Genomic DNA, 61,167 nt, shown 5'->3' with positions numbered 1-61,167 from the left:
GGGGGAGGGTGAGGGGAGGGAAGGGAATGGGAGAAGAGAGGGAGGGAAGGAAGGATAGAAGGAGGAGTAAGGGAGGGAAGACAGGAAAGAAGGAGGGAAGAGAGGAAGAAGGGAGAGAGAGGAAAGAAAAAGGGAAGGAAGGAACAAAGAAAGAAAAGATGGGAGGGAGGAAGGAAGAAAGGATGGAAGGAAGGAAGGGATGGAGGACAGGAAGGAAGGACAGGAGGAACAAAGGAAAAGAGTTTGGGAGAGAGGAAGGAGGAAAGGATAAGAGGAATGAAGGAAGGCAGAAAGGACAGGAATGAAGGAAGGGAGGGAGGACAGGAATAAAGGAAGGCAAGGAAGGGAAATGAAGGAGGGATGAAAAGGAGGATGTTCTGCAAGCCCCATCATGTCCCTCTCTTGGATAAAGTAGGGCTGGGACCCACTGAGCATTTCCCATGGACCAACAGAGATGCAAGAGCTGGTACTGAATGAAACACTGTCCCTGTACCAGAAGTGTCTTCATCCTGGCCCTCATGGTAGTCCAGTGGATCTGATGCCCTCAATGAGGTCTGGAACCTCTTCAGTGGGTCCTGAATTTTTCTCAACTTAAAAAGGAAGTTCAACTGTAACGCAAACATTCTGCTCTGGGGCCTCTGTGCTGGGCCCTCAGAGCACATAGAGGAATATAACAGAGCCCCCTCTCAAGGAGCTCACAAGCTAGTGAAGAAAAGGAAACCTGAAACCAAGGAGGGGAGTGCATAGTAGCGTGGTCAGGCTGGAAAGGGAGGGAGGGACAGAGGGAGAGACTCATGTCTCTCACTGTTTAATTATATCTCTGAGAGTCATTGCTTATTCTGCTCATGAAGCCTGGGATTCGTTGAGAGCTGCAACCCCTCATCTGCATCTGTGGACTGTTCTGCTATATATGTGACCCTGTAACACACGTTACTGTAAAATAAGGCAAGACTGATAACTAGAGGAATGATAGCACAATAACATGCAAGCTGCTGGATTTTTCCCAGGATGGCAAAGATTTGTTGCACCAAGGAGCAGCAGCTGAAAAGAAGGTACACTAGCATGGTTGAATACATTTGCCACAGAGAGGTAGATAGTGGGAATACTGGACATGATGCCTTTACCCACCCCAGCCCCATCATGCTGGGCTGCTTGTTCACATGCTCCTTCTTGGAAGAGCTTTTGGCATGGTGCTTTCCCATCTTTGAACATTTGCCCTTGCCTACACAACTAAGCAGCCTCATCCCTTCCTTAAGCCTTCCATCAAGCAACCTTCACAAGTTTTAAAGTACAGTCCTAAATTTGCTATAGCATATAGGCATTTGTGTATCCATTTAGTTATTCAAAGTTTAACAAGTCTTCTTAGCTCAATTATTTTTATTAGGATAAATATCCTAATCTTATTATTGTGGTCATAATATTGTACAGGTTTTTGTGGTCTACCCAACCCTATTTTTGCAAAAGTCCTGTTATTTTTAATGTACAATTCTGTAGAACACAAACTATTTCAGGATCCTGTATATAATCTTACAACAGAAATGCCTCTATCAGTTCACCAAAGGCTCTCCCATAAACTATCATGGCATTCCTTACATTCCTTACTTCTTTGAAGTAAATGTCAATCACCACATTCACTTTTCAGATGAGAAAACTGAGGCTCTGAGATATGAAACGACTTATTCAGTGGAGATGAATTAGGACTTGAACCCAAGTCTTCAGTCTTCATTTTACCCATGGCACTTAGCACAGTTCCTAGCACATGGTAGGCAATCAAACACTAAGTAATTCTGGGAAAAATTAATACTGTCCCCATAGCATTTCTCTATCTAATAATATCATTCATGAATGTAATTTTGAAAAATAAAGAAAGAAATATTGAGGAAAGGAAAAAGGTAACTAAATTTTTTTGAGCTCCTACTATGAGCCAGGAATAACACTGGATGCTTTGTAAACACACACACACACACAATGAGATAGCTTTTGTTACTCCATTTTACAGATGAGAAACTGGTGGTCAGCCCATTTAAGGAAATTACCAAAGATTACAATACTGGCAAGGAAATGAGTTCAGATTCAAATTCAAGTCTTCCTGATTTCAAAGCCCATCCATATTTTTCACTATATCAGTGAAAAAGGCCTGTTACTTGTAGAATAAGAGATGACTTTCAGTGGTAGATAGATACATTTATTTTATAGTTTTGTAATTATATTTATAGTTATCTAAATGTTTATGACAATTGACGCTTGTTATCCATTTACAACAGTACTCATCATCTCTTATAAAATTTGTCTTTGAGTTTTAAAAAAGTGAGTCCATTTAAAGAAAAGTATCAAATAAATTGATTTTAGACATGTAAGTGGATATAGCAAAATGGAAACAATGATTAATAAGTGACTGAAACTTGAGAAACACAAATCTTAATCCTAACAAATTCCTTAATAAAACATTTTTTGTGTATGTGATTGGTTCCCATAAGGTGTATTGGCAGATATTTTCTAAATTATTTAGAGGAAAAAGGAAATGAAACAAATCCGATTCCATGAGCAATATTTTGAGAAATTTAACATGCTACCCTTTATTTCAATGTTCTGTGTCATTTGGTGTTTCTGTGGTAGTTGCTGTAAGAAGTGCTTGGGTTCTCTTAGAATAAAGGAAGCAGTAGAAGAATTCATAAATTTTTTTAAGAGAGTAGTGGAAGTTTTCAGAGCCTAGCGAATATTCCCAAATGATCCACATGCTTGATGTTTGTGCTGTTCAGAGAAACAAAGTAAAAGACCCTGGGACTACTCAGGACACCCAGGTTTCCATCTCATCTCTGGATGTTAACTTACTACATCACTCAAGTAAGTTATGGCTAGGGTGGTCAGTGTCTTCATTATTTAAATGACAGAGTTTTGATTTCCATAACCATTTTCCAGCAGTGTGAGACACGCCCAATAGAGAGAATGACTGTAACTGGCAAAAGCAGTTATTCCTATAACTTACGAGGCACATGCCTACAGTGGGCACTAGGGCCCTTCCAGGTCTGAAAGTCTTATTTCATGATTTCAGTTCCTTGGGTTGCAGATGGCCATACAAATAGCAGTAACGTATACACACTGCCATTAAACAGTCTCTGGATTATGCTTAGAATGTCACACCACAGATAGCATAAGCCAAGCTGGTATAAATTCGTACTTGTCCTACTAGATAGTGAGTATTCTGGTTAATTAAATATCCATGTTAATATCACTGTGCTCATCATAAATGTAGATAAGGATTTTGTATTTTTAAGAAATGCATTATTTAACTGCAATATATCAAACACAATTTAAACTATCACTAGTAAGTGTTCTCTTTTCTTCACTTTATTAGTTTTTTCCTTGTTTTGTTTTTGTTTCTGTTTCTTAACTAAGAAATTAATTTATGCTTATTGTGATAGATTACAATATTCATTCCCTTCTTCTGCAACCTCCATGACTTCCCAGCTCTACTGATGCTGAACTTAGCCATGAGATTTGCTTCAGTCAACAGAATGTGGACAGAAATGATAACAGTTCCAAGCCTGGCCTTAAAAAGTTTCACATCCTTCCATCTACCCCAGTGTCTCCCCTGAGAAGAAATGCCCCTGGTAGATTCAACCTCTCTAGGATGGGTTCTAGAATGAGACACATGGAGCGCATTTTAATTTGACCCTCAGCCCCATTTCTCCAGGTTGTAACCTACACACACATGCAACACTGCACTGAAGTTAGCAGTTGCAGGAAAAGCCATCATCACTACTTAGAAAACTGTAAGGGTGGCAGCTGTAATGGGGAGGAGAGAAGACCGAATTAGGTCTTAGGAAGGTGAAGCCACCTCAACTGACCTGCAGACCAAAGAGCAGAAAATAAACTGATTAACATTGTATAGCACTCAGATTCTGTGACGGTTTGTTTCATAAGAAGAGCTAATTAACCTACCTATTGTGATAAGTAAAAAGTTACAAAAATCTAATTTTTAAAGCAAATAAAATCTTCTCTCTAATCCCACCCCTGACTAAGGTTACTAATGATAACCATTTGGTATATAACTTTCTGCTGTTTTTTTTTCAAGGATTAAAGGAGCAAATGCATGTTAAAAAAAAAATAGCATAGTGCTGGGCATATGAAGAAAGCACTCATTAAACATTAGCTATTTTTAATTAGTATTCTCACATAAACAGATATACTCAGATATAGGTGTTTCAATTCATGCAGAAATGAGATCATGCTATGCACATTACTCTGAAACTTGCCTTTCTTCACTTAATGCTACATCATGGGCATTCCTCTAGGTCAACTCATCTTTGTAAGGGTAAATAGCTCCTCTTTAAAATGGCTACAGGATATTCCATGGTTTGACTATTCCATAATTGTCTTATTTCCACTTTACAGATAAAGAAACTGAGACTCAGAGAACTGAAAGTGTTGGCAAAATACTTGCTACCCCTCCCTATCAGGCCGTCTCTTCTTCCCGTCTCAGGCTTGGTTTTGTAGCACTGTGACACAATTTGGACAATGAAACATAAGTGGAAGTGCCCATAGGTAAAGCCTTAAGAGCCACCCCATGGTGACAACTCACTCTCGTCTGTGACATACACCAGCAATATCTCAGACAGAGGCTGCTCCTTCAGCCTCGGTCCTCAAATAAAGAGCTAAGGTGTAAATCAGGCAGGAAATGTAACATGCATATGAAATAAACTCATGTTGTTTTAAGCCTTTGAGATGCTGTGGTTGTTTGTTGCCACAACATGATTTAGAGAATGCTAACACAATGTTTCCAGACTTTCAAGTATTTTGTCATTCATTACAAATATTCATCATCACTGGTTTGGTCAAGCACCAACATGCTAGTCAAGAAAGATGTGAGTTGATAAAATAATCAGGAACAATCACCTCCCTAACTGTATTTTAAAAAACTATCAATAGCCTCCTCCTCAAGTTCCAAATAACTGGTGAAGGATATGATAATATCACAGAAAAGATAAGTCTACCTAGCCCAGTAGGTTTAGGACCATCCTTTGTGTGTGGAAAGCCTCCTAGGTAGGTCAGTATTATAAGAACTTTGACCCAGTTTCTCCATGTTGCAAACTACATACACACAAATAGGCAACACTGTGTTAAAAGACAGTAGTTCCAAGAAAAGCCATCACTGCTACTTAGAAAACTGCGGGGAAGGCAGGTGAAATGGAGAGGAAAGTAGAATAAATGAGACCTTAGGAAGTCTAATTCCAGCTTCACCACGTATCAGCTCTGAACCTCAGTTTTCTCAGAAGACTGCTGTGAGGATCCAATGAGGGACAGCAGGCGCAGTCACGACTAATAAGAAAAAGAAACATGTATTCTGATTTTTCAAATTACAAGTGGAATACATGTTCGTTGCAGATAATTTTAAAACAAACAGGCAAGCATAAGAAAGTGGAAATTACCCAAAAATCACAACCATTGACATCCTGATGGTTAATCAGCCATTTCCTTCTAGGTAAATGCATACCCATATTACATATTATACTTGTACATCACACAAAGCCTTCTGAATGCATTTATTAAGTATATGCATACATATATTACCAGGCCCTCCTCTCAGGCTCTCTCCATTCTTCTTTACCTTTTTGTCCCTCCAAACATGTCCCATATTCAATAATATCCAGGCCTTTGTACATGCATTCCCTCTTCCCAGAATATTCTTTCTCTCTCCACTATCTCCTCTTTTCCCGGCTACTCCTACTCATCTTGGAGGACTCAGTTCCTAGAGGACAATTCTCTGACCCTGACACTTGTCAGATTTCCCTAGGACACCTAGAGTATCCTGTTCCTTGTTTTTCATAGCATTGCCATACTGAACTAGTCTTGCCTCTTTATTCTATTTTCCTTGCTAGACCCCAACTTGTGGGAAGGTACTATAGCTTTTGTTCACCAGTGATTACCAACAGCTGTCCCATAGTAATTGTTCAAAATTTTTTGAATAAATGAGTAAAATATTTAACAATACGGGCTATCTCTATTTCTTCTGAAATCCCCAAAGCACCTTACAATTCTCAATAAATACCCACTGAAAGATTAAATATGGAAAAGTATGTAAGACATGGCAACATGTCTCATGAAGTTTATAAATTAGATGGGAAGAAAGCATTGTAAAAGGAACCTCAGCACAATTAAATGCTATATTCTTTTCTTCTGCCTCCTCCACTACTTTTCTTCAAACTAGAAAGAGCAGAACAAAATCCCTAAGTTCAGTTCCACATTTGTTTCTTCACTGAGGGTATACTGTAGCACTAACTGAAATAAAACAGCAGCAGCTTTAACACATATGCTCCAACATCTCAGTGGCTCAACACGATAAAGTTGATTCTTCATTCCATCAAAATCCTATTGAGAATATTTCTGGTCGATAAGTAACCTTTCACAGGGTTATTCAGAGATCTAGACTCCCATCTGTGGCCCTGCCCTTCTCTATGACCTTGAAGTCACAGAGACCAGGAGATGCAGAGAGACGGTTTTGTGAGCCAAGCCTGTAAGTGACACACAGCACATCCACTGCATGGACTAAAACTCAGCCACAGGCATTCAGAAAGGAGGCCAGGAAATGTAGTCTATCTGTACATACAAGAGGAAAAGAAAAGAGGTTTGGTGAAAACTTTGTAGTTCTTCTGCCACAGTTGGTAAGGGAGTACCTAATCTTCTCAAGTGATCCCAAGACCAGGTAATTTTGATTTATGGATACTGAAAATACTCATTATTTTGACAGAAAAATATCCATCTAATAGTGGACATGAGAATGTATCATTCCAGGTTTATGAATTTTGAAGGTAAAAAAAGATTAATTCCAGAAACGAGAAACAGTGACGTTAATACCACTCCTGAATTCCAAATGAGATTCTTTAAGATGGCTTTTATGAACATTGAAAATAAAAATGATGATTACTATAAGTACAATGGGTTCACAAGGAATTATCATAAATGAACCTAGCATAATTTCTGGCACACAGTAGATAACAAATATATGTTGAGCAGGGGAACTACAATTCTACTTTTAAGGCAACTATCCTATTGACAAATAATTTTAACTTCAGACAGTTCTTTCTTAAATATAGGAAAATTTTCTTCTCTAACTTCTAACCATTAGCCTAGCTCTGACCTCAAAACCTACAGAGACTCCTATGGGCACTCTCTTGGTCTTCCCCCTGCCTTCTCCAACCCACACTTCTCCCAGGCAAATAATCCCAGTTTATTCAATTCTTCTCCACAAGACAAGATTTCAGGCCTCTCACCATTTGCTGTCCTTCCCACAGATATTTGTGGTTGGCCAAGTTGCTTTCCAAATTTCATGCCCACAATATTCCCAATGATGGGACCCAATGGTGTCCAACCAGTAGCATTTAGTAGAATTACTACTCTTGGCTTTGGGCATCGTGTCCTTACTTTGTGACCAGAAGTATTTAAGTAGTGAAGATGTTAGCAAAGGAATTTCTGCATTGGAAGAAAGGCAGGACTTGGAAGGTGACCACTAAGGACTCTTGCCACTTTATGATCCTATAGGTTTTGTAGAAGTTCTGAGTAGAGAAAAGGCATCACCATAAATGTGATAATGTATACAACAGTTATACATTACTCCTTGACAAAAACCTTGAAGAAAATTCAAGAGGACTTCCACAAGGGCTCTGATGTATAAAAAAGATTTATTGGGTATATTCCCTGTGCTAAGCATGCTAGATGCTATGGATACAGTGGAGACCAAGAGATACGGTTTTTCTATATTTTTGACACTTGGCATCTAGTGTGTGAAAGGGACTTTAATAAGATAGTTTTTAAAAAAACAAAAAATACATAATTACATAAAGAAATATAGAATAATACTTTTTTAAACATTCTATTGTTAAGAGAAAATCACCATTTCCCTGGCCTCAGTTTTCCATGATGGGACATCTGCTAAAATAACCCTCTTATCCTCTCTTTCCATCCTTTACATATACTCCCCATGGGAAGAAAAGTAATTTGAGTTACCTGATTGCTGAGTTCACAAGAAAGACCCATGCATGCCCCCCTCAGAAACTGGCTCTCTCTTTTCAGAGTCAATTCGTCCAAAGGATGAATACTCTCACTGTACCTCTGGAGAAGACCTGCAACTGTCCATCATTGCCAGGAACCAGTAGGTAAGTTTAATGCATGGGTGAAACATCAGTGCTATGGGTTGAATGTTTGTCTCCTCCAAACCTCATGTTGAAATTTGATCGCACCTGTTGGAGGTGGGGCCAAATGGGAGGTGTTTGGGCCATGGGAGCAGAACCTTCATGAATAGATTAATGCCCTCCCTGGGGGTGAGGCAGGGAGTGACTTCTAACTATTCTCAGGAGAGCTGGATGTTAAAAAGAGCCTTGCACCTCCCCCTTTTCTCTCTTGCTTCCCTTTTGCCCACGTGATCTCTACACACCCAGAACCCCTTCACCTTCCTGCATGAGTAGAAACAGCCTGAGGCCCTTACCAGATGCAGATGCCCAATCATGAACTTTCTAAGCAGCAGAATTATAAGCCAAATACACCTTATTTTTACTTTATAAATTAGCAGCCTCAAGAATTCCTTCATAGCAACACAAAGAGACTAAGACAACCAGGAAATAAACTGTGGCTTCCTGTTTGCCATACCCTCCAAACCAGTCTGTATTAATTTTCACATTGATATTTTGATCCTCATTCATCTGATTCCTGTGTCTAACTCTCAGCTGGTTCTTAACTCCTGAAGGTAAGAAATGGGTGTTATTCATAATCCTTCTCAAAGAAAAGTTATAGGGACTTATGAGAGTATAAGGAGAAATCGAATTTACATGCAGAGAGGGCACATTAGGAAAAATCACAGAGCGCCTCTTTGTCATTTAAGCGAACATTCAAATAAAGATAGAAATTGGCCAAAAACAAGGAAGGGTTAAGAGGGCTCTTATAAAGGTTCTTAGACAACAAGCAGTTTGTCTTATTTGAGGAATAAATGAAGGCTAGTGTGGGAGTCATCAGGACTGGTCACCACAGGATTGTGCTTCCTGGTCCCCTTGTGGCTTGGCTGGGCTGGGCCATGAGACTGGTTTTAGTCAATAAATGTGTGAGAGGTGACATGTGACATTTTTAGGAAAAGATACTTAATTGCTGAGATGAGACTCTTCAAAGCTGCCTTTCCTTCTACCATGAGATCTGAAATGTTCCTGAAGGTGGGTGTTCCATCAGCCTGGGTCCTAGAGGAAGGTGATGTGATCAGAGTGCTTGCCAACCCTTGATGGACATATAGAAGGAGCAAGGAAAAAAAAAAAAAAAAAAATTTCTTAAGTCACTGAGGTTTGGGAAAAAAAGATTTAATTATAGCATATGAGCATGTAGGAACAAGAAAAATCTTTATTTCTTAAGTCACTGAGGTTTGGAAATATTTTTAATCATAGCATAACTTAGGCTATCCTGATTGATTCAGTCATAGGCAGTGTGGCTGGAGAAAAGTGAGATGAGAAGTCCTAGCTCTTTTAAGCTAATAGGATGCCTTTAAGGAGGCTTCAGCAAGGGAATTTGACATTTTCCAAATATTATGTATTAAAACAAGGTACTATTGCTACTCAATCATTAAAACACCCCCTTCATCCCACTATGGAAAAGGCTATTTTTAAAAAATCCATCAGCAAGCATTTACTGAGCACCTTCTATACTTCCAAATACCACGCTCTGTATTAAGCATTGGAGATACAAAATAAGAATAAGACACAGTTGCTGGATTTAGAGTCAGGGATTTAAGAAGACATTTACAAGATCATGTGAAAAACTTTCTCTACTTCAGGTATGTACCCAGTATGGTGACAGTCAAACAGGATAATAACTATTCGAGGTGAAGCACGAGATGGGGTGAGGGAAAGCTTCAGAGGTAGTGATTATTTGAGCTGGCTACTGAAGGGTGAATAGGAGTTTGCCAGGTAGCCTTTTGATTAGGGATAAAAGTACATGCAAAGACAGGAAACTGTCAGAGGGATGGAAAATGTTTGGGGTGGCAGCCACTCAGAGGAATGGAGGGAATGTGGAGTGCAGGGTGTGGTAGGCTGCAATAGTATTCAAAAATACTTGCTGCCCCTCCTCACTGACATCAGGCTCGGTCATGTAAATTGCTCTCAGCATAAGCTTTAAGAGTCATGCTCTTTTCTCTCTGCCATGACAGTAATGTTTGGACAGAGGGTGCTTCATTAACCAAGGTCTTTGAGCAAAGATAATGTGTGTAAATCAGAGACACAGCCAACTTATGGTAGATGTATTAGTCTATTCTCACATCGCTAATAAAGACATACCAGAGATTGGGAAATTTATAAAGGAAAGAGGTTTAATGGACTCACAGTTTTACATGGCTGGGGAGGCCTCACAATCATGGCAGAAGGCAAAGGAGAAGCAAAGGTACATCTTACATGGTGGCAAGCAAGAGAGCTGTGCAGGGGAACTCTCATTTATAAAACCATGAGCTCTTATGAGACTAATTCACTACCATGAGAACAGTACGGGGGAAACTGCCCCCATGATTCAATCTGACCCCATCCTTGACATGTGGGGATTATTACAATTCAAGGTGAGATTTGAGTGGTGACACAACCAAACCATGAGTGGACATGCAATATGAGTGAGAAACAATTCTGTGGTTGTAACCCAGTAAGACTTTTGGATGGCTAACACAGCATAACCTAGAGTATACGCAAGTGTGCATTTCCAGCTCTTTGACTTCCAGGTACCTAGTAGGATTGCACTTTCCTGCACCCCTTAAGTAAGACATGGTCATGTGACTTATTTTAGCCAATAACATGTAAATACAATAAAAAAGTGTCATTCCTAGGAGGGAGCTTTTAAAACCAATATGAGTTCACCAAAGTGATGGAATGATTGTTGAAGCATGTGTCAAGACGAAACCTTCTTCAGACTAGGTTTCTAAATGAGCACATTAAGCAGAGCCCCATGAACTTGAACATGTAGTATGAGCAAAATATAAAATTTACTGTTAAGCCACTGAGATTTTAGGATTGTTTGTTATGGCAGCATAACCTAAACCATCCTGACTGATATAAAAATTGGCTCCTAGATATGGGTTAGTGTAGTAACAACAATAAGCATAACAACAATAAAACTAAACAATCATTTAGAGGGAGATAACTAAGAACACAGCTATCAGAAGCTGAAGGGATGGTGATCTGTTTGGTAAACAGATCACCTGTGATAATGCAGAAGGCAGATCATGAACCTGATGAACTAAAGCAAAGGATTGTAAAACAGAAAGTGAGTAGTGTGTGTTGGTGGCTGTTGGATGCATTCTGAAAGTTACTACAAGCTATTCAAAGATGAACTCAGAAAAATTTGGCCTGTTTGCAATTAGGAATGAAATGGAATAGAGAAAATCTATAAATCCAGGGATTTATATCATTAAAAGAGGCAATTGTTTCCCAGTCCCAACTAGTAAAATATAAAATCAAGAAATACTTCTAGCAAGAAAGGACCTGGAAGAAACTCAGCTTTGAAGTAAGGATCAAGTCACAAAGTATGAACCTACTATTAAAACCTCAGGATAGGAGGCCGAGGAAGGTGGATCACTTGAGGTTGGGAGTTCGAGACAAGCCTGACCAACATGGAAAAATTCCGTCTCTACTAAAAATACAAAATTAGCCAGGCATGGTGGTGCATGCCTGTAATTCCAGCTACTCAGGAGGCTGAGGCAGGAGAATCGCTTGAACCCGGGAGGTAGAGGTTGCAGTGAGCCGAGATCGTGCCATTGCACTCCAGTCAGACCAACAAGAGCAAAATTCCATCTCAGAAAAAAAAAAAAAACAGGATCAATTAAGATCTTACCCAGCATATGCTTTCAACTGGACAAAATGGCTCTGGGAAAAGGAAGAAAGGTCTAACTCTCCCACCAAAACCCAGTAAGCCCAAAGTGCTCAAAATCAAGTGAAGAGTAAGAGAGTAAGACAGCAGAAGAGAGACAGAGGAGTCAACAGGCAGGATAGCAGGAAAACAAAGAGATATGGCAAACCAAAGAAGTATATCTGGAAAAGAATTTTGTGGCTATTGGCACATGGAACACCTTATATCAGATAGATAAGAAGCCTACCTACACATATTCAATACTTAATGTCACTCTGCATCTCCCCAACTTTTAAAAGCTTCTTTAAAAGCATATTTTCCAATGCCTGCTTTAGCTGTGGAAAAGGAAGACTCTCCGAAGGCAAATCCAGGAATCATGGACAACAATGGACAGAGCAGCTTGCTGCTGTGACCACATGGGTCTTTAAGGTTGTCTCCCTTGAAAAAAGAACGAGGGAATTCCACCAGGGGAAGGAGAGAAGACCGAACATTTGGTGAACAGAAAGGGAGATAGAGTCTTTAGTGCTATTCCCCAAATATTCCTGGAGATCCCTTTGAGACACCTGGTAGGATTACAGTGACCTAAAGTTAGGCATGGCCATGTAACTGCTTTGGCCAATGATGTATGAGCAGAAGTGATGTGTGCCATTTCCAGGTGGATGCTCTGACAGCCATGATGTTGAGTTCCTTCCCCACAGACAGGATAGCCTTGAAAAGGGGTATCAAGACAAGGCCTCCTTGAGCCTGAGCCCTTGAGTGGCTACAATGAGCAGAGCTACCCTGCCAACCTACAATGGTCATGTAGCGGAAATGACAAACTTTCACTGGAATAAACCACTGATATGTTAGGGTTGTTTGTTACGGGAGCACAACACTGCCTTTCCTGACAGAACTGAGAGTGACAGATAAGGCTGGAGAGAGAAGTTAGATTGCGAAAAGCCCCTTCTCCCAGGCATAGGAATCGGAACACTCCTGGTTGTAAGGAAAAGCCAATGAAGGCTTCCAAGCAGGGGCGTTAACATGAACAGATTTGTTATTTTTTTTGGATGAAATATGCTATTTCTCAACATAAGGAGAAGATCAGCCTACTAAACCACATGAGGCACAGAGGAACACACAGAACCCTTAGGTAAAAGATATATATTTATACAAAGTCCTAAGTCTTGAAATTTCTAAATACAGGAACTCTGAAAGGAGTTATAGTCAGAGGATCAGGCAAGAAAATTTCTTTTATGCCACAAACGCTATTTCCTCTGCAGATAACTAATACTCCACAAGAAAGTTTGCCAGAGTAGAGAAAATACAAAGGAATGTAACACAGACCTGAGGTCAATTTCCAGGTGCCTGTGTGACCCAAACAAAGATACTTAACCTCTCTGGGCCTATTTCCTCACATGTTAAATCTGGTAATAATATATGTCTCTCAAGATGGTTGTGGGGAGAAAACAGCATATTTAAATTACTTAGGAGAATGCCTGGCAGATAAGTGTTTAATACATGAAACTTATTTTTATTACTGCTATAAAAAAATATTTAGAACACCAGCTCCCTGATTACAACAGAAAATTATTCAGGGCAACAGACAGAGGAGAATGTTCTCTCCTCGAGGAAGTAACTGGATCTTGTCATCACTGTAAACCTACCCCACCCCCTCCCCAGCTCAGCGCCTGGCTCACAGTAGGCTTTCAGTTACCCTCTGCAGATCAGTGAAAGCTAGGTGAGTGCCCGGAGTGAAGAAAAGTTGGCAGGTTTCCCACTGATACCAGCTGCTGTTGGTTTCTGAACACTCAAAGCCGCAAATACCTTAGGGCTGGGGGCAATGAACCCTAGGCTGAATTCCAAGTTCAGAAACAGTGAAGTCTGAATTTAGAACCTAGGAACTTAAACTGCTGCAGGTCCAACTTCAAGCCCCAGTTCTAGACAGAGGCTTGGGAAAGAGCTGACTTCTAACCCTGTTCCCCCTCTCCTCCTCCCCTCGAAGCTTCTCACAGGAAAGTACACCTGGTCCTGCCAAATCGCACTCTTATATCCTGGCATCCTATCCAGGCTCTGCGAGGATGGAAACCGCGAGGCAGGGGAGGGAAGCGGGCTGTTTGGCCACCACCTCCCTAGTGCTGCAGGCGACCCTGTCACACTAACTCCCGGCAGCCCGTTGATGTGGACGGCACCGGCCCCACCTGCAGATGAGGGAAATGAAGCTCAGAGGAGTTCCGTGATTTGCTCGCTTCACACTGTTGCAGCCTGGCCACGAAAGAACCAGGATTCCCGACTTCGGGATTCTTTCCACCACACACTTTCGTCCCTAAGGGGTGGGGGGCGGGGGAAAGATAAAATAACAACCGCGGAAAAGGAACCACTTACATGGGTCTAGCGCTTCCTAGAGGCTACTCAGGATATGGGCCCACCACCCGGCCGGGAAGGCAGAGATTTGAAGTCCAGGTTCTACCCCGGGCTCCTGAGTTCTACTGCGTTACTTTATGCGAGTGTCCCCCGCCTTCTGAGCTTGTTTTCCCGGAAGCAACTCGGCGCGGGTGGAGAGTGTGTGCGTGTGTGTGTGTGTGCGAGCGCGCATGTTGTGCGTGTTGTGTTAAGCGTGTGTGTGTTGTCCGGGGGCGGGAAGGGGAGTAGACTAACACCGGGGTTCCCCGAGTTTCGGATCGCCTACACGCTTGTTCCCATCTGGACCCTGTTACCCACTAATTGCGCCCACTATAAAAACTGCCCCTCGGAGGCAAAACTGTGATCCCCCGCGCCCTTTCCCCCACGGTCCCGGAGGATGAAGTGGGGTGCAACGGAGACTCAGCTGAGCGTCCAGTTTTGGGCAATACAAATCTCTCTGCTTCTAAGAGCAGCCAGACAACCCCGCGGACCATCGCTCCTAAACTTGACCGAGATGCAAACTTCGGAGCGTTTCTCAACGTGGGGGGCCGACTCTCGGGAGACCGCCCCCAAACTTAAGCCCCCTTAGGCTCGCCCCCAACTGGGACTTCACAGAGCCACCTTAAGGGCGGTGCTCCCGCCCCCCGGAAGTGCGGGGGGGCGGCGGACCTGGACTCTCAGCCTCCCGCCCCGCGCGGTGGCGGACGCCAGTGGATGACTTCGAGCCCCACAAGTGGGGAAACACAACCACCCCTCGCCCGCACCCTTGACCCAAAACAACTGGCCGGGTTCCCTGGCCTCCCGGGTCCCCGCATCCCCTGCATCCCAGTCCGCAGCCGTGAACTTGAGCCCCCTCCGTCAGAGGTTGCGAGCGTCCGCCCGCTCGCGGCAGCCACCGTCACTAGACAGTCAAACCCCAAGACGTCAGCCCACAATGCACCGGGCGGGCCGGGAAAAACGGCCCGGGGAGGGGACCGGGGAAGAGAGGGCCGAGAGGCGTGCGGCAGGGGGGAGGGTAGGAGAAAGAAGGGCCCGACTGTAGGAGGGCAGCGGAGCATTACCTCATCCCGTGAGCCTCCGCGGGCCCAGAGAAGAATCTTCTAGGGTGGAGTCTCCATGGTGACGGGCGGGCCCGCCCCCCTGAGAGCGACGCGAGCCAATGGGAAGGCCTTGGGGTGACATCATGGGCTATTTTTAGGGGTTGACTGGTAGCAGATAAGTGTTGAGCTCGAGCTGGATAAGGGCTCAGAGTTGCACTGAGTGTGGCTGAAGCAGCGAGGCGGGAGTGGAGGTGCGCGGACTCAGGCAGGCAGACAGACACAGCCAGCCAGCCAGGACGGCAGTATAGTCCGAACTGCAAATCTTATTTTCTTTTCCACCTTCTCTCCAACTGCCCAGAGCTAGCGCCTGTGGCTCCCGGGCTAGTGTTACGAGGAGTGCCCAAAGAGCCTGGTCTCCAGCCGCCCCCAGGAGGAGAGCCCTGCTGCCCAGGCGCTGTTGACAGCGGTGGCGAGCAGCGGTACCCACGCGCCCGCCGGGGGAAGTCGGCGAGCGACTGCAGCAGCAAAGAACTTTCTCTGCCCGGAGGACCGGAGACAACTGGCCCAGAGTCCCGGAGCGAACTTTTGCAAGCCTTTCCTGCGTCTTAGGCTATTCGGCGGCGGTAAAGACCAGGAGGCGGCGGACAGCCACGCAAAAGAAGAAGGACGTGCGCTCAGCTTCGCTCGCACCGGTTGCTGAACTTGGGCGAGCGCGAGCCGCGGCTGCCGGGCGCCCCCTCCCCCTCGCAGCGGAGGAGGGGACAAGTCGTCGGAGTCCGGGCGGCCGAGACCCGCCGCTGGTCGGCCTCTGCGGGTAGGCACTGATCCGCGCCGCCGGGAGAGCCGCTGCTCTGGGAAGCGAGTTCGCCCGCGGACTCCAAGGAACGGCGGCTCCCGAAGAGCGCTCAGTGAGTGACCGCGACTTTTCAAAGCCGGGTAGCGCGCGCGCGAGTCGACAAGTAAGAGTGCGGGAGGCATCTTAATTAACCCTGCGCTCCCTGGAGCGAGCTGGTGAGGAGGGCGCAGCGGGGACGACAACCAGCGGGTGCGCGCGCTCTTAGAGAAACTTTCCCTGCCAAAGGCCCCGGGGGGCACGGGTGTCCCCCGCTTGCCAGAGCGCTGTTGCGGCCTCGAAACTTCAGCACGCAGCCCAAACTAACCTCACGTGAAGTGACGGACTGTTCTATGACTGCAAAGATGGAAACGACCTTCTATGATGATGCCCTCAACGCCTCGTTCCTCCCGTCCGAGAGCGGAGCTTATGGCTACAGTAACCCCAAGATCCTGAAACAGAGCATGACCCTGAACCTGGCCGACCCAGTGGGGAGCCTGAAGCCGCACCTCCGCGCCAAGAACTCGGACCTCCTCACCTCGCCCGACGTGGGGCTGCTCAAGCTGGCGTCGCCCGAGCTGGAGCGCCTGATAATCCAGTCCAGCAACGGGCACATCACCACCACGCCGACCCCCACCCAGTTCCTGTGCCCCAAGAACGTGACAGACGAGCAGGAGGGCTTCGCCGAGGGCTTCGTGCGCGCCCTGGCCGAACTGCACAGCCAGAACACGCTGCCCAGCGTCACGTCAGCGGCGCAGCCGGTCAGCGGGGCGGGCATGGTAGCTCCAGCGGTAGCCTCGGTGGCAGGGGGCAGCGGCAGCGGAGGCTTCAGCGCCAGCCTGCACAGCGAGCCGCCCGTCTACGCCAACCTCAGCAACTTCAACCCAGGCGCGCTGAGCAGCGGCGGCGGGGCGCCCTCCTACGGCGCGGCCGGCCTGGCCTTTCCCGCGCAACCCCAGCAGCAGCAGCCGCCGCCGCAGCCGCCGCACCACCTGCCCCAGCAGATGCCCGTGCAGCACCCGCGGCTGCAAGCCCTGAAGGAGGAGCCTCAGACAGTGCCCGAGATGCCTGGCGAGACGCCGCCCCTGTCCCCCATTGACATGGAGTCCCAGGAGCGGATCAAGGCGGAGAGGAAGCGTATGAGGAACCGCATTGCTGCCTCCAAGTGCCGAAAAAGGAAGCTGGAGAGAATCGCCCGGCTGGAGGAAAAAGTGAAAACCTTGAAAGCTCAGAACTCGGAGCTGGCGTCCACGGCCAACATGCTCAGGGAACAGGTGGCACAGCTTAAACAGAAAGTCATGAACCACGTTAACAGTGGGTGCCAACTCATGCTAACGCAGCAGTTGCAAACATTTTGAAGAGAGACTGTTGGGGGCTGAGGGGCAACGGAGAAAAAAAATAACACAGAGAGACAGACTTGAGAACTTGACAAGTTGCGACGGAGAGAAAAAAGAAGTGTCCGAGAACTAAAGCCAAGGGTATCCAAGTTGGACTGGGTTGCGTCCTGACGGCGCCCCCAGTGTGCACGAGTGGGAAGGACTTGGCGCGCCCTCCCTTGGCGTGGAGCCAGGGAGCGGCCGCCTGCGGGCTGCCCCGCTTTGCGGACGGGCTGTCCCCGCGCGGACGGAACGTTGGACTTTTCGTTAACATTGACCAAGAACTGCATGGACCTAACATTCGATCTCATTCAGTATTAAAGGGGGGAGGGGGAGGGGGTTACAAACTGCAATAGAGACTGTAGATTGCTTCTGTAGTACTCATTAAGAACACAAAGCGGGGGGGGAGGGCTGGGGAGGGGCGGCAGGAGGGAGGTTTGTGAGAGCGAGGCTGAGCCTACAGATGAACTCTTTCTGGCCTGCCTTCGTTAACTGTGTATGTACATATATATATTTTTTAATTTGATGAAAGCTGATTACTGTCAATAAACAGCTTCATGCCTTTGTAAGTTATTTCTTGTTTGTTTGTTTGGGTGTCCTGCCCAGTGTTGTTTGTAAATAAGAGATTTGGAGCACTCTGAGTTTACCATTTGTAATAAAGTATATAATTTTTTTATGTTTTGTTTCTGAAAATTCCAGAAAGGATATTTAAGAAAATACAATAAACTATTGAAAAGTACTCCCCTAACCTCTTTTCTGCATCATCTATAGATACTAGCTATCTAGGTGGAGTTGAAAGAGTTAAGAATGTCAATTAAAATCACTCTCAGTGCTTCTTACTATCAAGCAGTAAAAACTGTTCTCTATTAGACTTTAGAAATAAATGTTCCTGATGTACCTGCTTCTATGGTCAGGTTATACTCTTCTTCCCCCAGCTATCTATATGGAATTGCTTACCAAAGGATAGTGCGATGTTTCAGGAGGCTGGAGGAAGGAGGGGGGTGTTGCAGTGGAGAGGGACAGCCCACTGGGAAGTCAAACATTTCAAAGTTTGGGACTGTATCAAGTGGCATGTGCTGTGACCATTTATAATGTTAGTAGAAATTTAACAATAGATGCTTATTCTCAAAGCAGGAATTGGTGGCAGATTTTACAAAAGATGTATCCTTCCAATTTGGAATCTTCTCTTTGACAATTCCTAGATTAAAAGATGGCCTTTGCTTATGAATATTTATAACAGCATTCTTGTCACAATAAATGTATTCAAATACCAATAACAGATCTTGAATTGCTTCCCTTTACTACTTTTTTCTTCCCAAGTAATATACTGAAGCTTTTATTTTTAGTTGCTGAGGTTAACATTGCTGCAATCTGAAGTGACTTGAAAATTAAGAAGCAAAGAATTTAGGAAGAGTCAAACTGGAAGTTGTGATCTGAATGAAACAGTCTCCCAATTTCATTAATTCCCTCCTCTCTACTACCACCCTTTACCCCCAAATAAATACCTATGTCTAAGGAAACTAGCAGTTTAGCATTTTGGATCTGTCTATAGTTTATTTCTTAATTTGTTTCTCAAATAATCAACCTTGTTTAAGTAATTATAGAATCAGTCTCAAAAGATAGTAATCTAATACTATGGAAAAGATTCACAAGAGAAAACATGAACACCAACTCAATGATTACATGCATAAATCAAACCTCAGCTCTAGGGAAATGGGAAACTTAAATTCTGACTACAGATGTAACTTAGGAGATCAACAAGGCAGTGCTCAACAAGGGAACAATTTTTTGCTTGGTTGCTTTTCATCCCAAGAGCCAGTGTGATTATCAGGCAGCAAAAGCAATTTGATATCCAGGAATATTTCACAAACCACTAATTGAGGCAGGGCTGTTTGCTCATTAGCAATGTTCTAGTACCCAATAGGTCTGGGAGTGCTAATATCCTGCCTGTGGCTGTAAATCCAAATACACAGAGTTTCTCCTTAGGAGTATCTCTAGGAGTGGAAGAGATTGGACAGGCTTGTTAGCTTCGGGTATACTCTCCCTTGTAATAACACTTCTTGAACAAAGGGTTACTGGGAGCAGAGCCCGGTTTGCCAAACTGAATTTGCCGATGTCAGCAACCCGGAAGGTGAGATGATTTTGACCATATGTAGAAATAGCAGAGGGACAATAAAGCACTTTGGGGTGGAGCTCTGTGGAAGCTAAACAAGAGCCAACTAGAAAAAATAAGCAGGCTGGGGAATTAATTACCTGCAAAGGTAGACTAAGCCCAGACAACAGTACAGCACAGAAAAGCCACACCACTCCCCAGTTTGCTTTAGATTTCAGTGTTAAAAAAAAAAAAAAAAGCCTGAAACTCAGGCCTATCCCCATGCCTGATTGTTTCAATTAACATTCTAAATGTATAGTCTTGAAATTCTAACCATTCTAACCAAAAGGGGCGAAAATAAATAATTGTAGTAGAGGAAATTAACCATGATCTCTGGTAAATTTTGGAGACAAAAGATTAACTGCTTATAAACACTTAATGGTTAACTTCATTATGGGCCTTCAATGAGTTAATCTTTAGGTAACACTAATAGTTGGAGCAGATGAAGCTAGTGACACATAGTCATTAATCCTCTTAATTTGTTTTACACATATATGTTACATATATAAAATAATTCAATCAGGGACATAACCCTCTGTGTCTATCAAGACAGAGGGTTCATGAACTCAATGAAAATGCCCAGAAAGTTGTGTGTGTGTGTCTGTACACACTCTTCTGAGGAGAGAGATTATTGCTTTTATTTGACCCTCCCAGAGTTCCATGACTCAAAAAAAAAAAAAAAAAAAAAGTTGATAAACCACGAACTGACCAGCTTACATGCCCACTATCAGAAACATATCTTTGTATGAATCTAAATCCCTTGCTTTTTCACCCCTTCATGTTTCTGCTTGCATGTATTTGCCTGGAATACCTTTCCTTCTAGTTCAACTGATAAATCCTACCCATTCTTCAAGTTTTGGCGTAAGTGACACCTTCTCTGTAAAGCTTCTGTTGGTAACTCCATCTTCAAAGGGAATTAATAATTCCCTAGTGAGCATGATAACATTTCATGAAAAATCCTATGATAGCACTTACCAAAATGTGTTATGAACCTCTGTGTCTCCCGGTCAGAACCCTATCCTCTTCATCAATGGACTCCCAAACTTCTAATGCAGCGCCTAGCATATAGTAGATGTTCCTGAAATAAACGTTTGATGACTGAAAGAACAAGTGAGCTCAAACCCTCCTCCAACATAATTCCAAGTCTCAGTTTCTTCTCGTAAATATACTTCATTCATTTCCAGGTGCACAACTCGCGATGGATCAACCTTCGCCTCCTCAAAGTCAAACCTGGCCAACCCTCAAGTTCTAAAGCCTAGTTCTTAGTGAGTGTTCTTAAAAGAATTAAACTGTTAACACATTCATACATCCAGCCACACACAGTGTCCCTTCCTGCCTCCACTAATACAAGTGGGCATCTGCTTACATTAAATGGGTCTGCCTGAAACATTAGTTTTAAAGGTAGAAATGAAGGAGGATAGTAATTGTGTCCTTGGGCAGGCACAAAAACAGTTCCAGATGTGTCTTCATTAAAAACAACCAGCTTTATTGGTAATGACAGAGGGGACTTTCTGTTAGTAAAGTTAGACATATTTCAGGGGTCCAGAAATTAGTACCCAATGTTTGCTTGCTGAGACAGGAATCATGCTAATCCATCTATTCCTCCATGTCATTTCATTACTAGAGAAGTGCATTGGTTGAACCAAGGAAAGAGACCATGACTTCTAGTTTGATTGCCCCTTGCCTCCTCCACCTACCTCTATGGTGGTCAAGTAGGATCTCAAAGAAGAGAGGAAGAGGGTTATAAGCTGGGATGGCCCCAGAAGGTAAAACTATTCTTTCCGAACTCTAGAACCTAACTTGAGTTGTTTGGTTTTGGACTTTTGGACATCACAAAGCAGGGCATTCCTCTGGTCCTGGGTCTCTCTGGGACCCTGTGCTTGGCTGTGGGGATTCAATGATGAGCAAAATATAATCGCTTCTCAGGGAACTCACATTCTGGTAGAGGGGAATGTGGAGATGAAATAGAAACTATTCTAATTGCACAAGATATATGCTATAAGAAAAAGGTGCCAGATGGGAGCAGAAGGAGGCATTATTAGAAAATGCTTTATGGGAGAGGTGACATTTGAGCTGATCCAGTGGGCCTTACCAGGCAGAAAAGATTGGGAAGAAACTTGCATGCAAAGGCAGAGAAGTATGAGAAAACATCTTGTGTTTAGGGACCTGAAAGCTGCTTAGAGAAGCTTGGAACAAAGGTGCGAGAAGAAAACTGAAGGGAGAAGAAGCAGGGAAGTTGAAGGCTTGGGTTGAGAATTAATATCCATTCCATGTTATCCTATAGGTGATGGAGAAAGTAGGTGAATTTGAAACAGAGTGGGGACATAATACCCTCAAGTTGAGAAAGATTCATGCTGGCAACAGTTTAGAGGATGAAGAAGAGGCTAGGTAAGGGATGAAATACCAAAGATAGGTTTTTACTTTTATTTAGAATGCCTGTGGTATTTAAAGTAGTCTTAGAGTTGGGGAAGAAATGGGAAGAAGATGGTTTGGTCCAGGCTACATCGTGCCACCTTTCTTCTTATGCAACTTTCTGACGAGTTAGGCCTAAAGAGGGATACCAGGAGATTTACTTTCCTCTTATGCTACTTGTTTCATGCTTACGTTTTCCTCTCCATTGGGTCCATTTGATACCTGAAAGAAAATCATCTTACAAAATGGTCTAGAGCCCACCTGTTCAGAGTCAGGAAGCTCAAATAAACAGATGTGAATGAAACAGACCTGCAACCGTGTAGGCCAGGCCTTCCAGGTTTACGGCACAGAGTTGGTCCTCACTGCTGCAAGACCAAACTTGACTTTATCTGGTCACCTAGAATTGATTTAAGCTCAATGAGGCTGGTTGACCCAAACTTTATAAACTCCTTGATATATAAACAAATTCTGTTGGGGAACTGATAATAACATTTTACATTCCCATAGCACTCATTTTCTACTACAAGTAATATTGAAATCCTATTTTGTGCCAGAAACCAGGAACACAGAAGAATGAAAGCAACAGGATGCCTTCCCTCACGGAGTTTCTCATCTAGCTAAAAGAAACAGTAAATAAACACACAAGGCCAGGCATGGTGGCTCACACCTGTAATTCCAGCATTTTGGGACGCTGAGGTGGCCTTATTACTTGAGGTCAGTGGTTCGAGACCAGCCTGGCCAACGTGGTGAAACCCTGTCTGTCTACTGAAAATACAAAAATTAGCTGGGCATGGTGGTGGGTGCCTGTAATCCCAGCTACTCAGGAGGCTGAGGCAGGAGAATCGCTTGAACCCAGGAGGTGGAAGTTGCAGTGAGCTGAGATGGCGCCACTACATTCCAGCCTGGGCGACAGAGGCTAGATTCTGTCAAGAAGGAAGCAAGGAAGGGAGGGAGGGAGGGAGGGAGGGAGGGAGGCACACAAATAAATATATGATTAAAGTGTAATGAAGAAAAAGAACTGGGCAGTAATAAAGATAAGATCTAAATTGGGTTGGCAACAAAGTATTTCTGGAGAACTACTTGAGTTGAGAATTCTTAGACTAAGAGTTCCCCAGGTGAAGAGCAGATGAATAGGAGTGGGACATCCCAAGTGGAGAATCAGCATGAGGGAGAGCCTGGGAAAGACTCTGGTGCACCCTAGTAGTTATAAGAAGGCCTGAATCCCTGGAGTATACTGAGCAAAAGAAACAGTGTTGAGCAATGACATTTTGTACTCACCCATCCATACTCTTGTAGTTTCCAAAGCTCTTTTGCCTCTTCTATCTCGTGCTATTTTCACCACTGTTCTAGGGATGCCCATTGATAGTAGTCATGTTTAAAGGGAGCAGAAGCTGAGGCTCCTAGTGAGTTTTAAGTGCTTTTGTTCAGGCCATGGCTCCAGTAACTGGTGGGGAACAATTTGGTCCCCAGGCATCAAGAACCATACTTTTCTCCTATATTGTTCCAGGAAACAGAAACCCTGGTGACCTTGGGACTCTTACTCAGTGCACACCCCTACGTCTACATCAAGGACCCTGAGGACTGAATTAGTCATCAGAAGGTTCTTTGATGTGCACAGCATCTGAGCAAAGGTAATCAGATAGTCTCCTGGGATATTTCGTCCATGCCGCAGCAATGTCTAATGAACCCTCCTTGCCCTTCTGCAAACTCCCCCTCTCTGGAGAGAACAGAACACTTCTGCGCTGAGAAACCCTGACAGTTTCTTGCTACACAAACTTCCTTCATGTACATCTAATAAAAAATATTGCTTGATGATTGCTTCATTATTGCTTCAAACAATTGTGTTACCAGATCACCAATACATTTATTGCTTTCTTAGGTTGTACTCACTGGTCCCCTGGACAGAATTTGAGTATTTCCCAAATATCCTGAGGATTGTACATTCATCACCTTGGGCTGATGACTAATCTCTTCCAGGGTGTATTGATTGATCTTAGGTTCATGCTTGAAGGGGGAACTTTTCCTGATATTATGTTATCCTGGAGAAAGATGGGCAGGCACCTGAGTTGTTCTATTATTGACCATTCTACCAGTTAAGATGTTTGCAGGGGCCAGCAACAGAACATGCAACGTAAACCAGAAGTCCAGATATGAAACAAGTCCACAAGTGGCTAATGTAGTGGTTTAATGACATAATCATGGGTTCAGGTGCCTCCTGTCTTTTCATTTGACCATTCTCAGTGTGTCAAGGAAGTTTCTTGTGGGCACTCAAGATACCTGCAGCAGTTCCGGCATCATAAGTCAACACAATAGTCACCAGCAATGCAGGAATGTTTACTACCATCTTTCTGTTTTTATTAACAAGAGAAACTTTCCTAGCAGCTCCCCACCTCCACCCCAGTAGACTTACCTCTTGTCCCATTGGACAGGAGCAGGTCATATTCCCAGACTCAAAATCATTCATGACTAGGAAATGAGCCCACCATGATTGCTTGCACTTTGCCATCTCCTACCTCCTTGAACTTAAGTGAGAGGGCTTCTGACTTGCATCAGCCAATGAAATGCAAGCAATGGTGACATATAACATCCAGATAGATGCCAAGAGAGCAAGTACAAGATTCAACATCTTCCCTTTTCTTTGCCTTGGCAACTGAGGACACACAGGAATGCAATGCCCATCAGCCTGTGTTCCTAAATGATAGTGATGTAGACAGAGTCCATTCTCCTCTCCCACAACTCCCAACCACCAGCATACCTACAGTGACCATTTAGCATGAGCAAAATCCTCCAACAATTTGTTGCTTTAAGGCACTGAATTTGAGGGTTGCTTGTTCTCATAGCATTATCTAGCATATTCTAACTCCAGTCGGAACCAACAGTAGGAACAATATCCTCTGGTAGGAACCAATAAAGCCTGCCACAAGCATAATAAAAACTGACATGTACATAATATTTATAATATATACCATTTGCTAAATTTCTCCTATGTAGCAGATATTGTGCTAGGACTTCCAGGGTAGGTGTTAAGGGGAAATGGAGCATCAGATCTTATCCAACTTTATGAAATAAGTGACTGGTGGAAGCTCAAGCTGAATCCAACTCTTCCTGACTCCAAATAACTTGCTTTGTCCACATAGGACCTTGCTCCTGAATGATACTGCCACGGAAATTTCTATCTCATTGAACTCTACAACTTCTCTACCACACAGGCACTGTTATTTCATTTTGTATATGAGGAACTGAGATTTAGAGAAAAAAGCTATCTTGCCAAACTTCAGAGCTAGAAAGACACCAGAGCCTCTGCCCTTCCCACTGTTCCTCACTACACTTCTGAACAAAAACATCAGGAATTGAGGTATTATGAGTTAGGGGAGAGAACTGAGGTGTTATGATTTAGAGGCATGCAGATTTTGGAGTAAAGTGCCCCTGCATTAAATCTAGCTTCTGCCACTTGTAGCTGGGGAGCCTGGAGCCAGTCCCTTACTATTGATGCTCATCCTCAATTTCTTTCTTTGCAAAATGAGCCAATCATGGCTGCCACAGAAGGTTGTTGGGAGGAACATATATGTAAAGCACTTATATACAGCAGGCACAGAATAATTAGCTAGTTTTTACTGTCAACTTGTTAATTTAAGAAAAAAAATCAGGAATACACACACACACACACACACACACACACACACACACAGCCCTAGCTGAAATAAAAACATTTCCCATTAAGATTCAACGAGGTCTCACAGGGCCTACTTCTTGGTCATATAAGGGCTGGCAGGTCCTCTCTGTGGGCTGGAGAAAAGTTTTGTTTCCCCAGCTGCACTCGCAGGGGAATACTCTGCAGGCACTGCATTGTGAACCTGTTTGGCTTGGCTCAGAGGCCTGTCAGCACATTCAGGAAGTGAAGTCAGAAAGAGGCAGGATTTCAAACAGAGCCAGCTGCACACAAATGCCCAGGCAGTGAAATGCCTTATTCGAGCAGGGTGCCTATCAGCCTGGGTTGCCCTGGGTGCTGTCAAAGAAGCCTCTGAGAGTGGCTCTGTGCCAGAAAAGGAAGACGCAATCACCAGCACCCAGGCTAAGGCCACAGCTTCCACAACAGGGCAGCCTGGGGGCTGTGCAGGGGTCATCTCAGCCAGTCTCCTGCCTTAGGCTCTCTGAGCTTGCTCTAAACCTGAGCTCTCTGAACTTGCTAGGTGGAGGGGCTAATGTTTATCTCCTGGGAGTCTTGAAGTCAAGGTGTGAGGTTGAGAGGAGAGATGAGGAGAAGGACAGCAAAATGAAGGAATGGGTTACCAATGTTGGGGAGAGGGAAGAGAACAGGATGAAGTGCCTAAGAGCATACAGAATCCTGAGAAAGAACCATGCTGCCACTCGCCAGCCATATTCGCATGCCGAGGAAACAGCAGTGGCTAAAACCTGAATTCTAATATCAACCTCGAGCTGTCAGTGGGAAAATATTTCACTTGTCTAAGCCTCAGTTTCATTCACTGTGAAATGGAGATAATATAATACCTACTCCCATTGTATTGTTGTAAGGATTAAATAGGTCAATATATGTAAAACAGCTTAACCTAGTGCCAGCAAATCATAAATGTATTAGTTAGAATTCCATGGTTGCAAGAGGCAGGAAACTTAGTTTTAAATGTAAAGGATTTTTATTGAAATACATCAGTGAAAAGCCATCATAGATGTAGCTCCAGACATGGCTATATACAGGGCTCAAATGGTATCATCAGGCTTTGATTTCTCTCTATCACTCATCTTGCTATGGGAAGTGTTAGCTTCATCTTCAGTCTCCATGTGGCAGTGTCCAGAAACTCCCAACTCTCCATCCATAGGGGTCAGAGGGCTACAGCAATTTCTCACAGCCTCCCAGAATTATGCTTCATTGATCTAACTGGGTCTCATATCCATCCAATCACTATGGCGAAGGGGTAAAGTGGGATATATTGATCAGCTTAAGTGTAGGTCAAGTGCCCACCTCCGAAACCAAGGTTGTGGAGTCATTCAAAGCACATGGCCAGACAGGGAGGAAAGAGGGTATCTTCAAAGGAAAATCAGGATCTAGGAGGGAGTAGATACTGGGGAGATCAGAAGAAAATGTCAACTACTAGAGCTCATCCATTTAGTGATTATTGTTGCTGTTAATATTATCAAACCTTGCAGCCCAGGCTAGAGGTATCTACTGCCTTTCTAAGACTGGGTCACAATGCATAACTCATTATTGACTTTTTGGTCTCTTAATGGGCAATTCTGGTCAATGTCTTCTCAAGTCTTATCTTAAGAAAGTGAATAACGGGCCGGGCGCAATGGCTCACGCCTGTAATCCCAGCACTTTGGGAGGCCGAGGCAGGTGGATCACGAGATCAAGAGAGATCAGCCCGGCCAACATGGTGAAACCCCGCCTCTACTAAAAATACAAAAATTAGCTGGGCATGGTGGTGCACGCCTGTAATCCCAGCTACTCGGGTGGCTGAGGCAGGAGAATCACTTGAACCAGGGAGTCAGAGGTTGCAGTGAGCTGAGATCATGCCACTGCACTCCAGCCTGGCAACAGAGCAAGACTCTGTCAAAAAAAAAAAAAAAAAAAAGAAGAAGAGGAAGAAAAAAGAAAAGAAAAGAAAACATGGTTCCTTCAGAGGGAGGGGACAAGGTAGGAGGGGAGGCCATAGGGGCAGGTGGTTCCAGATGGTATGTGGTTTAACTTACCATGTCTGAATATAGTACCCTCAAGTCATCAACAATCTGAGCGGCCAGATGATGGTGAGCAAAGAAAACCCAGGTTTTTTCTGAAAATCACACTGCTTCATTCTTAAAGCAGAACCATTCTTGTGGTAGTTGCCTCCGCACTACCTTGTGTAAAACTGACAATAGCCCCTCAAAGTAATTATCACAGGCCTGTTCTCAGGCAAGGAAACTGAGATCCAGAGTCATTACAGAAAATAGCTAAGGCCCCATGACTGCAGGAGGCAGGAGCAGCATTTGATTTTAAGTTCAAGCTCTTGATCATGAAATCAAACCACCTCTGAAGAAGAAAATGAAAAACATTTAAAATTTTATAACATTCCAATGACTCAGCAACATCACACTCCCTAGTGATACCTTGACACATAGTAGGTTTGCAACAAATGCCGATATTTTTTCCTTAATGTAGAAGGCGAATGGGGGAATTCCAGGGGCCTTTTTATTTTCTCCCTCATCCGTATCTGGGCTTTCTGCCCCTGCTGTTTTAAATTCCATTTGAAATGAAAAAAATACATAACTAAAAACCATTCTCTGCCAAGCCATTTGGATTTAAAACAGATGGGCAGAAACCTGGAAGGAGTCAGGATTCTCCCTAATATATCAAATATTGCAGCCAGCGCCCATCTGAGAGGCTTTGCTGCATTTTGTAAAGAAAACAGGCCATATTTTGAAAATGGATGAGTAAGTTTCACTGTTTTGACTTGTTTCAAGGTCTGGAGGCCAGGCCTGGTTTTGATCTGACAGGTCTGAGTCTCCAACCATAGGTTATTTCTGTGCAAAGATTCGAAGAGGCAGCACGCTCACCAGGCACAGACCTGAAACGGTGTCCCTTTGAAGACTTCTTCAGTAGGTCTTAAGTGGGATTTGGTGCCCATTGTGGAATCACAGTAATGAGCCCAAAACTAATGTTTTTCATTACACCAGCAAATCAGTCAGCCCCTCTGTTTGCTCAGGTGTGCAGCTGTGTGCCCCATGCCCTGATCTCTACACAGTAACAAAATAAATATTTTTTGAAGGAAGAAATTAAAGATGAAGGAATGCCACAACTGATGGGGTGGGGGAAGCGAGAGATAGGAGACTCTGGTCTCTTTAAAGTAGGATAATATATTTGCTATACAATATCTTTACTAATTGGCCAACCTCTAGTCCGTGAAGAAGAACAGAATCTACTAACGAAGTGGCAGGATTCATCCAATCAATTACTAAACACATCACAACTCCGCAGGGGGCTCCTTAGACTCGAAAAACAGTGCCGGTAGTTGGCGCCAGAGGGCAGGTTCACTGCTTCTCCGGGTTTAAAGGATGAGAAAAAGCCCAGTCAACAAATTGGGCTGGGACAAAAGTATGGGCGTCGTCCGCCTTCAGAGGGGACCAAGTATAAATACTTTTTTTTTTTTTTAACAGAGTGGGGAATTACATGTGCTGGAAACGTCCTTGCTCCACCAGCCGGACGCCAGAAAGCAAGCGCCAAACACTGTTTGCAGGACAGCTCTTATTTCAGGAATGAAGACTAAGGCTCAGCAGGTAGGAGGCCTTGAGAACTAGCACGGAATTTCCAAGAGGCCCACGCTGCGATGGAGCTGCGGAGTGCTTGGCTCAGGGAACTCACTGGATAATGAGACAAGAGACACTTGCGATACTGGAATAAACGCATCCAAACTCATCTACATTAACAGGGGCACCAGCTTACTATGCTGGGGAAGATTTGAAGATCAAGAGTTAGACAGAACTGAGTTGAAATCTTAGATACATGACTTTGGGTAAGTCTCTTTCCTTCACCGGGCAACAGTTTACTTACGCATGGAATAGGTGTCATTGTTGTAAAGGAGGGAAGTGTTGATTTTTGGAAAACGCTTAGCACAACACTCAACTCTTCCGATCATATCACTAAACATATCAAACATATCAAACAACTCTTCCAATCATATCACTAAAACCCATTCAGGTGGGAATCAGGATCATGCTGGGTGGGAAAAACAACCTTCTCATTTGTGTCATCCCTGTGCCTATATGTGCTGACTCTCCATGAGCTTATCACAGTATTTTGCGTTTTTAAACTTCATGCAGGCCATCAGGTTGGGTACTCTTTTAATATGAGCGCTACTTTGCAAAGTCCACTTTGCATCCGCAGCATCTATCACAGTCCCCGGAATGTGATAACATCTGTTAAATACACAAGTTTTTGTTAGGAACAAGTTGTTCCAACCCACCATGCTGAGTGATTCAGATACAGTATTATGGCCACATCTTTTCCTTCACTGTGCTCAGCAAAGAAAGAAAATACTACAAACCCAGTGATGAAAATGAATTTTGAATTTTTAGCCAAAGACCAAATAGGAGCCAGATGCTGAGCAGCCATCTTCGGGAAGGGCCAACTCAACCAGCCAAGGCTCAAAATAAATTCCAAGGCAGAATTACAACATTCGAAGCAATTCTATGATTTTGGTGTCATAGCTGAAGACTTGGACATATGGCATTCTCGTCTATGCATGCCAAAGAGAGCGATGGAGAGGGAAAGGAGGGAAGGACCTGGACAGAAGCAAATGTCAGGAAGCCAACAAGATCAGGGATGCCAAGCTGGAGCCAATACATAGGAAAAGGTGGAGGCCATGGGCTGGCTATCATGAGTCATATAGACTTGGTCACTTAGTAGCCCTTTGATTGGGTAAAGTTACTTGATTGCTGGGAGGCTTAATCTCTTCATCTATAAAATGGGGTGTATTAGTCAGGATAGGTTAATCTGTGCTGTGGTAACAAACTGAAATCTCAATGACTTCACAGAACAAACATTAATTTTTACCCACCCAAAGTTAAGTCAGTGGGAATCCTCCTACATCCAGTGACTTAGGATCCCATTTTCTTCTATCTCATGATGCTACTATCTCATCATTGGCTTCCAATGTTACTGTGTCAAGAAAGAGAGAGCTTGAGAAGTTATACTGGCTCTTAGGTGCCTCAGCACACAAGCAATGTATGTAATTTCTGCTTGGAGCTTATTGGTCAGAATAAGACACATGGCCCAGTCAACTGCAAGGAAGACTGGGAAATGTGGAAGAGTGTAAGTATTTGGGGAACACTAAATATGCCTGCCCCACAGGGTAATAATTAACTCAATCAGAACTGGATTTCATTGCGTAAAACACAGCAGCTAAATAACTCTTTTAATGGCTTTAAGGAGTTAGAGATTCATTTTGCCTGTTATAAAAAGTTCGGAGGAAGGCACTGCAGCAGCTCCACAGCCATCAGGGTCATAGGCTCCTTCTCTGTTTCTGTTCCACCATTCTTTGCATACGGCTTCCATCCTAAAGTCACTTCGTGGTTACAAGGTGCCCTCCAGCTATTATGTCCACATTGCCACTAATATTTCTCAGCAATACAAGGCACACTATCAGCATTAAAGAGCTTTCTCTGAAGCTTACCCAGCAACTTCTATTTATATTCTTTGGCTACTCCTAGTTGCAAGGAAAGCTGGGAAGTGTAGTCTTTAACATCTGTGAATGGGAGAGTGAATACTGGGTAGGTAACTAGCAGTTCATACCAAAATAATATTTAATTCATGGGTTTGTGATGAGTACTATACAAAAGCTAAAAGCACTGCTCAGGACCTGATCTTTGCAAGTGCCCAATATATGTTAGTTGTGGGGGTCTTTTGTCATTCTTATTTTTATTAACCAGGTCATCATTTAGGAAGCCAGACTTTGGTGGCAGCATCTCAGGGACCTGTCAAGGAAATTGATGAGTCTCTCGTCTTAGTAGGGAGAACATGGAAGAGCACAGCAGGATATAAGAGCACCAGGTCTTGGGTTAGGGATTAGGACAGGGAAATGGTCAGCACTCAAGAGGAAGGACCAACGCAGAATGTCATTCTGCTGGGCTGGGCCAAGCCAGCAGGGAGAAGGAAGGAGGGCAGGCCAAGTGGCAGAATATGGCAGCTATAGGTTTTCCTGAGGTTAACTTTGTTTGAGAGATGTCATTGGCAGGGAAGAGAATTCAAGAAAATATTGTGAAAGACCAGAAATTATCCCAGCGACTGCCTCAGTTGGCACCTTTAAGAAGTTAGCATCTCTTGCACTCTTAACTTTGCACCCTCCCCCTTTCTACTCACTGACCTCACTCCATCTCTGCAATGTCACCTCACCTCTTCACTTGATTTCTGTCCCCACAAATCTCAGCCCTTCTTGCTGCCATTGCTTTTTCCCTCTTTTATTCAGCCTGAGTACTTACTTCCTGAGTACTTACCAAGAGCCAGACATAATTTTTTGTACTAGGGATACAGTGGGGAATAAGATAGGCAAACTCCCTTGTTTTATGAAGTCTACATGATGCTTTGGCCTCTTTCCTCCTTGGAATGGTGCCTTCTAGGTAATTCCTCTGGAACTTCTGGAAGCCCCTGGGACTTTTCATTCGGTATCCTGCATGCAACTCACCCACCACCTCTTTAGTCCTATTCCTGAGGATGAAATCAAAACTCATAGTCACTACAACCCAGATATTAGGGAGATGACTTAATTCTAAGTCCTACCCAGTAAAAAATTGAGACTCTTCATACCTCACTTTAGAGTTGGCTCAGAAACAGGGCAGGGTTAAGCCTATGGGTGGAAGCATTAATGGCCTCACCTGGGAAAAGCTGGAGAAGAAAACAAGTAAAATTAACAAGGTAGGAGAGACCAACCTGTATAATTTCAATTATTTGGGTAGAAAAGTGAATAACTTCTTTTTTCAGTTAGGGTCCTTGATTGCAAGCAACATAAATGGACTCTAGGTAACTTACATAGAAGAGGTGTCCTGGAAGAATATGGGGCATCAACATCGCAAATAAGATTTGAAGGAGAAGCTGAAGGGTCAGGCCTCAGAAAGAACAGGATCCAGAGCAGCTCAGGGAATTTGTTTGAGTTCCATGTCTCTGTTAGAGAAAATGGTCCCCAGTCACATGTCTATGCTTTTTATCCATACCCAAGAGACAAATTCTTTGAAGAGAGAGGGATATTATGGTCCTAGTTTGAGTTACATTTCTACTTCTTCCCATCTGCAGCCCAAATGACAATTTCTATCAAGTCTGTAAGCCAAGGCACCTGGTAGTTTATTCCCTGAACCAAAATTGAAGTATGCCTACCAGAATGGGAAGTGAGTGCTGGGCAAGCAGATAACTCAGCTGTCTACCACTCCACTCTAGATAATTTTCTTATTTTCAAACCTATGGCTTTAAGAACACTTCATGAGCATCCATAAGAATAATTCCTTCTGAAAACATTTGCAGTTGTGGGAATCAAGACTGGCTCAATCCTTAATGGTTGCAATAAACTAGATGCTTAAGATGGGAATTTGGAGTGGGGCTGACAGAAATAACAATTATAGGTGATTTAACAATCCAAAAATATATTTTATTTTTGTGCTGTTTGGGCTTTTACAATCTGTTCTGTATGTTTATAATTATAATTTTGCTGTATTTTAAAAATCAGTAATATATTCACGTGGTTTAGTCACCTTCCTCCATCCTGCTGCCTAGAACGTAGATGTGTCATTTTGAATTATGAAGGCAAAACCCTAGGAATGGCAGAAAAGTGCACTGGAAGGAACTAGGATCTGATGACTTTATGCAACAGGGACATTATGCTAGCCCTGTCCTGTATTGCTCTAGATTTTTATGTAATAGAGAAATAAGCCACTCTTACTTGGCTTTTTTCTGTTATAGCCAAGCCTAATCCTAACTGATTCCCTAAAGTTGCACCACCAATAAGTGATAGAGCCTTGATTCTAATTCAGTTCCAGGGCCCGGATTTGGGTGAGGAAAAGAGTGACCCAGAGGGCAAAATTTAAAGAGGCACTCACTTTCAGGATTGTACAAGTGCTGACTCTGTCCCTGTATGACCCTGAGAGTAGGTGCCTCCTGAAATTTTGCCCCTTAGGCACCTAGCTTACCCCAGAGGCTCAGCTTCCAGAGCCCAGGCTCTTTCAGCCTCAACACACTGACAGGACAAGGCCTAAGGTTGAATCAACTATTGCTGCATCATCACTGTGAAAAATTAACTGGACTCAGTCAGAAATTTAAAATACCATTTTTTGACATTGACTGTGAAATGTAAGAGTCAAAAAGTTTCTGAAGCCTCCATTCCATAGCACCCCTACCATTCTGAGAGCTAGCTTTTATCATTCGCTGGCATGACAGTGAAGAGCCCTTCTGAAATAACTCGCCCTCTCATCCACTCTCCAAGCAGGCAATCTTGTTTATATATCATTTCTCCCACATGAATCATTTGTAACAAGAGTACAGCTTCCACTTGTCCATGAGAAATGTTCAAAACAATCTTTTCTACTCTACATAAAACCTCAGGAGTAACAATAGGCATTCAGAATGAGGCTGCTATTTGTCAGCCTCTCAAAGTCAGGGAACAAATGAAAGTAACTATGAGCCATCAAAAATCATGTTGAGAGAAAAAAAAAATTCCTTCTGGTGATCGCTCATTTTTCTGAGCCCCCACCGCCCCCTGCCTTCTTCAAAACTGACTTTTATATTATGCTTCCAGCAGAAACCTCCCTAGTTCCTTCTGCTTCTAGTTCCAAGGTGTTATTTTCACATAAAGCTTCCTGAGATCTGTGCAGAGTCATCATAGGGAGCGGTAGAGGGCTAGTGTGGGGTACAGGGTTAATTGCCATTTGCATCTCAGGGATCAGAACCCTAAGCGAAAGGTTAGGGGAAAAGGTAGAGTCATTTCTTAATATTTTGTTTATTTGATATGCTGAATTTGTGTTGAGTTCCACAAAGAATTTCCAAAAAATAAATTTTCTGCAGAATCCCTGCAAATCCCTCGAGAATAGAGAAAGGGTAGGGGAGAGACAGGGGCTGGAGAAGGCAACATAAGTAGAGAATGTGGTCTAGATGGTGGCTCGTGAATATCAGACCCTATCCCAAAGGCTTTACGTTAATCCTCACAGCCCACCTTCAAGGTGTTTTTTTCTTCATTTTACAGGTGGGGAAAGTGAAGCTTGGAGAGATTAAGTAACTTGTCAAAAGTCACACAACAAACGGCAAGCAGAGATCCAAACTCGAGTGAATCTGACTCGATATCTTTGCTCTTTCAGGTGTTGCCTCGTTGTCTGTGAAAGTCAGTCAATTTCTTATTAGAGGAAAGATCAGCATGATGTGAGGAATCAGGCAATTAAGGATCTTGTCCCAGCAGGGAGACAGAGCAAAGCTTTCCATTTCCCTGGACCTCAGTGTTCTCATCTATTTAATGAAAGAATAGGGCTAGATGGTTCTTCAAGTACTTCTGTGCTCTCTGATGTATGAGTGTCCATGTCTACATTCATTAAAGGCATCCAACAAAAGAATTAAAATAACAGGAAGGGTGAGCCACAGGCAGGATCCCTCCCTGTGGGTCAGAAGTCCAGGAAAGGCCAGAGACAGCCACTGCAGGATAAATAAACTGAGCTTGGTATTTTTTGCACACTCTCATTTTTCTCATCACCTTCTTCAGCCCTTGTCTGACCATCCAGGTATCCTGACCCTGGCTTTACCACCTCTAGTGCTCCCTCCCACTTGTACCACCCTATTCTGGGCCTTCTTTGATGCCTGCAATGCTGGTTAAAAGGTGTAACTTTTTATCTAGCCAAATGGATAGCTATTTTTTGCAAATTATAAGAAGCTGCCCCTCCCACCTGGGTAGACATGACCCTACCCAGGGGGATGTGTGTCTTGGTAAGCAGAGAATGGGCTACCTTTTAGCTTCGCCTTTGTTAATTAACCAGATGCCCTTGTATAGTGCACAACTCACACAACTGTACATGGCAGTCTTAGAACAAAGCCAAGTGGTGATTCATTTCAGTGAATGGTATTCCATCCATCCAATTACGCATGGCAGAGAGGAACCTAGAAGATATGTTAGACTCTTTTCTTTTTTTCTCTCCCATGTTCAGCCCATTATATTGCTGATTGAGCTCCTATTTATCTCTCAGATTTTTTCATTGCCCTCCATCACCAGCACCCTAGTCAAAAGAACATCATCTTCCTTTGGAACTCAACACCAGCTTCCTAACCGACCTCCCCCCATGTATTCTGTCCCACCTTTTGTGTTCATTCCCATCACTGCAGCCAGAAGATATATGAACTCAACTGTTTTAACACTGAGAGCAGGATGGAGGATCTTTCCAAAATGTAAGTATGATCATCACCCTTTCCTGCTTAAAAATTCTCAGCAACTTCTCTTGATTCTTAAGATAAAGACAAGGTTCTTTGACTGGGCCTGCTATATCATCAGACCCCTTCTTACTCCTCCAGCTTCATCCTGCATCGCCTTCCTTTCATCTCTCTTCTCTCCAGCTTTTCTGGAAAGGAGCCCATGCACATGCTATTTCCTCCACTTAGAACCTGGTCTCCTTCTTCACCTGTTAACTGCTATTCACACCGGGAAGCCTTATGCCTCCCTAACAGTAAGGCCATCCCTAATCCTTCTGACACAGCCAACTCCTCTTATAAGTCCGTTAGCAACAAGGGCCCACTTCCCTTTGCAGCATTCATCAGAGTTATATTTGTTGAATTGATGGATAAAAAGTAATAATTCAGGTCCCAGATTCGGTGCTACATCTGCTAGGAAGCCATTTCTGATGTGTACCAGTCTCCAGAAACAATTTCCCTGTCCCCAAAATGTTCAAAGCCTTTCATCCTTTCCTTTCTGATGATACCTTTTATCTTGAAATAGAGTTATTTAGGTATTTGTCTCTCTCTTAGAAATTTAGCACTGGTTCTACTGCGGACTCTCAGCAAAGGGCATCTGATGGATATCTCACTGGAAAGGTTCTCACGATGAGAATTCGTGAGCTCAGATTCATGAATTCAGGCGTCCATAGGTAATGACAGGTAGGTAACATGAAGGAATGCTATAATGATGTAGCTTTGGGGATGGGAGCTGTAAGCACTCAGGGATTCCTGCTTCAACTAGTAGGTCCCCAGTGACTCAGCACCAGCCATCATCACTGTGTGAGAATGTGGGTCCAGCCTTGTGAGATTTTCTGATTGTTTTTAAAAGAAATCTGGATTTTATTACCTAATTTATCTTTATCCCTTCTCAGACCCTCCACCCCCCAACACCTGGCAAGTGTCTATTTTATAGTAGGTGCTCAGTTAGGATTTGGGGAATGAGTGAGTGAATGTGAAGACACAAATGGATGATAAGTGATACTTGAATGAGCCACTGTCTCTCAGAAGTACACACTGTGAGTCTGAATGTATTTCTGACTTTCCTGAGCCTACATTCCATTCAAAAAAGATTGGTTGGGACACTTTTAAACCAATTATCGATCACTAATTAAGACTCCACTGTGAGAAGTCGTGTTTTTGTTTCCCATCCCCCTATCAGGTATTTTCAGGTCTGGATGGTCTTGACAGCTTTCTAATCCAATTCAGAGACTTCCAATACCAGATATGTGCCCCAAATCCTCCAGATACTCAAAACGCAGCTCTCAGGACTGTTATTTGTCACCTATTATATGCCCTTACTGTATGGAAACTCAATTTAATAACTGTCAACACTTTCCTTGAGTCACTTGTTTCTACCAAATTGAAAACATTAGTAGAAAATCCATCCTTCTTTTCACATCACCCAACTGACAAGCAGTTTAGATAATTTGACAGGTGAAAGAGAGACTCAGCTCTTTTGTAATCGTGAGTTACCATTAGGATTTGGTTATTTGTACTAAAATTTGCCATTGTAATATCAAGTTTTAAAGGAGGGAGAGACTTCAGAAGTTATTTGGTCTAGACGCCAATTTTACAGATGATGAAACTTGAGTCCAGGGAAGGAAAGCAATCAGCCAAGTGAGTTGTGGTGCTGAGATCCAAAGTCAGGTCTTTGGAGTCAAACCACTTACTCATTGTATCCCTAGGATATGCCAGATTTCCTAAACACTTTATCATTGGTTATCTCTAATAACACCTCAAGAAAGGTGAATCATCCACATTTTACAGGGAAGGAAACTGCGCTCAGAAAGTTGGCATGATTTGTCCCAAGTCCTCCCAGCTAATAATAAGTCCTCCAGTTAATAAAGCTGAAATTGAAGCCCAGACTTGGAAGACAGAGCTTCTCCTACCACACTATGGTGGTAAAAATCAAGGCAGCTTTGTGAAGATCACATTGCTCCTGAGTGATGGATGTGAGATTTAAAAAAAAAAAAAAAAATGCAAATGCTATCGAGAATTCCAAACTAGAGATTTCATCGGTTCCTGGGCCCCCATCCTCCACACACAACCAGCATCACTTCCTGAATACCTAGACGAAAACCTCCTCAAACTTTACTATGCATACAAATCATCTGGGGGACTTCTGAAAATGTAGTTTCTGATTGAATAGTTTTTGGGTGGGGCCTGAGATTCTGCAGATTTGGAGATTCTTACCTAAGGCAAATGCCCCTAGTCCTGGGACAACATGGCTTCCTAAACTGGGATTCAGTTTTCAGCAGCCCCATCCTGAGATTATCAAGCAGCAAAGTCTATAAGGTGAGGGAGGGCAGTGTGGTTGTAGTAGGAGAGAACACAATGTTTTGTTTAGTTATCATTTATCGAACATCTTCACTATGTGCTGGGCATAATGCTAAGGACTTCACAGATATAACCACATTTAATCCCCACCAGAACCTTATGAATAACTATGTGTGTCTACGTTTTACAGATGTCAAAGCAGACTTGGAGTTTAGGTCAAATTCACACAGCTCTACCCAATTCCAAAGTTCATATTCTTAACCACAATGACAACTTTCTCCTCAATGAGATTGTTCCCCTTATACCCACAGCAAGTCTGAATGGCACTTTTGAGGGGGAAGGAGTCTTTGAGCAGACACTGCTAAGCTGATGTGGACAGAACAAACCCAACACCATGGTGCCGAAGAATATCTCAGACCAGATGTTGATCAGCTTGCTAGAGGAATGTGCAAAAGATTCATTCACACGCAGACAGAAATAAGCATAAACAGCTTGAGTGAAAACTTAGAAATAACTTGCATACTCAACAATTAAATAATGATTAAATAAAACATAGTATATTAAGCAATGGGCATAATCAATAGGCAGTGGATATACAGATTTCAGGTAGGGTGTTTGCTAATATAGTATGATCTGATTTTTGTTAGAGAAAAGTTGTGTGCGTTTGCATATAGGAAAAAGATTGAAATTAAGTACTCCAAAAATACATCAGTAATATTTGGATAAGATTATTACTGTTCGTGTTTTTCTTTTATTTTCTTTGTATACTTATCTGTTACTTCTCTTTTTTTCACAGCAGGGTGTCCACCTTAGTTGATAGTGTTTTTGTGTAATTATCAAGGTAGAAATTCAAACCACAGTAGAACAGGAACAATCCCATTAGTCACATCTAACTACGAAGGGATTCATCAGTTGCTTAGTGGGAGAAGAATAGGAAATTCATACTAGAATCCTATTTCACCATTTATAATTGGTTATATATAATTAGACCTAAGCTAACTGTGTTACAAAACATACTAGGAGGGGAAATGAAATGGCATCAAGAATGAAAAGGATGCTGACAAAGGGACTTCAATTCCATCTTGTCCTCTAGCTTTGTATCCTTGAATGGCCTTGCTTCTTCATCTATAAAATGGACATCAGAAATCCTATTTATGGTGTTTTACTGTGGAAAAAAAAATAAGATGGCATATGTTAAGCAGTTAGCACTCAACAAATAGTAACTATATTACATCCCCAGAATTATTATTATAATATAACCCATATATATATACGGCAGGAACAGGGCCGACACTATGAGCCTCCTCCACAGGACTGAGCAGAGAGCAGATCTTCACTGACTGCTGGGTTGGGACAGGCACCACAGCCTTGCTGCGACATGGGTGGAGCATGGCTTTGCAGTCTTGCCAAGTTCAGGACTCTGCACCAGCACTGACTCCCGCTTAGGGAACATCTCAGGATCTTTGTTTCTTCATTTGGGGACAATTTTGGTGATGTAAGCTATAAGGATTAAATTAAATTAAATCATATTTGGGAAAACACTCTTTGAACTGTAAAGTTGTCAGCTTCAGCCCTGCCTTCCCCAGTTTGCAGAAACCCATTTCTTGAGGCATAGTTCACATCAAAGTTACCTCTTTCATCACCTCAGCCCATCCATCTAAGGGCTTCAAACATGTTCTCAGACCTGGAATCTTAACGGGGGCCAAACAGTACACAGCCTAGTGCATAATACCAAGATCAAACTGAGTGGGACAACTATGGGAAACTCTAGGACATCCCCTAAACTACCAGCATATCCCACGTACATATTTTCTTTGCCTTCACTGCCAACCAGACCAGGACCCAACATCCCGGGACCAATCAACAGCACCATTTATGGAGTGTGTTCTGTGTTCTGAGCCTTATGCTGAGTATTGTACTTGCATTGTTTCAATTAATCCTCACACTAGATCTAAGACAAGTAATCTTATCTCCTTTTTACAGATGGGAAAACTGAGGCTTAAGGAAGGTTAGGACAAAAGTTAAGGAACTAACGGTTCATAAATAATGGGCCAGGGTTTCTATTCCAAGTTAATCTGACTGTGATCTTGGGTACTATGATGCCTCTGTAAGAATTATTTTGCAGATGAGTCCCATGAAGGAAACTGACCTACCTACAATCACATAGCTAGTAAGCACCAAAACTGGGATTATAATCTATGTCTCTCCAAGTCCAAAGACATGCTCTCCCTGTGATACTACGCTACCTTCCCCAATCCCGTAAGACTAGTTTCTGCCCAAGTGTCCCTTCCCTGAGCCCAGAGCCTGCTGTTGTCCCTAGCCTATTGGTGAGTGACCCGGATCCATGCCTAGCTCTTCTTAGTTTCTTTCCCTGGAATCTGGGTTCCAGATTTTGTCCTTGCTGATGGGACACTTGCTGAGGAAGGACAGATCTTCCCAAAAGATGACAGATCCCTACTTGGTTCCAGAGAATGCAAACAGAAGTTCTCACTTCAGACACATCTACCTTTGAGAATGGCCACCAGACTAACCCATTCCCTTGGTTGCTATGTTGGATCTGTTAAGCTGCCATGCTCCAAAATGCTGAGTGGGGTCAAGAGGTTGGTCTCCAGCCTGCCTTTTTGCAATTTCATCCTCTGGCTTATTCAGGCCATGTTAGAGACCCATAATGCTCATACTCAGGCCTGAATGATAACAAATATCAGCTGTTTTTTGTTTTATGCTTGTTCATTTCCAGTGGTAAAAGTTGTATGCTCATTATGTTATTTCTCATTGCTACAACAAACCCTTCCTCTCTATAGCAGTGCTACAGAAGCATAAAGGGAGCAGAGTTGCAGATGGAATATTGTAACTGGCCTTAAGTACAAATTAAAAATCGACCTAGGTGGTCAAGGGATGCTACAACGGGATTAATTTGCAGATAAAGGTACTCATTCAAGCTGAAGGATTTAACAGAAAAAAAAGCAGACTAAGAAATAGAATATTTAAACACTTCAAGTCATTTGCTTGGAAAGACGTTCTGCATCTTGTTGGAGGAGCGAGTCATCTTCCTGTGTGAAGTGTTCAAAGCTCACTTCCGGTGAGTAATGAGAGGGGCATTCAGGTCTGGATGCAGCCACTGTGCATGTGGTGAAGTCCACAGCACTACAGCTTCCTCTTCAGAAAGCAGAGGTGCTGCCTCTTAGGCCTCATAATTCTGGGCTCTTCTCCAGGCCACAAAACAACCAGAGTTTCTAAGGGGCATATGCTGATGGCATCTGCCAGCTCTCTATCCAGTGCAACTATGGCTGTCTGTGACTCACAGTAAGCTCCACCGGAAGCCTTTTCCATGTGTTTCTGTGCAGGCTCTGTTGGCTGAAATTCGTGCCAGTCCCGAGAAAGGTCTGTGGTTCTGGCAGGCAGCAATCATGTGTTGGAGAGCTGTAAGGACCCAGCCTTAGTTCAGGCTGTAGCAGCAGAAAGGGTAAAAACACAAGCCAGCACACACTGATGTGTATAGTGAATGGGCCTGGACTACTTCAGTAGGCTGGAAAATACATACCAGTAGGTCTGGGGGAGAATGTACATCATACACACAGAAGGCTACTCATTTTCTAAGCCAACAATGGCATTTCAAAAAAGAGAAGACCCCATTGCTCTGAAGCAGCAAATCGGGTAGGACAATAAGAGACTTGTGTTAGAAACTCCCATTCTACCTCTTATTTGGGTTAACCATAAGCCTTCAAATGACCCCACAGAAGCAGCCTGCAAGGGAGATGGTGGAAATGTTATCACTTCTACTTTTCACAGGAGGAAACTGAGCTTCCGGAAGGTTAAGTTGCCATAGATCACACTGATAGTCAGCGGCCCCAGGGGATTTGAATCCACATCTGTCTGACTCAAAGGCAATGCTCCTACCTGCTTCAAAATTCATCTCGTTCTGATAAATCATTATTCAAAGTCACCTGTGTTCAATGCTGGAACCAAACACCCTTTTGGGGTACCGAATAAAAGAAAGAAAAGGAGAGGAAAAAGCAGTCTTAGCTTTGCTGCTTTTAAACAGTGTGGCCTTAAACAAGTCACTAATAACCTCTCCAGCCTCAATATTTAATTCTGGGATCACTTTGACAAGTTTATCAGGGGAGATTCTTTTGTGCTATTTCCTTTATTGACCCTGAAAAAGTATAGTTTTCTCACTCAGTCATTATTCATTGATTCCTTCAGTCTGTAAACATCTACAGACTACTCAGTGGCAGGCACTAGGGCAGAAGGATAAATAAGACATGGTCCCTGCCATCAAAGAGTCATGGTCTGATGGGAAGAAAGTCCTGTAAAAACAGTCCACAGTCACTCTCTGAAATTACATCTTAGGGCCTTAGGGCTATTTTCACTGCATGGCACTGTTGGGTGACTCATCATAAATTTAGAGCTGGAGAAGAATGCTGAGATTATTCTAATCCAATCCCTCATGTTATGGTGGGAAAACAGGCCCAGAGAGGTGAAGGTCACAGGTAGGAAGAGGTAGAAACTGGTTCTGCACCCAGATCTCTTGACTTCCATGTTTTGCTAATTTTCAGCAGTTATGAGATATCTAAATATTTTCCTTGGTTTTATTCTCTCTACCTCCTTCCATACTCTACAGTTTCATTCAACTAGGTATAATAATGGAAGACAAGGACTCTGAATAAATACGAAACTTCTTCGTGGGACATTTGAAATCAAAGAAACATCATTTTTTTTTTTTTTGGACTCATTTCCAGAAATCTCCAGTGTATGGACCTTGACCTAGCTGAGACACTTAAGTCCCAGCTAACATTAAAATCTGCTGCAGATGAATCTCTTTTGTAAAATGTAGTATATGGAAAAAGTCTTGATTTTGGATTTAAGAGGCCTGAATTCAAAGATCTGCTTTGCGAACAGGTTGCCTTGAGATCTTAAGCAAGTTCTTCCCTTCTGAGGACCTATGTCAGTCCCCTCAATATCAAAGGAGAAGACCAAATCCAATAGAAGCTCCATGAAAGCAGGGACTTTGTCCACTGCTGTCTCCCCAGTGCCTTGAGCCACACATAGCACACAGTAGGAACTCAACACATGAAAATGTCTGCAAAGGCACTGACGTTCAGAAAATAGGAGTCCATGAAATCATTTCCAAAATTTAGAGTTCGTGTCTGTTCATGTTTTTCCCCTCCCTTTTGTTCAAGGGATGAATGCCTCCCCACCTCCCCCGTCTCTTAGCAACAGTGTGGAAGAGTTGACTGTTCTGAAGCAGTTCTCAAGTTGCGTGACCTGGCAGCTGTGCATTACTCTGTGTACTCTAATATTATCGTTTCGGCATCACTCCCCCTCTGCTGTCACTTCTCGGGCCGTTTGCTCAGAACCACCCGCTCAGCTCCTCTGCTCACTTGTTGCTGAAAACACACCCTGATTCCACCTACCTTCACTGAGCTCGCCTGTGCTATTGTGCAAGACAATAGAGGACTGAACACCCTCAAGCACGGTAATGTATTTTAACAGGAGTACAAGTGTGTAGTGAGGAGGAGTAGATGTTTTGCAATACTTGGCAAACACCAAATTTGAAACCTGTAAACATTTCCCAAGGTCTTCCATGGGTCACTTTATTGTGCAGTGGATTAAGCAAAAATTTTTTAAAACAAAGAACAGTTACTACCATATTGAGCCCTTGCTATGTGTAAGGTAGTTTCACACACTCTTCCCTGCTTAATCTTTTCAACAACACTGTGAGCACCCACTTTTACGGAGGAGGGAATTGAGGCTTAGAAACGTTGATTAGCTTCTTCAGGTCACAAAACCAGTAAAAGCTGCCACCAATACCGGATCTGGTCTTCTATCTGATTGCAACATCCCATGTTTTAAAATTTAGAAGAATCTAGGCCATGCGTGATGACTCATGCCAGTAATCCCAGCACTTTGGGAAGCCAAGGCAGATGGATCACATGAGTCCAGGAGTTCGAGACCAGCCTGGCCCAACATGGTGAAACCCCATCTCTACTAAAAATACAAAAAAATTAGCCAAGCGTGGTGGCACACACCTGTAATCCCAGCTACTAGGAAGGCTGAGGCACGAGAATTGCTTGAACCTGGGAGACAGAGGTTGCAGTGAGCCGAGATTGTGCACTGCACTCCGGTCTAGGTAACAGAGTGAGACTCTGCCTCAAAATAAAATAAAAACTAGAAGAATCTGGAAAGTTAAGGGTCCACTAAGAACAACCTAGTGAAAAGGAAACAGAATGGCAACTGCAGACCATCCAGTTCTTTCTCCACTCACTTTATTTCCTCTCCTAAAACTGAAAAAACTTGTTTTCTGTGACTCCAGTATATAGAGCTGACACTAACATTTGGGAGTTATGAGGAGATACTTAGCAATTATTAGGTCGAAGAGAGTTCTGTCGGAATGGACCTTTCAGCTCATTCAGTCTAGCCCTGATTTATTTTATTTATTTTATTTTATTTTATTTTATTTTATTTTATTTTATTTTATTTTATTTTATTTCAGGAGACAGAGTCTCACTCTGTTGCCCAGGCTGGAGTGCAGTGGCACAATCTCGGTTCACTGCAACCTCTGTTCTCCTGGGTTCAGGTGATTCTTCTGCCTCAGCCTCCCGAGTAGCTGGGATTACAGGTGCATGCCACTACACCTGGCTAATTTTTGTATTTTTAGTAGAGACAGGGTTCCACCATATTAGCCAGGCTGGTCTCCAACCCCTGACCATGTGATCCACCCACCTTGGCCTCCCAAAGTGCTGGGACTACAGGCGTAAGCCACCACGCCAGGCCTAGCCCTGATATTTTATAGATGATAAACTTCATATATTTGGGTGAACTCAAGAAAGTCACCCAAGGTCACCCATCTAATTAGTAAGTACTAGGCCCAGCCTTGTCTGGTACCAAATCCTATGCTCCTCATCTGCAAAGAAGGGGCAATAACACTTATCTATAAAGCTGTGGCTGTGAGGATTGTTTTCAAAGTATTCAGCTAGGTCAGTACCTGACATATGGTAGACCCTGCAAAGGGTAGATGCTGCTGACCCTAAACCTCAGTCTCTTTATTTGTAAATGGGGTGGGCAAGGGCCCTTACCTCTTTATTTGTTAAAAAAAAAAAAAAAAAATCGAATGAGCTCTTGGATGTGCAGAGCTTTGTAGCATTTGCTTCTCAAACACTACCTATCATCTTTTGGAGCTGTGAGGTATGGCATTTCAGGTGTTCCTAGGTGACTTCCCAGGTGGACAATATTAGAGTGAAGTTAATGGCATCCGATCCTGGCCTTTCCTCATTATAAATGATTATAAAGCAGGAGAAAAGAAAAACACAGAAAAAAAATTAGAAAGTTGCAACTGCATAGATGTTTTACCTTCATAACCTTCTTCTCTTCTTGGTATTGCTTGGTCCTCACTGAAGCCATGGGTCCCCTCCTTATTGCAGAGAAGGCTGTTGATTGGAAGGACACAGAGAGACTGGCTCTGGCTGGACTAGGCTCGTTCAGGAGTCCGGTGCTGCCAGGGAAAGGGCTCATAATTCAGGAGGGATCTGCATGCATGTATGTCACGAGACGAGAGAACTGTGGGTTCTGCCCAATGTGCTGTGAGGATAGTTTGGACATCTGGCAGTGAAGACCAACTCTAGTCAGGGCGATCCCATTCTTGGTTCACTAAAGTGTCTTTGTTAGGGGATTCTATCACTCCCCAGCTGTACTTCTCCAAAGGCTCTCTCTTCAGGGTGAAAATAACCTTTGTCCTCTTTACCTTGCTTCTTCCAGACTCCATATTCAACACGTATTTTAAAGGCTGCACCATCAGGAGGACTGAGTGGGAGATGAGGAAGTAAAGACAGGTTGTGTAGACAAATACTGCAAGGAGTTTGGCTGGGAAAAGATTGAGAGAGAAAGAATGGGACAGTGGGGGAAGCACTGATTTTTTTTGAAGGTGATGTTCTAAGTTAGAAAAGACCAGAGCCTATTTAAGTGCTTTTGAGGAGAAGCAAGCCAAGTGGAAAAGGTTGAAGGGATAGCAGCTTAATTGATAGTACAAGGTCCCTGATAAAGCAGGAGGGGAGGGGTCCAGACCTCAGGGGCTGCCACTGGCCTTGAGCAGGAGGACAAGAAGGGGGTACACAAGGAGCAAAGGTGAGAGTACAGTTTGTCCAAGTCCCAAAGTTTGTCATGGTCTTTCTTCCCTCTTTGCCCAGCTGTGGCCACATGCCAGTGCGGTTCTCGCTGCTCCACACACATGAATTAACACCCTCACCACAATCCTGCTACGGAGGCATTTCTAACCATCATTTTCTAGATGTGAAAACCAAATCTCAGAGAACATATGAAATTGCCTATGGTTACACAACTGGTATTATTAATAAAAATAGTGCTGACATTAATACAGCCCTAACTATGTGTCAGACTTTATTCCAAGTACTTTATATTCATTATTCTGTTTAACCCTATAAGGCAGGTACCATTACAATTCTGATTTTACAAATTATTTGCCCAAGGTTCAACAGCTTCAAAATGGAGCCAGCACTCAAGCCCAGGCCGTCTGGCTCCCAGGACAGTATTCTTAACCATCAAACCATGTCATCTCTTGTTGTGGGAAACAAGGTAATGGAGATTAAGTTCAAACTCTCATTTGTCTGACTCCAAATGATGCCATACTTTGCAAATTGCATCAAGAGATGAGGATGGATAAAGGTAAATTTCACCTTTAGAATTTCTGAGAAGATCCAGTTGTGATGTCTGAGGACAAGTAACAGAAACTCAAGAACCTCCTCAATAGACTCCCACCAATGACTCATTGTCCTAAATTGGGTACCCAGGCTCTCTACCTCCCTAACCAGCTGGGGTGCCTCTTTGGTGAGAATTTTCAAGGGAGAGAGTTGACAGTGGTTTAACAATCAACAGTGCCCACTGGATTCACACCAGGCAGCAGGTGCTTTACCCAAGCCTTCATTCATTCATTTGTTCATTCTACAAATCATTTCCTGACCACCAGTTCTGCCTGGCAGTGTCATCAGCAGACATGCAAGTCAGGGACACAGTTCTCACTTCTTAAGCAGCTTACAGACTGATGCTTGGTACAGATATGTAAGCAGACAAGTCCATCGCAATGCACGGCCACTTCCTATAGTGAGATGTGTCCAAAGGGTGACAAAAACAGAAAGGGGGTGCCAGTGCCTGTCTAGGGGAGGGACTAAGAGGAAGACTTCTTTTAAGAAAAGAAATTTGCCAGAGGAACAAGGGAAATGAAAAGGGCATGTAACTCAGGCAGAGGGGGCAACATGTGCAAAGTCAGGGGAGCATGGGTAAGTATGGCGGGTTTGGCTGCAGCAGAAATGCCAGCTTTGAGGGGTGGGAGATGAAGCTGGAGAGGTAGGCATAGGTAGATCATGTTATCAGAGGTGCTGGGTGCCACATGTAGGAATTTAATCTCTAATCTTTGCCACCACCCTGCGAAACTGTTCTATTACTTGTTCCAATGTACAAATAAGAAAATGGAGGTTCAGAAGAACTGATGGGCCCCCTATTCACAGCTGATAAGAAACAGGGCCAGAATTTGAACCCATGCTGGCCTGATGCCAGAGCCTTCCCTCTTTCCACTAAATCGTAATGACTGCCTTTGGTTCTGCCTCCAAAGTGATTGCACCCTATTACATAACCAAACAAATAAAAAGCCTTTTTTTTATGGTGACAGTGGCAATGTCATTTGAGGAACTAAGATTTGTTCCTTTTACAAATGAGAATTGGGCGCATTTTTCCCTCTGCTCATTATAAAGGCCTGCTTCCTACCAGAATGAATAATGAGGTTGTAGCTGTCTGCATTCAGCCATAGGAAGACGCATAATTGTATTTCTTCCATGATGGAAGAACCAGCTGTGGTGCTAATAAAAATGACTGCTTTTCAATTCTTTCAGCAGAGTAAATAAAACTCCCTTGTGATTAACAGCAAATTGGTTTCCTACAGAGTTGTCAAATCTGAAGGGGTGGGACAAGGGGGGTCAGGGAGAAGATGGGAGTGAGAGCATGGTTAGCGGTTCTACTCCAGCAGTGTTCTTTCTCCAAGTATGTGTTCCAGAGATGCTTTAGGTAGAAAATATCTTTTCTTTTTCTTTCTTGTTTTTTAGAGACAAGGTCTTGCTCCATTGCCCAGGCTGGAGTGCAGTTGCATGATCATAGCTCACTGCACCCTCCAACTTTTGGGCTCAAGCAATACTCCTGCCTCAGCAGGAGTAACTGGGACTACAGGCACCCACCACCATACCCAGCTAGTTTATCTTTATTTTTATTTTTGAGACAGAGTCTCACTCTTGTTGCCCAGGCTGGAGTACAATGGCACAGTCTCGGGTCACTGCAAGGTCCGCCTCCCAGGTTCAAGCGATTCTCCTGCCTCAGCCTCCTGAGTAGCTGGGAGGCATGCACCACCACACCAGGCTAATTTTGTATTTTTAGTAGAGATGGGGTTTCTCCATATTGGTCAGGCTGCTCTCTAACTCCCAACCTCAAGTGATCCACCTGCCTCTGCCTCCCAAAGTGCTGAGATTACAGGCGTGAGCCACCTTGCCCAGCAAAAACCTCCAGTCCCTGGGCTGCTCAGGCGGCTCCCCTTCCAAGCTTCCACCGGGCCCAACCCTGTTTAGCTTCACTGGACCAGGCCCAGGCGCCCTCAGGCCGCTATGGTGCCAGGGGCTAGTTTATTTGTGTAGAGATGGGACTCACTCTATTTCCCAGGCTGTTCTCCGACTCTTGGCCTCAAGTGATCCTCCTGCCTCACCCTCCCATAGTGTTTGGATTATACGGGTGAGCCACTTTGCCCAACCCAAGAAAGATATTTTCAGCTTCTTTCAGAAAATTGCCAATTCTACCAAAGTAACACTTCAGGATCCTGGCATGGGAATGAAACAAAAAAGGGAGCTCACTTGTTAACAGTCACAGTCCCTAAGACTTTCAGATTTGGGGTATCAACTCTTTCTCTACCCAGGTATTCATTCATTTATTCTACAAATATTTTAAAGGCTTACTAGTGATCTGTTCATTAATTGACTATTACTGAGTGTCTACTGTATTCAAGGGCTGGGCTTTGGGAATAAATGGTGAAAAAGATCCTGCCCTCATGGTGCACACAGTCTAATGAACAGATAGATCTGTTAGTAGTTTTTTATGATTTTTATTTTTATTTTTAAATTTTCTTGTAAACACAGTGTCTTGCTATGTTGCGCCGGCTGGTCTGTCTCCAATTCCTGGCCATAAGTAATTCTCCTACCTCAAACTATTGGGATTATAGGTGTGAGCCACTGTGCCTGGCCATGATTCTTGTGATAAGATCTATGTCTTGGAAATAAAGGTAGTGTATTTTAACAGTTTTTTTCATTCTCTTGGCAAATGGGATAGAAAAACTATTTTGCCCTCACTTTAGGTTAAAGAGTTACAAACCAAGGCCAATGAAAGATCAATCAGAAATGAAGATGATGTCGCTTTGAAATGGCAACAGAAGACTATACGATTCTAGTTGCAAAATATTGGTGGATCAGACAGGATCCACCATTTCCTGATAGGAAACCAATGGAACACTCATATTAGGATAATTCCAAGAAAGTTTATTACAAAGGGAGTGTTTACAAGGATGTGGGTGGGATGCAGGCAACTCATAAGGGCTGTGCCGGAACCCAGGGCTAGCAGCAGTGGTGCTAACATTCAAAAGAATTACAGAGGGAATTGGCTACAGGAACCTAGAAGGGAAGAGTAGTGTCAAGAAGATCAGCATAAGAGGAAGAGTGACTGACAGTTGAGGGTCAAAGCCAGATAGGGATGACCATACAAAGATATCAGGGGAATCAAACTCTGCCTTCACTCTCCTGCCTCCCAAGATTTTTTCCATCTTGGAGATCAGGGAAGGCTTCCTATAGGAGATGGCACCTGAGCTGACTTTCAACAGATGAATGGGAGTTCGTTAGGTGATGAAGAAAGTGAAAAAAGTTCCAGACAGAAAAAAAAAAAATAGGCAAAAGTAAGAAAGTGAGAGGTTCAGAGATAGACTGAAAATAAATCCTAAGAGACTTTATATGTTATGCCTAAAAGTTTGGTCTTTGTACCCAGGGCACTGGGGAGCCATTGCATAGGTGACTGCCATGATCATATTTGCATTTATAGAAGATCCCTTTGTCTATTGCATAGAGAATGAATTACAGAGAGGTGGATAGTGGACAAGAAGAGAAAGGCTGATGCAGCAAGCAGCAGATAAAGGGTGAGAGCCTGGCCCAGGATCATTCTAGTGGACATGGAGAGAAGGAGGCGGTTTTGAGGTACACAAAGGAAGTAGCAATCATAGCTGACTGAATGGGAAAGGAGTCCATTGGGGAGGGAGGCATCCAGGCTGATTCTCAGGATTCTGGCTAGAGTGTCAGTGGATGACAGCATTTGCCAGGACTAAAAACAAAACAAGAGCAATAGGTTTGGAGGAGGAAAAGAGATGTCCTTGGTCTAAGGCATATTGAGTTTCATATGCCTGCAGGAAATCTAGGTGGAGTTGCCTAGTGTTACTTGGTTATGACTCTCAGGTTCAGCAGAGGGAGAAAGAGCCAGGCCAAGAGAGAGATGTGGGACACATGAACGCAGTGGTGATAAGGCCATGGGGATGCCCAAGAGGAGCCAGGAAAGCTGGGGGAAGAGAAGGGAGAGAGCATACCTACTATGTCACTGTCACACCCTCATCTGTAGGATGAACTGGGAGTGCCTCCTTCACTGGGTGGTTGTGAACATAAAAAGAGGAGATGTGTGTTAAACAGCCTTGTGTATGACAGATACTAACAAGTATTTGCATAAGCAGAGAAAAGATGTAAAAGCCAAGGAATTTGATTTTATACTGTGTTCAAAGAACAAAACAACAGCTGCTTTGTACTTAATGAACAACACAATATCATCTCTGTGCTACTGTGTTTTTTCTAACAGACCTGTCTTTCCTTGCTCCTTGGACTGTAAAGGGATAGGAGCTATAACCCACAGTTTTTTGTATTTTGCATACATTTAAGTAATCATAGCATATATTAGGTATCCACTAAATATATAAGTATGGTTGATTGATTGTCTAATAGCAAAAAAAAATTTTTTGAGAAAGACTCCAAGCTGGATATATAGTTCCAATTACTCCAGCACTTCTCTATAAATGACAAACCACTTGCTCTCTCTGGGTCCTGTTGCTCCCCCACTGGAGAACTGTGATTAATGTCCCTTCCCTGTTTGAGAGTGGTGGTCCAAAGATTAATGAAGTCAGAATCCCTTGGAGATAACATGAGTAAGAAATGGGCTGTATTGTTGTCCTGTTGTAATGAATTTGAAAATTATCCCATATTGTTCAAATGGCAACTGACTCATCAAAAGTGGGTGTTTGGAAGTGATAAATGGAAATTCTGAGAATTTTCTCATTAATTAATTTGGCTGTGAAAATAAGCACTGGCCCACATTCCCAGTGAAATAAAAACAGACTAAAAGGTAACCAAAAAGCCAGGCTAGTATGGAGTGGCGTAAATTCTGCCCTGGGCATAGACTCAGAATTTTGGCAGTTAAGTAATAATTTTATATAGGTAATATATCACTTTCTATTATATATTTTCCAAATTTTCTATAATGAGCACACGCTTTTTTATAATAAAAGTTAATTTTTTAAAATATTATTAACATAAAAATATTCGTCATACATTTGTAACATATAAGATAAATATAATAGAGATTAAGTAAATTCTATAGTTATTTTTTCCTATGTTTTTGTGTCTGCTTTATTAAAATTCCATCATGTTATTTGCCCTTTATTCTATTACCAAATAAATCAAGGGTCTTTAGCTGTAAGCAACAGAAATTACATCTGATGAATATATACCAGAAAGGAAACATGTTGGGAATATATAGAGGAATTCAAAAGTTCAAAAGGAAAGCTGGCAGCCAAGCTTAGGAAGCCAGGAGGAGGACAGAAGTGGCTCTAGGGGTTCCACAAGAACTATGAGCAGGCTGATCCAGTTGCCCTTTTGACAATCCGCGAGTTCAAACCATCCACTCTAATTCCTGTCCAGTTAGGGAAGGAAGATCTGGCCAGCCCAGTGAGGACCATATTTCTGCCTATGGCTAGGGGACAGTAGGGCACCTTGCTAACTGTCTCATCCAGACTGTATCCAAATGACTTTTGTTGTTCATCCAAGGGAGTTCTCATCTTAATACCAAAAGAAATGAAATGGATGTTGGGCAAACAAAAACAAATGCCCAGCACATTAGGTAATAGTTTCCCCCTTACAACTTCTTAAAAGTATAATTTACATATAAACAATTATGTTTCAAACTGACCACTTGGTCTATTGGGGAACTGCTCTGATTGTTAGGAAACCCTTCTGTAAGTGTTGATTCCATTTCTATCCCTCTACAGCAAAAGAAGGGTCAGGATGGTGGTGGAGTTGGAAACAGTATTGTTTGAGGATCAGTTGAGAAAGCTGCGTGAGGGAGTAGCTTGGAGGTGAGAAAGAGATTCAGGGTGAAGTTAGCTGTCATCACCATTCTTCCAAAGGATGGCCAGCCATGTAGCAAAGGAGTGAGGGTTGTTCTTTCTTTCCCTGGAGGCTATAATTAGGACCAATGGGTGGAAGTTCAAGGGAGGCAAATGCAAATGTAATCTCAAGGAATGGCAGAACTTTTCAACAGAGTTGTGCCACTCTGGAGTATTGGAAGCCTCTATCTCAAGAGGTAGGCAAAGAGGAATTTCAGCATGGATGGGGTTGGGTTATACTTGTATGATCTCTACGGGTTCTTTGGCTCTTGAGAGTCTATTGTCCTATGAGCCTTTATTCTTTGCAAGCCTAAAGTATGTCCTGCTGAAGACGGTTTCTTGCTTTTCTCAGCCTCTGGGTCACACCCATGCCTCAGATTCAGCTTCTCCTTGCTTGAAAACTTGTGTTTGTGGAAGAATTCTCCATGGACTACTTATGCAGGAGAATACTTGGATTTCCTCAACTGAATATGGCAAGCAGGAGAGAAGAGAAAAAGCATGAGCAGTGGATTAGTAGTAAGAATTCTTGACCAGCCTGGCCAACATGGAAAAACCCCATCTCTATTAAAAATACAAAAAATTGGCCGGAAACGGTGGCTCACACCTGTAATCCCAGCACTTTGGGAGGCCAAGGCAGCTGGATCACGAGGTCAGGAGATCGAGACCATCCTGGCTAACATGGTGAAACCCCTTCTCTACTAAAAATACAAACAGCTGGGCGTGGTGGAGGGTACCTGTAATCCAGCTACTCGGGAGGCTGAGGCAGGAGAATAGCATCAACCCGGGAGGTGGAGCTTGCAGTGAGCCATCGTGCCACTGCACTCCAGCCTGGGCGACAGAGCAAGACTCTGTCTCAAATAAATAAATAAGTAAATAAATTAGCTGGCCGTGGTGGCGGGCACCTGTAATTCCAGCTACTCAGGAGGCTGAGGCAGGAGAATTGCTTGAACCTGGGAGGTGGAGGTTGAAGTGGGCTGAGATCGCGCCACTACACTCCAGCCTGGGCGACAGAATGAGACTTCATCTCAAAAAAAAAAAAGAATTCTTGAGTTTAAATCCCAGCTCTGCCACTTACGTACTGTGAGATCTTAGGCAAGTCCACTAGGGTCTTGTAATTCTTATTCTAGTCATATGTAAAAAGTACAATAGCAATGATAATAAAACTAATAACCTGCCTTATAGGTTGATTAAAAAAAATATGTAATACCTGGTTTTTACTGGGTGCTAATTATTTACTAGATTATTTACATGCATTATTTCATTTAATTCTTCTAACAACCACATGATGCGCAGTTTCTATCATTTCTATCTCACAGATGAAAAAACTGAGGTTTAGAGAGATGAAAACATTTGCCTAAGTGTTAGAGCTAAAATAAAAATCAACAGAGTCGGCCAGGCACGGTGGCTCACGCCTGTAATCCCAGCATTTTGGTAGGCCAAGGCGGGTGGATCACCTGAGGTCAGGAATTCAAGACCAGCCTGGCCAACATGGTGAAACCCCAGCTCTACTAAAAATACAAAAATTAGTTGCACGTGGCAGTAGGCACCTATAATCCCAGCTACACAGGAGGCTGAGGCAAGAGAATCGCTTGAACCTGGGAGGAGGAGGTTGCAGTGAGCCTAGATCGCGCCTTTGCACTCCAGCCTGGGAGACAGAGAGAGTATCCATCTAAAAAAAAAAAAAAAAAAAAAAAAATTACAATAGAGTCTAACTGATTACTTTCTAATGCCAGACCACAGTTGTCAGAATTACAAGAGCTGGCATATGTTATACCGAACTTAACAGAGGGTCTGGCACATAATAGGGACTCAGTATATTCTAGTTATCTTCTACTCATTGTGTTTGCCACCTCAATCTTCTATTAAATAAAAACTCCAGTTAACCAACATTCATCTTTACATGTTGTGCCCTAGTGTCGCCTTCATCCTCAGGCTGGTCACAAGATGGCGGCAGCAGTTCCACATGTCAAATCAAAACACCACACAATGGCCGCCTTCCGAATCTTTTTCAAGAGCAGGAAAACTTTTCCTAGGCCTCCTCTCACATGTTATGTAACAGAGTTGGGTCCACAGTCTCACTCCTAAACCAATCACTGACAAAAGGGGATTGATTGACTAACTGTTGGGCCAACCAGATTCACCCCAGGAGGTGGTCCGCTTCCAAAATTTGCCTTCAGCTTAGATGGAAAAAGGAGTTCATGGATGCCGGGTAGGCTGCCAACTGTCTCCCTACACCCCTATTTTCCTGGTAAAGAAATAGAAGGTCAGATAAATTTCATTAATATGTCCAGAGTCAAAGGGCAAGAGTGGGGTTGCAGCAAAGGAAGCGTGTGGCCAAGGTGGTTCCTAGGGAAGCAAGCGGCTTGAGACTGTGTCAGAGTAGGGAGAGGATTTATGACAGTGGTTCCCAGCTGTACTGCACTAATGACCAGACCCCACCCCTAGGGATTCTGATTTACCTGGTCTGGGGAGAGCCTGGGCCCCAAGGATTTTAAACACTGACCGGGATATTTTAACGTGCAGTCGAGATACGCAGCACAGGCTTAGGTGGAGAGCTGTTGGAATGTGAAGGCCTCAGGGCCAAAGGCACAGAGTCTCCGCAGGATAACAAGAAGCCTGTCCCCTTTTTCTCCCCAATAATTGCTACCATTTTTTGAGGATCCTCATGTTTTAGGCATAGCTGTACCCCCAAACACTTTACATCCAATAGGCAGTCAATAATCAAATGAATCACAAATGCTTTTCTTATCAAATAGAAAATTTTTACACAACATCCACAAAGTCATACTGTTTCCACTTTACAGATGAGGAAACCAAGGCCCAGAAATTTTAAGAAAGGAAGTCTCTCTGACTTCGTACTCTCCAAGTTCTGTCCATCAGCCCGAGAAATCAGGGTCTGAGAAGCAAAACTAGGCCTAGGAAAGCAAGAGTAGCCAAGAACAAGGCCCTAGAAGGACTAGTAGAGGGCCCCCTTTCCCCTTCTTTTCCCTCCTCTCCCCTTTCTTTCTGTTCCCCACCACCACCACCACAACCACCAAAGCCTCTCTTTGCATCTTATTCTGTCTGGGACCTCTTTGAGGCCCTCCCACCTGCCTGGGAACACCGGCCTCTTGGGAGAAAGGAGGAAAGGACTGAAGCTTTCTGACCGAGGCACAGGCAGGAGTCAGGATCAATTCTTAATTTTGAGAAACCCCAGAGGTGGAAAAGGACTGTGACCCTGTGAGTTGAGAGGCCTGGGAGTGAGACCTGGTCTCAGCACTTAACTTGTGGTGTGATCTTGAGCAAGGCCCTTCCTATTTCTGGCCTCCAGTGTCTTCGTCTGTAACATGAAGAAGTTGGACCAGAATCTACAGATCATAAACTCAAGTGCTTTTAGGTCCAGGTAGTTGATGTATACTAGTGTGGCAGCCTGGATGAGGGGTCGCTCTTGGGGAACTAGCATGCGTATGTCCTGTCCACAAGGGTGCAAATTTATTAAATCCCAGCCAGTTATCACCATGGAGCCTTTTTGGCTCAGCATCGTGAGAGCTTCAGATTTATTTTTTAAAGTTATGCTAAGAAATCTGTATGTTATGTGCACCCTCCTGGTTAATGTTAGTCTGATAACAATAATGATAAACTTCTGCAAGGCAAACAAAATATGAATGTGGGCTGAATTTGGCCTGCAGGCAGCTTCTTTGTGATCCCCGGGCTAAGTGATCTATAAGGTCCTAACTCTCACATTCTGTGATTTCTAAATATGGAAATACCTGACCTCACATGGCAGACGGCAAAAACCAGCATTTCTGCACTCACCGAAAATTCTTTTCAAGAAGCAAGCCCAAATGGCATTGTCCTAATTAATAATTCTTAATACTTGGGTTGAATTTATTGATGAGGCTCCTGCGAAAATTACCCCAAAATCTGTGGATCATAGTTTACAAAACTAAGGCACCCTCTTTATAGAGAAATAGTGCCCTCTGCTGGAAGAGCGTTGCAGGAAAACACCTTTGGCGTTGAGTTAATTTAATACTTGGAAAGAGAGGATTTGTTTGTTTTCACTTGAAGTAGATTTAATGAAGAATAATAAATAAAATAGAAATGCATATTTATGAATGGTTTGATGTATGTTAGGCAGAACTTGGGCTTTCATGTATCCATTTGGGAGTAATTACTCTTAATCTATTAAAAAAATGTCCAAGATTAGAGAAAGGAAGAAAACATTTGTTACATCAACTGACAGCAATCTGGAATGGCAGACACAGACACAGAGAGGAAATTGAAATCTATGTCTCCAGACTTTGTTCTGGAAAATCAGAGCCTTTATAATAACGTATTGCAAGTGTATAGGCTTTAATAGTTACTTTCACTGCATCCTTTTAATAAACCTTCCCAGTGACACTCCAAGACAGGCATCGTTATTATCTCCATTTGACAGATAAAATAAATGAAGGCCAGAGAGTTTGAGTGACCATTTGGAGATTCCTGCACAATGAAAAGCCGGAAATAAGCTTAGGTAAATTCCGTAGACTCTTCAAACTTCAATTTCTCTATTTGTAAAGCATGGATAAAAACAGTACTCTATTTGCAACAAGGGTTAACTGACAACATATTTGTGAGACACTTAGCACAGTGTTTAGCCCAGAGTGAACCTGGGACTCCATAGTAGCTACTGCTACCGTCCTAATGCCCGTATCCAGGTCTTTTGACTCCTTACCCTTGCCTTTTCCACAACATTGGACAGAGTCTTTAATGGTCAAGAAGGAATACCCTTCTGCTGGGATTGACAGCAGTGGTCCCAACCTCTAAAAATACAGTCCAGATTTTTTAACCATTAGTGACTTTGACAATAGCTCTTAAGATCTTGAGTTGCCTCATTAAAATAGGTTGTTCTAAACGAGGGACTTTATGGTTCCTGCAAGTTGTGCACCCCACACCACACAAGGACTATTGTGTAGATTCCTGAAATCCACATTTAACACGATATGCTGGGCAATATCCAAAAACAAGTGCTGACAGGTCCTGGAGCCACATCAGAACTGTTGAAAGAACCCACTCCGCTCTGGGAATGCTCTCTGAAGCTGCGACTTGTGCTTTCACTCTGAGATGGGAATCACAAGGACCTAATGCCCCTTGGTCTTTGGTTTCCTTTCTTAAGCCTCTGTCTTCTTGGTGGTTCAGTGATACTTTGGCCTTTTCTCTTCTGGTCACAGCTAAATATTGTCTCGTAACCACAGAACATGCTTTGTGCCATGACTGGGCCTCAACATGAGCCTAGCATAGGGCAGCTGTGCCAGATTGTCTCTTGCAACTCAGTACCATTTTTGCCCTTAGAAACCTAATAACTAAGTCTTGCAAAATCCCTATTCCCAGAATATATTAGTTTGCTAGGGCTGCCATAACAAAGTGCGAAAGGAATTGGCAGCAAAAATCTTTAGGACAGGACATGGATTTTTCAAAAATACAAAAAAAAAAATTCATCTTCATTATCAATAAATTAAGTGCAAAAATTAATCAATGGAAATGAGAGGGGAAAATAACCCAAAGATAACAACTGCCCACAATATTTCCTTCCATTTTTTTCCTTCTGCTTAAGATTTTATTTTATTTTATTTTATTTTATTTTATTTATTTTATTTTATTTTTTTGAGACAGTCTTGTCGCTCTGCCACCCAGGAAGTACAGTGGCGCAATCTTAGCTCACTGCAACCACCACCTTCCGGATTCAAGCAATTCTCCTGCTTCAGCCTCCCGAGTAGCTGGGATTACAGGCGTGCCCCCACGCCCAGCTTATTTCTGTATTTTTAGTAGAGACAGGGTTTTACCATATTGGCCAGGCTGGTCTCAAATTCCTGATCTCGTGATCCACCTGCTTCGGCCTCCCAAAGTGCTGGGATTACAGGCGTGAGCCACTGCACCCGGCCTATTTTATTTTTTAAGTGCATATGATCATACCAAATCCTACTATTTCACTTAGGATCATTCACACAAAATCTTCCTGTAAAGTGATAAGTTCTTCGTTACAATTTTATATAATTAGGTTGGTGCAAAAGCAGTTGTGATATTTGCCATTACTTTGAATACTTATTCATTTAATAGTCTTTTATTTAATATGCATTTATGTAAAGTATTTGCTAATACTTTTAATAAATTATGTAATTATGTTATTACATAATATTGTTTTGAGTTAATACACCGTAGTTTATTTATCCATTCTCCTACCATTGGCCATTTCCCATTTTTGATGTTATAAACCATGCCCAGATCTAAGACATTCTATGACTATCTGAAATGTGAAGAAATATTTGTGTACAAAGACGTTTGTTGTGGTTTTTCATTTTCCTATTGTCTCTCCTCTTCCCCCACCCCCTGCACAGAACAAACGCACATCCACCCCTAACTATTTGCTCTTTGCTGAACAAGTCAAAGTCTCCAGACATGGCCCATGCTGTTCCCTTTTCTGGAATACCCACAACCCACTACCCTTCATAACACACTTACTCATTCTTTAAGATCAAGCTCAAATGTCATCTGCTTTGCAAAGCCTCCTTCACAGCTCCCTAAGGTCCCTTTTCTCTGTTCCACCACACTTCTCTATTATCACTCTGTTGACTGAGTAAATGAGATATTTGGTTAGCTACTTAGAAAGTTAATTAACTGTCACACTACTGGCCAATTTCTGTAAGGGAAGTGGTCTAGCATCAGGCTAGAGAAGTCTGTCACATTTGTATGCATGTGTGTGTGCAAAAGCATTCTTCCTTCCTGTCCTGGATTAATTGAGTGTGTTCTTATGAGATGCTGACACTGTGATGCAGTGAAAGGAACCATGGTCTTTTCCCGGTTTGAATCCTTCCTCCCACTTTCTTCCAACACATCCTGAAGAAAAACCATGTATCAGACACAAAGTTGGGCTCTGGAAGTGCAAAAGCAAACAAGATGTGGTCTCTGCTCTTAAGAAACCTAGAGTTTAGTGGACAAGGCAAATACATAGATGTAAAAATGCATAGAATCTGCACAAGCACTGTTATAGAAATCCATATGGGCTATGGTTTTGGGAAAACAAAGGAGGAAATGGCTCTGTGGGGAGGGAGAAGATTGGCATTGGGTGAAGAGCGAGAAGAATTGACATCGATTTGAAGATCAATAGATGTTCCCTGAGTGGACCAAAGAAGAAAGTGCATATGCAACCAAATAGAGCACAAAGAGATCTGCTTCTAGATCTGATCCAGGTTCCCCCTACTGATGGATGATATGAGGCTTAAATTAAACAAGATAACATGTGTGAAGTGCTTTGTGCCATGACCGGGCCTCAGCATGAGCCTAGCGTAGGGCAGCTGTGCCAGATTGTCTCTTGCAACTCAGTATCATTTTTGCCCTTAGAAACCTAATAACTAAGTCTTGCAAAATCCCTATTCCCAGAATATATTAGTTTGCTAGGGCTGCCATAACAAAGTGCCACGAACTGGGTGGCTTAAATAACACAAACGTATTGTCTCACAGTCCTCCAGGCTGAAAATCCAAGATCAGGGTGTTGAAAGCGCTGGTTTCTGAAGTCTCTCCTTGACTTGTGGATGGCCATGTCATTTCCATGTCTTCACGTGGTCTTCTCTCTGTGCCCATCTGTGTCCTAAACTCCTCTTTTTATAAAGACATAAGTCATATTAGATTAGGGCCCACCCATATAACCTATTTTACCTTAATCTATTTTTAAAAAGATTAAGATAAATCTGCAAATACAATCACATTCTGAGGTACTAGGGGGTATGAACTTCAACATGTGAACTTGAGGGGACACCATTCAGCCCATATCGCAAAGTTTCAGGCTTAAAGCCATACATGCAATATTTGAAAGGCAGAAGAGACTCAAAAGCCAGTATTTTGGTTTTCAGCTGGTGGCAGATGTAAAGTTTTTCTGGAGGTGTACCTTCTAGCCATGCTCTTGAACATAACCCATTTAGCTGCTGCAGAAAGCCCAAAGCATTAGCGGCAGCTTCCTGCCATGGCTGTGCTTCATGACTTCCTGAACACTGGCAGTTGGCTCACCTAACCTTTGTTCTGCCGGTTCTTCTAATGGCTTTGTAAGCTAATTTCCTGTATAAAATGTATTCCTGTTTGAGATACCTACAGTGGTTTTTGGTTTTTACTAAACCTTGGAGACTATAGTAGTTATTGTTATTATTTTCTTTTTTTGAGATGGAGTTTCATTCTTGTTGCCCAGGCTGGAGTGCAATAGCATGATCTCAGCTCACCGCACTGCAACCTCCGCCTCCCAGGTTCAAGCAATTCTCCTGCCTCAGCCTCCCGAGTAGCTAGGATTACCAGCATGCGCCACCACTGCTAATTTTGTATTTTTAGTAGAGATGGGCTTTCACCAGGTTGACCAGGCTGGTCTCGAACTCCTGACCTCAGGTGATCC

The 61,167-nt window shown here is 43.2% G+C and overlaps 1 protein-coding gene across 2 annotated transcripts; it reads left to right on the top strand.

The window, feature by feature from the left end:
- The first annotated feature begins 15,489 nt into the window (after nucleotides 1–15,489).
- On the top strand, nucleotides 15,490–18,762 carry JUN (jun proto-oncogene). 2 transcript variants are annotated; one of them, XM_011973860.1, is made up of 2 exons: nucleotides 15,490–15,744; nucleotides 15,803–18,762. In XM_011973860.1, the coding sequence occupies exon 2, from the start codon at nucleotides 16,464–16,466 to the stop codon at nucleotides 17,466–17,468; it is 1,005 nt and encodes a 334-aa protein (XP_011829250.1). In that variant the 5' UTR covers nucleotides 15,490–15,744; nucleotides 15,803–16,463; the 3' UTR covers nucleotides 17,469–18,762. The 2 variants fall into 2 exon arrangements, with proteins under 2 accessions (XP_011829250.1, XP_011829249.1); XM_011973859.1 differs by having other exon boundaries at nucleotides 15,507–15,529; nucleotides 15,637–18,762.
- The last annotated feature ends 42,405 nt before the right edge of the window (nucleotides 18,763–61,167 follow it).

This window comes from Mandrillus leucophaeus, unplaced genomic scaffold, assembly GCF_000951045.1.
Source record: "Mandrillus leucophaeus isolate KB7577 unplaced genomic scaffold, Mleu.le_1.0 Scaffold14, whole genome shotgun sequence".
In the NCBI taxonomy this organism is placed as follows: domain Eukaryota; kingdom Metazoa; phylum Chordata; class Mammalia; order Primates; family Cercopithecidae; genus Mandrillus; species Mandrillus leucophaeus.
This window is presented reverse-complemented; position numbering and strand designations above follow the sequence as displayed.

What these genes read in the sequence shown, in the direction of transcription:
- JUN (XM_011973860.1), top strand. Translation starts at nt 16,464, where the DNA reads ATGACTGCAAAGATGGAAACGACCTTCTATGATGATGCCCTCAACGCC.